This window comes from Nyctereutes procyonoides, unplaced genomic scaffold (genome assembly GCF_905146905.1).
Source record: "Nyctereutes procyonoides isolate TBG_1078 unplaced genomic scaffold, NYPRO_anot_genome, whole genome shotgun sequence".
NCBI lineage: Eukaryota > Metazoa > Chordata > Mammalia > Carnivora > Canidae > Nyctereutes > Nyctereutes procyonoides.
This window is the reverse complement of record NW_026575020.1, coordinates 8213247-8274194: the sequence shown is the minus strand read 5'-3', so window position 1 is coordinate 8274194 and position 60948 is coordinate 8213247. Positions and strand designations below refer to the sequence as shown.

The 60948-nt window shown below is 51.7% G+C and overlaps 4 protein-coding genes across 5 annotated transcripts; 2 read left to right on the top strand and 2 right to left on the bottom strand.

Annotated features, from left to right (window-relative positions):
- Positions 1-11523: 11523 nt before the first annotated feature.
- Positions 11524-25725, top strand: LRRC59 (leucine rich repeat containing 59). The gene is made up of 7 exons (XM_055324255.1): positions 11524-11838; positions 13135-13194; positions 14965-15123; positions 15325-15429; positions 19741-19813; positions 21948-22121; positions 23756-25725. Exons 1-7 carry the CDS (start codon positions 11734-11736, stop codon positions 23998-24000), a joined length of 921 nt encoding a protein of 306 aa, XP_055180230.1. The 5' UTR covers positions 11524-11733; the 3' UTR covers positions 24001-25725.
- On the bottom strand, positions 25471-33710 carry EME1 (essential meiotic structure-specific endonuclease 1). 2 transcript variants are annotated; one of them, XM_055324234.1, is made up of 9 exons: positions 33644-33710; positions 31000-31814; positions 30781-30911; positions 28266-28355; positions 28056-28177; positions 27748-27877; positions 27391-27506; positions 26434-26623; positions 25471-26203 (listed from the first exon to the last, which is right to left on the bottom strand). In XM_055324234.1, the coding sequence occupies exons 2-9, from the start codon at positions 31787-31789 to the stop codon at positions 26027-26029; spliced, it is 1746 nt and encodes a 581-aa protein (XP_055180209.1). In that variant the 5' UTR covers positions 31790-31814; positions 33644-33710; the 3' UTR covers positions 25471-26026. The 2 variants fall into 2 exon arrangements, with proteins under 2 accessions (XP_055180209.1, XP_055180217.1); XM_055324242.1 differs by having other exon boundaries at positions 30784-30911.
- A 13-nt stretch (positions 33711-33723) lies between these two features.
- On the top strand, positions 33724-39355 carry MRPL27 (mitochondrial ribosomal protein L27). Its single transcript, XM_055324267.1, has 4 exons — positions 33724-33809; positions 35919-36044; positions 36436-36503; positions 38951-39355. The coding sequence occupies exons 1-4, from the start codon at positions 33737-33739 to the stop codon at positions 39155-39157; spliced, it is 474 nt and encodes a 157-aa protein (XP_055180242.1). The 5' UTR covers positions 33724-33736; the 3' UTR covers positions 39158-39355.
- A 6501-nt stretch (positions 39356-45856) lies between these two features.
- On the bottom strand, positions 45857-59156 carry XYLT2 (xylosyltransferase 2). The gene is made up of 11 exons (XM_055334489.1): positions 58983-59156; positions 52258-52750; positions 51797-51972; positions 51311-51513; positions 50815-50895; positions 50427-50643; positions 50170-50346; positions 49670-49932; positions 49182-49377; positions 48228-48561; positions 45857-47092 (listed from the first exon to the last, which is right to left on the bottom strand). Exons 1-11 carry the CDS (start codon positions 59115-59117, stop codon positions 46770-46772), a joined length of 2598 nt encoding a protein of 865 aa, XP_055190464.1. The 5' UTR covers positions 59118-59156; the 3' UTR covers positions 45857-46769.
- Positions 59157-60948: the final 1792 nt, after the last annotated feature.

The following is a 60948-nucleotide window of genomic DNA, read 5'->3' as shown; positions in this document are numbered from 1 at the left end:
ATGGTATTCACACTTCAGGTTGTGTGGGGGAGGAAGGAAGATATGGGAGCAGAGAAATTATGAGGAGCTGAGCTTGCAAGGGCACACCTTCCTAATGAGATTCACTCACTGACTCTGAAAGCCTGGCCTAGGAATGGAATGCCCTGGGACACATCCCTGGTCCAGGGGATCAGCTCTGCCAGTACCTTGCTGGGTGGCCCTGGGCTTGTGAAGTGGTGGGTGGATATGGCTTTCCCAGGCACTTCTAGTTTCCTTGCTAGTTTGAGGGTCAGTCCGGGGTGGGGGTGGGGTGGGAGAAGAGAAGGATGAATTCCTCTTTGAACTTGGCTCCAGCCTCAGCTCTCCATACTTAGGTTTCCCTGAATTCTCAGATGGAAGAGCCAGAGAATAACAGCTGCCAGTTTCAGGATATCTTCCACAAGGCAGACTCTTCAAAGCCATTATCTCTGGCTTTCACCATCACCTTGCAAGGAACAGGCATGTCTTGGAATGTGTCACTGTTCTTATAGATGAAGAAATTGAGGGGCGCCAGCTGGCTCAGTCCATGGTGGAACATGCAACTCTTGATCTTGGGGTTGTGAGTTCAAGCCCCAAATTGGGTATAGAGATGACTTAAAAATTAAATAAAAAAGAAGAAAGAAAGAAAGAAAGAAAGAAAGAAAGAAAGAAAGAAAGAAAGAAAGAAAGAGGAAACTGAGGGATCCCTGGGTGGCGCAGCGGTTTAGCGCCTGCCTTTGGCCTACGGCGTGATCCTGGAGACCCCGGATCGAATCCCACATCGGGCTCCCGGTGCATGGAGCCTGCTTCTCCCTCTGCCTATGTCTCTGCCTCTCTCTCTCTCTCTCTCTCTCTCTCTCTGTGTGTGTGACTATCATAAATAAATAAAAATTAAAAAAAAAAAGAAAAAGGAAACTGAGACCCAGGGAGGTTTAGCTACTTGCCCAAGGTCAAGGTGAACACAATGAACACAGGCCAAGACTCAAGCCATACTCACTTGGTAGCTTTGGGCAAATCACGGGGCCTCTCCAGCCTCCATCATCATCTTTAAAATAGGAACAATAGGGGATGTCTGGGTGGCTCAGTCGGTTAAGCGTCGTCTGCCTTCAGCTCAGGTAATGATCTCAGAGTCCAGGGATCGAGCCCTATGTCAAGCCCCACATCAGGCACCCTGTTCAGTAGGTAATCTGCTTCTCTCTCTCCCTCTGCCCCTGCTCATGCATGCTCTCTCTTTCTCTCTCAAATAAATAAATAAATAAAATAAAATGGGGACTATATACCAGCCTCATGCAGAGGGGTGGGGTAAGGATTGGGTATGGTGACACAAAACTAGTACTCGACCCTTTTTCGGTGATTGTTAGCTTCTCTCTCCATCTTCTCCTTCCTCTTGTGTCTACACTCTGAGACTTTCCTCTGTGTTCAGTGTTGCAAATCTTTTTTAGGAGGAAGAATTATTTTTTATCTCTACAAATCCTTGAGAGATGAAACCCTTCTGTGAAAGGGAAGAACATCTGGGAGGAAACAAAGTGACGATATGTAATATGGGGGTTCCTGAGTCTATTGACCTGAATTCTTGGGTCACTTTGAGGGAGTGGTGGGCAGGGCATATTGCCAACTGGTCCCTATAACTTTCCTCCCTTTACCTTCAGCCAACTCAGTTCTGCACAGCTGCCCAAGGGGCTTTCTGCCCAAACCCAGCACCTGATTTGCATGGTTTATGGTGCCTCTGATTCTGCTCAGGCCACTGGCAACTCCAAGAAAATCCTTAGTCTCTCCCCTTTGCCGTATCCTCCCCTTCCGTGCTTCAAAAATGCACTCAAAATGTAAATGCCATTTATTGATTTTTTTAAAAAAGATTTATTTATTTATTTATTTATTTATTTATTTATTTATTTGAGAGAGAGAGAGAGAGCGAGCACAAGCAGGAGGGCAGGGAGAGGGAGTAAGAATCTCAAGTGGACTCCGTGCTGAGCGCAGAGCCCAACTGGGGCTTGATCTCATGACCCTGAGATCATGACCTGAGCTGAAACCAAAATTGGTCAACTGAGTCACTTAACTAACTGAGCCACCAAGGCACTCCCCATTTATTGACTTTAAAAAAATTCTTAGTATCAACCTATAAGTAAAGTTCAGAAGAGTTCATCGCAGATAGGGAAGAGAAGGTAAATGCTACATACCTGGGAAGTCACATGTGGTAGAAGCTGAGAAGGAAAAGTAGGAGATGGAGGGGGCAGGAAGATACCCTTACCTTAATCTGAGTCATCAAGAGATCCTATTTATCAGTGATGGAACATGAAATAAAGGAATATGTTATTTAAAGTTGCACAGGCAATCAGTCTATGTATGAAAATAACAATAAAGTTGTATTAGGAGGTCTTGGGGAAGAGACATGGCAATGCAAATCCTCCCCTATCAAACAAAATCAGGAAATGGCCAAATACATATAGCATTTAGAGGCAAATTACAGAAGGCAAAGCATAAATGGTTAAAATCATTCAAAATGGTTCCCTTTAGACTTGAATAGACATTTCTCCAAAGAAGATATACAATGGCCAATAAGCACATAGAAAGATGCTCAACACAAAAATGCAAATGAAAAGGCATTTAATGAAAGTAGTCATCAGGAAAATGCAAATCAAAACCGCAATGAGGGGACACCTAGGTGGCTCAGCCGTTGGGTGTCTGCCTTTGGCTCAGGTTGTGATCCTGGGATCTGGGATTGAGTCTCTCATCCGGATCCCTGCAAGGAGCCTGCTTCTCCCTCTGCCTGTGTCTCTACCCGTCTCTCTCAGTCTGGGTCTCTCATGAATAAATAAATAAATCTTCTTAAAAGATTGTGGTGGGAATGTAAACTGGAGCAGCCACTGTGGAAAAGAGCATGGCAGTTCCTCAAAAAGTTAAAAACAATTACTCCATCATCTAGTTACTCTTTGTACCCCAAAAAATTGCAAGTAGGAACTTGAGTAGAGATTTGTACATGGACGTTCATAGCAGCATTATTCACAAGAGCCAAAAGGCAGAAACAACCCAAAGGTCCATTGGCTGATGATTGAGTAGATAAAAAAATGTGGTATATCCATACAATGGAATATTATTCAGTTTTATAAAGGAAGGAAACTCTCACATGTACTGTAAGAGGAATGAATCTTGAGAACATTATGCTGAGTAAAACAAGCCAGACACAAAAGAACAGACATGTGAGGTACCTAAAGTAGTCACAATCCACTGCAAGTAGAATAGTGGTTGCCAGGGGTGGGTGGTGGGGGGCAGGGGTGGGAGTGAGGAATTAGTGTTTAATGGGTATAGAGTTTTCATTTGGGAAGATGAAAAGGTTCTGGAGATGGATGGTGGTGATGGTTGCATAACAATGAGTGAACTTAATGCCATGAACTGTACACTTAAATATGGTTGAAATGAGGAGGCACCTGGGTGGCTTCGTCCGTTAAGTGTTCGATCTTGGCTTCTGCTCAGGTCATGATCTCAGGGTCCTGGAATTGAGCCCATGTAGGGCTCTGTGCTCAGCGGGGCGTCTGCTTGTGTCTCTCCCACCCTCTCTGCACCTCTCCACTCCCTCGTGCTGTGCATGTGCAGGTGTGTGCTCTCTCTCAAATAAATAAATAAATAAATAAATAAATAAATAAATAAATAATAAAAGCTTTTAAAAATGGCTAAAATAAAATGGTAAATTTTATTTATGTCTATTTTGTTATAATAAAAAAAGTTCTTTTTGGAGCATGGGACTGAGAAGAGCAGAGTAGAGAATCAATGTTTAAAAAAAAAAAGAAAAGACTTTTTCTTGTTTTATTTTCTTGTACATGTTGGGTTGGTTCTTTTAGATTTTATTTATTTTTAAGTAATCTCTACACCCAATGTGGGGCTTGAACCTACAACTCTGAAATCAAGAGTCACATGCTGTACCAACTGATCCAGCCAGGTGCCTTCTGTATGTTTTAACTCAATTTTTTTAAAATATTTTTTGAGAGAGAGAGAGTGCATATACATGGGTTGGGAGGGTCAGAGGGAGAGGGAGAGAGTGAACCTTAATCAGGCTCCATGCCCAGCCCAGAGACCCATTCAGGGCTAGATCTTGTGATTCTGAGATCATGACCTGAGCTGCAATCAAGTGTGGGATGCTAAATCAACTGAACTACCCAGGCGCCCCTTAATAAAAATTTTTACTAGCAGGCTTCTTGATGAGCGCCATATATCATATACAGGAACTAATATGTTTGGTTGTGTTTTTTTGTTTGTTTGTTTGTTTGTTTTTTACAGCAAAGCAATCAGTGCAATTAGCCCTGGAGTCAGATTGGGGAAGAAATCCAGTTTTGCCGTCTTTTCTTTCAATGACCTTGGACAAATTTCTCTTCCCTGGTGTAATTTTTCATACATCTCTGTTGTAATTGATTGTTTCCAAATAGTATATGAAAAATGTCGCTTTTAAAGAATCTTCTTCGCTGTTTGTCTGAGGTGGGAGCTGTCTGGGTAGAAATGCAGTGCTTATAAAGGAGAGGAGGGAAGTAGAGACTGCTAGCAGCCCAGGCAAAGAAAAAGGAAGAGAAGGATGAGGAAGTGTTCTCATTTTGTGTGTGTGTGCACACGTTTGTGTATGTGTGTATGAGTGTGTGTGTGTTTTAAAGTACGCTCCAGGCCCACTTTGGGGCTTGAATGACTCTGAGATCAAGAGTCATGCCTCTACCAGGTGCCTCTGGATTCTCATTTTGAAAGACGGGATGGCAGTGGACATCGGACAACATAATGCTCACACTCTGCCTTGTCAGAACTGGTAGCCAGTACCAAAAACAAGAAAACAAAGAACAAGGCTGATAAAAATTGCTGTTTCTGAAAGCAGAAATTGGGAACTTGTTCTGAACTGCCACATAAAGTAACATTGTTTTGATCACAAGTGATCACTGATGGCAGACACAGGAAGATATAACCTTAAAACAATCACAATTTTCCTACCGGCAACACAAAATTGAAAAAAAAAACTAAACAAGCTACAATCATAGCAGCTGCCAAAGGTTGTGAAAGCCTTGCTTTCATAAGAAGTGGAGGGCAAAAGTCTTTTTTGGATGATGTAATTTTTAACTTATTGGGTCAAAGTCAAGAACTGAGATCAACTGTGAAGTCTTGGATAAAGATGTAGTGTTATCAGGCCAAATCAAATTTATCTTCCTTTACTCACTTATTGGTTCTGCAGACATTTATTGAATATCCTGGGATCCTGGGATTGAGCTCTGAGTCTATCTCCTTGCTTGGCGGGGAGTCTGCTTCTCCCTCTCCTCCCCGATCATGCTCTCTTTCACTATCTCTGTTGCTATCTCTCAAATAAATAAATAAAATATTTAAAATATATATAGCTTCCCAATAGATAGAAATTTATGATTGAGGACATCTAGTCTTGGAGATGGAGAGATTAGGTCATGAGTCCAAAGTTGGCAGAATAAGAATTTGATCTCAAGTTTCTCTCCAACATATGGTAATTTTATTCGTTCATCTGTTGTTTATTTATATTAAATTTTTTCTACATTGTAATGTATTACAAAGGTAATAAGTGGACCTTTGAATACAAATATTCAAAGTACACGGGCAGCCCGGTGGCTCAGCGGTTTAGCGCTGCCTTCAGCCCAGGGCGGGATCCTGGAGACCTGGGATTGAGTCCCACGTCAGGCTCCCTGCATGGAGCCTGCTTCTCCCTCTGCCTGTGTCTCTGCCTCTCTCTCTGTATCTCATGAGTAAATAAATACAATCTTAAAAAAAATTAAAACAAACAAAAATTTAAAAAACCAAACATGTAAATATATATATGTGTTTATCACCTCCCTCTCTCTATTTTCTTTTCCAAAATATGAGATCATGTTGGACAATTAATGAAATCTGAGTAAGTCTACGGATTATACATGGATATAATTGTTTTTTTTTCTAAAGATTTTCCCAGATTATGATTGTCTTACAGTTATGTAAGAGATTTCCTCATACGTGGGAGGTACATGCTGATGTACTTATAAATAAAAAGGCATCGTGTCTGTAGCATATTCTCAAATAGTTGAGAAATATGTTTATATTTCTGTAGTAACATGTTAAGAGTTGGGAAATCTGGGTAAATGGTATCCAAGAATTATTTCTTCTATCCTTGCAACTTTTCTTTAAGTCTGAAATAATGTCAAAGTAAAAAAAAAATTAATGAGATTGTTTCCTGCATCTATCTTACTCAGCAACTTGCATTTTTTACTTGACCATATATAACATTTTTTCCAGGTCAATACATATAGTTTCACTCATTCTTTTTAATGCTGCAAAATGTTCTGGAGTAGTGTTTCCATTGCATAAATACACTCTCGTTTAGTTCAACCACTCCCCTTTTGATGGATTTGACTTTATTTTTTTTAAATTTATTTATTTGAGAGAGAGAGTGTTCCAGCAGTTGGAGGGGTAGAGAGAGAGAGAAGGAAAGAGAATCTCCACCAGATCCCCTGCTGAGCAGGGAGCCTGACTAGGGGCTTGATCTCAAACCCCAATATCATGACTCTGAGATCATGACCTGAACTGAAACCAAGAGGTGGATGTTTAACCAACTGAGCCACCCAGGTGCCCCTGATGGACTTGACGTTAAATGCCATGTTGGCTATATATTGAAGACTCATATGAGGGGATCCCCAGGTGGCTCAGTGGTTTAGTGCCTGCCTTTGGCCCAGGGCGTGATCCTGGAATCCCGGGATCGAGTCTCACATCAGACTCCCTGCATGGGGCCTGCTTGTGTCTCTACCTCTCTCTCTCTCTCTCTCTCTCTCTCTCTCTCTCTCTCTGTGTGTGTCTCTCATGAATAAATAAATAGAATCTTAAAAAAAAAGACTCATATACATTTGTATTTGTTTCCAAACTCTCTATTTTGTGCCATTGATACCTGTCTATGACAATGCTCTACTGTTTTGAGCTTTATTATAGGGTCTAATATCTGGTTGGACAAGACCTTTGTGACTATTTTTTTTTAATCTCATGACATGTTCTTGGCAATGCCTGGACATTTATCCTTCCATATGAATTTGTTTTTTTAATATTTTTTTCTTTATTTATTTATGATAGTCACACACACAGAGAGAGGCAGAGACACAGGCAGAGGGAGAAGCAGGCTCCATGCACTGGGAGCCAGACGTGGGATTTGATCCCGGGTCTCCAGGATCGCGCCCTGGGCCAAAGGCCGGCGCCAAACCACTGCGCCACCCAGGGATCCCTGATTTTTTCCCTGTTATATGCATTTTCAGATCATTTTTACCCAGCTTTATTATTTTATTTATTTATTTATTTTTTCTATGCAGCTTTAAAAACAAAAATCTTATTGGGATTTCTCATTGTGATTGTTTTAAATTTAAAATTTACTTTGGGATGGACTGATATTCAGTAAACAACATGGTATATCTATTTGTGTAAGTATTTAAAGCAACTCCATGTAAATAAATAAACCATAGAGAGAGATCATTTGCCTTAAAAAGTGCTTTGGGAGCTCCAATCCTCAAGGGCTAAGTGAGTCTCTTTATTTCAACCCACCACTGGTTGAACAGACTCAGTTGCCCTTAGAAAATTTGACTTCTGGGGATCCCTGGGTGGCTCAGCGGTTTAGCGCCTGCCTTCAGCCCAGGGCGTGATCCTGGAATGCTGGGTTCGAGTCCCGCATCAGGCTCCCTGCACGGAGCCTGCTTCTCCCTCTGCCTGTGTCTCTGCTTCTCTCTCTGTGTCTCTCATGAATAAATAAATAAAACCTTTAAAAAAAAAAGAAAATTTGACTTCTTACATCATGTTATTTTGCTTTTACTCCTATGTGTCTCTCTGTGGGTCCTTGGCACACATCCCCATTTTCTAATCCCCATTCTACAGAAGGAGAAATAAGAGCTCAGAGAGGTGGAGCGATGTGCCAGGATGGCACTAGAGCTAGCAGTCATAGCGCTGGCCTGATGCCCAAGCTTCTTCCAGGAAGCTGCTATATTCTGTCTTGGTGCTAATCTTTGCCTTCTCAAGGGCCATGGTGCTTCTGTTCTCTTTGGCAGCTCCTCAAACAACCTCGACATCCAGGCACAAGGTGGCACTTGGTGAGGGAGCTGCAACCCTGGGCCAGTCTATTGTTCCCAAGGAAAAAAGCTACCAACAGATGACAGGTTCCACTCTCTCATGAAGCTGCCTTAGGGATTTAAAAATAAAACAACAAAAACCTTTCTCAGAGTGAGCAGCTGCTTTCAGCTGCTCACTCTTCTGTCCTGCTTCCCTGGGCTGTGGCTTTGCCTGTCTGAATCTGACCCAATCTTCCAAGCCCAACTTAAACACCACCTCCTCTATGGTGCCATCCTCCTGGTGCCATCTTCCTTCCTCCAGGCTCTTTTGTCCCCACTGTGCTAGGTATGACCCACCTTCCTTGGAATACATTCACTTGCCATGAATGTCTTGAAATAGCTAAGTAGTTGATCTCTCTGAGCCTCAATTATTTTCTTTGAAAAATGAAAATAATGTCTGCCTTATAAGGCTGTTGTGAGTTAAAAGAAATAACATGTAAATCATAGCTTTGCTTGGGGCTCTTAAATATGTAAGTCTTAAATATGTAAGTCTGATGTTATGATTCTCAGACACATGCCCACACAGTCCCATACATTTACACAGATTTTGTCTGTTTTGTTAGGGCCCTTATCCTTTCTACTTTATATAATGATTACTTGTATTGACAGTAGGCCAATGGCCTTGGGGTTAGGGATGAGAGGGTGTAGTGAAAAGAAACAGGATTTGGAATCAAAAGATTTGGGTCTGCCCCTATGTGGGTGAGAACAAGTTACTTCTTCCTGAGTTTCTTCCTTAATAAAAAAGAGACAACAGGGGTGCCTGGGTGCTGAGTTAGTTAAGGAGTTAAGCATCGGACTCTTGATTTCAGCCCAGGTCATGATCTCAGGGTAATGAGATGAAGGCCTCCCTCACCCCATTGGGCTCTCTCCCGACTCCCACTCTCTTTTTTAGAGAGAGTGAGAGAACAACAAAATGTGCTGTATAGTCTCTCCATATACTCTATCACAATGAGATAATGGATACTCAAGGGCTTTAGAGATTGCCAAGCGTTAATGTATAATTATTCAATTGCCCTGTTTCCCAGAAGCCCAGCACATTGCCTTGGTGGGGGTAGGAGGGGTGTGCACAAGGATTTTTGAAATAAGAAGGCCATAGCACTGAGTTCATTTGATCTTCACAGTTGCCCTATGAGATACGCTTTGATGTCCTCATTTCAAAAACCAGCAAACTGAGGTGTGAAGGGGGTAGAGTGCTTCACTTGTTCATTGATTCATTCAGCAAACCTTTGCATGAGAACCATCATGCATCAGATACTCAGACATTGGGGATACAAAGACAAAATCCCTCCCTCACAGTCCATAGTGGAGGACAGGCACACAAAGATAAGTATAACACAAGGCAGGTCATGAATTATGGCTAATATTTATCAAGTACGTACTAAATGCCAGTCACTACAGCAAGCTCTCAGTGTTTCACTCATTCAGTCTTCCCCAGACTCTACTAGCTAAGTACCATTATTATGGACATTTCTGAGCTATCCATAAATAAGGCATTGTGATTACTTTAGCTTTCATAAATAGCAACTGGCAGAGCCAGAGGCCCCACCTTAACCACCAAACTCTATCACCTCTGATAGTAAGGTAGCACACAGACATTGTCAGAGTCCCAAGGAGGGACCCCTAACTCAGTCTGGGGTTCATGATGGTCAGGAGAGGTTTCCTGAATGACTAGAAATTAGCTAAGCAGAGGTGCATTGGAAGCTAGGCTACCCCAGGAGAGGGAAAGTTATGTAGGCTGATGTAGGAAAGATGTTAGGGTTTGAAGCCTACAGCCAAGAAAGAATTCTTGAGGCAGCTTTGTTGCAAAAAGGTGGGTTTTTCAAAGCACAAGGGCCAGACCCTTGGGCAGAAAGAGCTGCCTTGGGATCCTGAGAAGGTGCCCGTTATATGCTTTCAAGTTGGGAAGGGGTTAAGGCTAGCATAAGTCACTAAGGAATTTTAAGGAATTTTGGAAGCAAGATTTCCAAGACCTTGTGGGGGCTAGGTATTGTTGGGAAAAGGTCATTTATTACTGTCTAATAAAACCTTAGTCATGAGGCCCTTCAGATGTGTATTGGTGGGTCATATGCTTTGGGAGTGATTGCTAACATGTATCTTGTGGTGGGAGAGAGATAAAGGAAGTTTCCAAAGCAATTTTTAAAAAAGATTTTATTTATTTATTTGAGAGAGAGAGAGAGAACATACACAAGCAGGGTGGAGAGGCAGGCAGAGGGAGAGGGAGAAGCAGGCTCCCAGCTGAGCAGGGAGCTCGATGCGAGGCTTGATCCCAAGTCTGGGAGATCATGACCTGAGCAGAAGACAGATGCCTAACCGACTGAGCCACCAAGCACCTCTCCAAAGGAATTTTTATATGTTAAAGTAGACTTACAGGATCGTGGAGGTCAGGCTAAGATTGCCTTTTGCTCTTAACAAAGTATTACCATGGAGGCAGCTGAGTTCCTAGAGGAATGTCACTCTGCCTGTTTTAAGGACTTATCAATGGGGTGTAAGTAGTAAGTAAATTTAATAATTCTCTTACCTTTGTTTCCCACATCAGAGGCCACCTAATGGAAGTCTATACAGCATCCCAGGCAGGCAGGGACTGGGGTTTGTGAGGAGACTGTAGATCAGGAAGGGACAGTCTAGAAAGGAGAGTGGTCCATATTCTAGAGGTCGCCAGAGGTATGAAGGGTTTTAAAGAGGAAAGACTTGGTTAGATTTTTAGAAAGATCAGGATGCCTGGGTGGCTCAGTGGTTGAGCGTCTGCCTTTGGCTCACAGTGTGATCCCGGGGTTCCTGGAGTGGAGTCCCGCGTGGGGCTCCCCACGAAGAGCCTGCTTCTCCCTCTGCCTGTGTCTCTGCCTCTCTCTCTGTGTCTCTCATGAATAAATAAATAAAATCTTAAAAAAAAAAAAAAGATTTTTAGGAAGATCATCTGGGCAGCTGGGTAGAGGTAGATGACAGGGAGAGGTCTCCCTGACTCAGTAATCTAGACTCCAGCTGATGGTGGTCTGGACAAGGACTCTGGCAGGGAAGAGGATATAAGAGAGATTCAGGGGCTGAATTTTCCGGGTGATGATCATTTGGGGGTTAAGTAAAGAGGACCGGGAGCAATTTTCAAAGACTTGCAGTTTTGGCTCCTAATCCAGGGGAATGGGGGTGATTTGATAAAGTCAGTTTGGGATGCAATCCAGGTCGTCTGGCTCCCTTTCCCCGTGCCCTTTCGCCTCCTGGCGCCGCCAGCGACAGTGGCCCAGTCGGGGGCCCCGGGTGAATTGCTGCAGCTGGGCTGGGCAGCCGCGCTCGCGGCTCTGGATCCCTTCCGGCGGCGGCGGCCCCTGCAGTGCGCCCTCCTAGGCTCCAGAGGGCGCGCTCGCACACGCTCGGGCCGCTCTGGCCCCGCGGGTCTCAGTGGCCGCGGAAGGTGACGTGGACACGGAAGTGGTCGTCGTCGCGGCGGCACCGGTGGGAGCGGGGCGCGGGGCTCCGAGTGCAGCGGGCGGGCGGGCGGGCGGACGGCGGCGTCTCGCGCCTGCGGCGGCGGAGCAGCGCACGTTGTCGGTTGGCTGCGAGTCCGCCGAGCCGGCCCGCGGCTTCTCAGCCTCTCTTTGGTCCGTCGGAGCCCCCGAGCCGGGACCGCTCTGCCGGCGTCACCATGACCAAGGCCGGGAGCAAGGGCGGGAACCTCCGCGACAAGCTGGACGGCAACGAGCTCGACCTGAGCCTCAGCGACCTGAACGAGGTCCCGGTCAAGGAACTGGTCAGTACCGCGCCGCGAGGCCCAGGTGCCCGCCCGAGCCTGGCGCTGGCCCGCTGGCCCCGGCCGCCTCCTTTCCCGTGCCTCAGTCTCCAGATCTTAAAACTGGGTGGGGGGGTGGGACTGAGTCCCCGGGGAGCCCCCCCGCCCCCCCAGTTTCCTTCCTGGGATGTACACGTGTCACTTTGGCGTGGTTCCAGAAGACGAGAAGGCGCTGCTTGCTCGACCCCAGGTTTTTTTTTACGGGTCGGGAGTCCACCTCCCTCGTCCTGGGGGGGCTTCCACAGCGCTGGGCTCCGTGTTTGACTCCAAGGAGGCGCCCACGGAGTGGTTGCTGGCTGTTGGGGGAATGAATGAACAAATGAATGAATGACTCGTCCGAGAAGTAGGCCTCCGTTGAGACCTGGGTGTGGCCCGGAACTGTGCATTTCTGGGAAGCCGGCAATCCCAGCTGCCTGCCCCAGCCCTGAAGTATCGCTGCTTGGCTGGCAAGGGCTCTTCCCAACTCAGCTTAAACTGGCTGGAATCCAGTTGCTTCTGCCCACTCCACGGCCCCTCTACTCCCACTCTCCCAGCCAGGAAACCGAGGCCTGAAGTCCCAGAAAATGACACAACTAGGCTGCTGCCAGAGTGATGTTAGGTCATAGGTCCCTGCTTTTCCCACCAGGTTTCCTACAGGCACACTCCTACCGGTAACCTACGCTTTCCTCCCTGCCTTTAACGAATTACATTTGCTTTTGGCATTTGATTCTGTAGTATGGAGGTTGGAACGGATTTCCAGTTCGTATTCCAGGTCCGTTGCTTAATAGCTGCGTGCCCTTGGCAAGCTAGTTAACCTTTATGCCATAGATTTCCTCATTAATAAAATGGTGATAATAGTTCCCATCTTACAGGGAAGATTGATTGCATTCAGAAGTGCTTGGTAGGTAGTGAATGCTGATGCATGCAGCTATTATTGCTACTACTACTACATTATATTTCAGTGCTGATTTCTTTTTTTTTAATATTTTACTTATTTATTCATGATAGACATAGAGAGAGAGAGAAAGAGAGGCAGAGACACAGGCAGAGGGAGAAGCAGGCTCCATGCCGGGAGCCTGACGCAGGACTCGATCCTGGGACTCCAGGACGGCGCCCTGGGCCAAAGGCAGGCACCAAACCACTGAGCCACCCAGGGATCCCCTCAGTGCTGATTTCTAAAGGCCTCCCTAATTGTGGGAATTTTCTCTGGAAAATGCTTCATGTCACTGAACCGTTCCACATGTTGGTTTGACATTTTGTTCTCGTTCCTTTTCCTAGGCTGCCCTCCCAAAGGCCACCATTCTGGATCTGTCCTGCAATAAACTGACAAGTCTACCGGTAAGATCGGCAGGCAAGCACAATTCCTTCTAGAGTACTGATGGCTTCTTGTTTGAGGGTGTTATGTCGTAAGGCGTAATTTCAGGACGGCCCTGCAGACAGGCTATAACTGAATGGTACATGCTGGGATGGTTTGTCTCAGCAAGAAGGGAAGCATGGTAGAAGCTTCATTTTTTAGAACAGTGGGGAAGTCAGGCCAATGAAAAACTAAAGTCAACAGATTTACAGGCTGAATCACTCCATCTTTTTTTCTGCCTTATTTTATTCCTTTGAAAAGTAGTTTGCCTCCCTTTTGTGGAGAGGAGAGGCCATTCTCTAAGTTTGTCTGCATTCCAGAGAGAAAGATTTATTTATTTATTTATTTATTTATTTATTTATTTATTTATTTATTTATTTATTTACGATAGTCATACAGAGAGAGAGAGAGAGAGAGAGAGAGAGAGAGGCAGAGACACAGGCAGAGGGAGAAGCAGGCTCCATGCACCGGGAGCCTGAAGGGGGATTCGATCCTGGGTCTCCAGGATCGCGCCCTGGGCCAAAGGCAGGCGCCAAACCGCTGCGCCACCCAGGGATCCCGAGAGAAAGCTGTTTATAAACAACAACCTCTATCTTTCGATGGGGAACAGGAAAAATAATGTGACTTTCAGGGACTACCGTATCATTATTCTCCCCACCCTTGAATTACTTGAGACACTTTTTCGACACAGCCAGCCTGTGGTCAGGTCTTTTTGATTTTTCTTGCACAACTCCTCCCAGTTCTCCATTGTATTCTTTGTGATGTCTTCAATTCACAGTCCTTTACCTGGGTAGGCCCCAAGTGGTTCCACCCTTCAAGCCTCTCCAGGGCGATGGTGGCAGGTCTGTTGCTGTTGTCGTCTTTTTGCAGTGATCACCCTGGCTGTGTCACTCCCTGCCTGGCTCCACTGGGCTCTGCTTGGGGATCAGGTCGCAGAAGTTGGCAGTTGCTTCATTGGATCATTAGTCTGTTTCCCTGTCAGTATTCCCCTGAGCCTCACTCATTATCTCTAGGATGTTTCTGAAGCTCAGCAAGAACCGTTTCTCACACTGAAAAAGCATCTGAGGTCCCACTGCTTCTAGAAAGCATGTCGTGTCTAATAAAAGTATGGTGGCAAGTCCTAGCAGCTGGCCACTGCCTGTGTCGTCAGTAGTCACACAGTGCCCCCGCAATGCCGCGTACCCCCCCCCCCCGCCAGTGTGCTCTTCAGTCTGTTCAGTCTGAGTGTGTTCAGTTGTTTGTGCCTTCTCAGCACAGATCCGCTGGTGATTATAGGCCCCCAGAGAGCAGGAGTCATGCCTCTGCGCCCAGGTTGGAACGTCACTGCAGAGCAGTACTGTGCTAGGTGCTGCAAAAAACAGAGAATACCACAGAGTACTTGAGAGGCACTTGATCTTTTTGGGGAAATGGATGGTCATGCTGTGCTTTGACCACTCCTGTGAAAGGAGAACATAGGGTGCTGTGGGGGGACGAGCAGGGCCTCCTGTAACAATGTGGAGGATCGCCTGGGGGCGTGCACAGATCATGAGGAAACACACTTTTTCTTGTGCCTACTTTGTGCTAAGTCCTTGTATGTACACATCTTACTACTTACCAGCAGAAGTGCTGGGTGTTGGTTGCATCTCCTTCAAGGTGGAAGAGCGGATGGCAGGTAGGGTCAGGGTTTACAGGCAGTCGCCTCTGCCTTGAAGGCTTCTGCATCATCATACCGAGATGTGAGCCCATGGCTTGAATGTTGTCCCTCTGGGTCCTAGGCGGAATTTTGTGGCCTCACACACCTGGTGAAGCTGGACCTGAGTAAGAATAAACTGCAGCAACTGCCGGCAGACTTTGGCCGTCTGGTCAACCTCCAGCACCTGGATCTCCTCAACAACAGGCTGGTGACCCTGCCTGTCAGCTTCGCTCAGCTCAAGGTAACAGTGTTTCGTCCTAGGGAGGTGGAGCCTGGTTGTGAGAGCGGCTGGCAGGAAGACCACTCGTTGGTGCCACCTCAGAGGGATGGCTTTCCCTGCAGCTGGCACACGCAGGGGCTTTCTTCCTGCTCATTTTGTCTACCTTGAGGGACTCTGTGTGTGAACTTGGGCTTGAGCGGCCTCTCTGTCTTCTCTCTTCAGAGCCTGAAGTGGCTGGACCTAAAGGATAACCCCCTGGACCCTGCCCTGGCCAAAGTGGCTGGGGATTGCCTGGATGAGAAGCAGTGTAAGCAGTGTGCTAACAAGGTATGCACGGAGCTCCCCAGCATCCCCTCTGCATGGTCCCCTAGGACTCATGTCTGCCTCCTCTTGCTTTTCCCTCCCAGGGCACCTGGAGCTGGGAGAGGTTTCCAGCACTAAGGTCTCAGTGAAATATGTCTACTCTGAGCCTGTCAGGCAGAGGGACCTTTGTCTCTGGGTTTACTTTACAAGAAGCAGAACGGTACTGGCTTCTCTACTGTAAAATTTTTATTTTATAGAAACCAGGACCTTACCTAATCAACATTACACTATTGACAGTTCTTTCTTTTTTTAAAGATTGTTTATGGGACGCCTGAATGGTTCAGCGGTTAAGCACCTCCCCCTGGCTCAGGGTGTGATCCTGCAGTCTTAGGATTGAGTCCCACATCAGGCTCCCTGCCTGGAGCCTGCTTCTCCCTCTGCCTACATCTCTGCCTTTCTCTTTCTGTGTCTTTCATGAATAAATGAATAAAATCTTTAAAAAAAAGGATTATTTATTCATGAGAGACAGAGACAGAGAGAGGCACAGAGACATAGGCAGAGGGTGAATCAGGCTCCATGCAGGGAGCCTGATGGGGGACTCGATCCTAGGACTCCAGGATCATGCCCTGAGCGGAAGACAGACACTTAACCGCTGAGCCACCCAGGCGTCCCTTGACAGTTCTTTAAATGGGACGAGAAGATTAGAGACTGTGGCCTTTCTGAGTCATGGTTATCATGACAAAGAAGTTTTGTTAATATTTGTAAGCTTATACCTGTAAGCAGACATATCCTAGGCAGATGGGACATGTGATTTCAGTCGAGTGGTCTGATGCAGGAGCAAGGAATAAAGGCAGTATGGAAGGCAGAAATTATCGGCAGCCCTAAAGGTGCCTCACACTGCTTCTCTCTCTCTCTCTCTCTCTTTAAATATTTTGAGAGAGAGAACATGCACGAGCAGCGAGGGACAGAGGCAGAGGGAGAGAACCCTAATCAGGCGCCATGCTGAGGCTCAGTTATACAACCCTGAGATCATGACCTGAGCTGAAATCAAGAGTTGGACACTTGACCAATTAAGCCCCTCAGGTGCCCCATGCCTTGCACTGATTCTTTTTTTTTTCCCTCGCACTGATTCTTAAGCATCTCTCAGATGCCAGCTACGGTCACTTTTTCCCTCCAGCTTTGGAACAGCTGAGCACCAGATGGCTTACTTGGCCATATTTAGGAGGCATGATGAACAGAAAGGACTTGAAATCCTTTCACTTTAAATGATAGAATTATTGGAAGTGAAATGTGGGCACGGTGGGTCTCTAGATGAATCTCCGGAATAATGGCCTTTCTTTTCTTTTCATTAGTTCAGGGCGTCTTAGAAAGTCTCATCATGTATCTCACCCATTGTCACAGGAGACCAGGTACAAGGTCTGGGCAGCCAGGTAGCCACGGCAACAGCTGGCCTATAGCTGAGAACAGTACAAGTGATCAGTGAAGTCCTGGTGCTTTAGGAGTGATGTCTGTTCTGAAGAATAGCAGGAGCTGTCACCCACCACTCTTCCTTTGTCCTACATGCTTTATGCTTCACCTCATGATCTTCATAACCCTGTGAAGTAGAGCTCACTTCCATTTCTCTGATATAAACGCTCACTGTGCACACAGATTTCATTTATCCGTTTATTCATTCAACTAATATGCTAAACTGTATGAAATTGCTGATGCTCCACAAAGATCATTTTTACTGAGCACAAAGATCTTAGCATTAGCATATAGCTTCCAGACAGAGCACCAGGTAGGACACTGCATTGTGGGTATGGTAACTGAAGCCATGTTCCCTGGCTCCTCAGCCTAGTGTGGCCTCCCGCAGCACACCATGAGGAGGCATAGTGGAGTGGCTTGGGCTGGCTAGAATGAGGTCACTTGTCCCCTGGGGTTAGTTTAACCCTCAACAGCTCTGACCTTGTATTGGTGCATGGGTCATTTGCAGTAACTGATAAGCTTCGTGCACAGTACAGCACCTTTTAAAAATAACTTGTTAGGGTCACCTGGGAGGTTCAGTGGTTTAAGCGTTTACCTTCGGCTCAGGTCATAATTGATCCCAGGGTCCTGGGATCAAGCCCCACATTGGGCTTCCTTGTCAGTGGGGAGCCTGCTTCCCCCTCTCCCTCTGCTTGTGCTCTCTCACTCTGTCAAATAAGTAAATAAATAAAATCTTAAAAAATAAAAATAACGGGCAGGCAGCCCAGGTGGCTCAGCGGTTGAGCGCCACCTTTGGCTTAGGGTGTGATCCTGGAGTCCCAGGATCGAGTCCCATGTCGAGCTCCCTGCATGGACCCTGCTTCTCCCTCTGCCTGTGTCTCTGCCTCTCTCTTTCTTTTTCTTTTTTTTTTTTTTTTAAAGATTTTATTTATTTATTCATAGAGATGCAGAGAGAGAGAGAGAGAGAGAGAGAGGCAGAGACACAGGCAGAGGGAGAAGCAGGCTCCATGCAGAGAGCCCGACGTGGGACTCATCCAGGGTCTCCAGATCATGCTGTGGGCTGCAGGCGGCACTAAACCACTGCGCCACCGGGGCTGTCCTGCCTCTTTCTTTCTCTCTGTCTCTCATGAATAAATAAAAATCTTAAAAAAAAAACATAAAATATTTTAAAAAAAGAAATAAAAATAACTTGTTAGCTGGACAGTATTTAATAAGTGCTTACTGTGTGCTGTGGACTGGGATAGGCAGAAAGAATTGGCCTTCAGGGGCTCCCAGTCCAGAGCAGAGGAATTGCTCCCATTTCTGAGCTTGCTGTGTTGTCAGATAACTCTTGATGCATTGGAGCACAGGGAAATGGGATGTCTCTAAAGCCTCTGGGCTCTTTATTTAGCCACCTGTACACCCCTTAAAACCACCAGAATGGTTGGTGCTTAATATTTGGAGTTCAGAGTGAGACAGGGACTTTGAACTGGGGCCACCTCCCACCATCAGGCTTGACCTTCCAACAGATCCTGCACTCCTTTATTGAGTGGCCATTGTTTAGTGAGGGTGACTCCCTTCCGAGAAGTTGCAGCAGGTTCAAGGCCTGGATGGCCCATGACAGGGTTCCTCGTGGCTTCAAAGCAGGCTCTTGCAGGGAGCCCAGGAGGTTAAGTCACTTGCGAAGGTCACACAGGAGCAGTAGAGTCGGATTGTGCTGGGCTCTAAGCTTTCACTCTGTGCTCTACATCCAAGGGATACCAGCTTCTAAAGATACAAACAAACCTAAAAAATAAAGTCTTCTACCTCCTCCCCTAACCATAGTGAGAATCTCTAGGGCCGTTTCAGTCAGAGGCCATTGTGACTTGAGTGGATGAGGATTTGAGGGGCTCTGGGTGCCAGGGCTTTGTCTGCTATATGGGCCGAATGGCTCTTCCCTTCTTCCTAGAGGCTTCTTTGCTCTGTATGCTGATGTGAGTGGGACAGACTCTGGCCCAAGAGCTCCAAGACCTGTACTCTTAGCTGTGCTACTTTGTAGCTATGTGAAGTAGACAGGTCACACACAGGCATGGGCAGGACATAGACACACACACACACACACACACACACAGCCCCCGCCAACCTCAGCCTTGGCTTTTTTCCTCTTGAAATGGGGATCCAGTCAGTTGTTCATCGGACATGTATTGAGTATTTAGCTTGCAGATGGGATAGCAGTCTCCACCTTAGGGAACCTAGTGTTATGACCGAGAGAGGTAAGAAGCCTCCCAGGACAGGGAGGAGGGGAAGTTCCATAAGGTAGCCAAGGGAGTGACATTGAGAAGTCTCGGGGGAAGTGCTGTCTCTGCTCATCACCACAGTTGCTGAAGGATTACATGGGATCATGCATGTGACAGTAACTGTAAAGAACAGGACTCTGTCTACACACTCCAGTCGGCACTGGGTTTCACAGATGTGTTTGCTCACAACTTTAGTGACCTGGGCATGAATGACCCTTCTCCAACTAAGGCTGGCACCGTGCGTTAGGAGACAGACAGGATCGCCTCCCTTAGCTCTGCGTTACCGCAGGGCTCTGCTGGACTGAAGAGAGCAGTGTCACTTTTTAAACATTTTTATTTATTTGACACCAAGAGAGAAAGAGTAGGCATGCACATGAGCGGGGGGGGGGGGGCAGAGAGAGAGGGAGAAGCAGAAGCAGACTCCCCTGCTGAGCAAGTAGCCTGATGTGGGGCTCGTTCCCAGGACTTGGAGATCATGACTGAGCCAACAGCAGACGCTTAACCACCTGAACCATCTAGATGCCCTTAACAGTGTCACTTGTGAGCCTCCTGAGCAAACATGTGCCGTGGGGCCCCCTGTGCGGGGCATTTCAGCACTCTTTTTCCTCTGCAGGTGTTACAGCACATGAAGGCTGTGCAGGCAGACCAGGAGCGAGAGAGGCAGCGGCGGCTGGAAGTAGAACGAGGTACGTGCCATCCCTCCTCTGCCAGCTTCCTGTCCTCCACCCAGCCTCTGACTCACATGTGCCAGGAGCTGGGGTCCATGGAAGCATCATGAAGAGCAGCAGGGAGCAGTGTGGCAGTGTAGGATATCAGCTTTGTCCAATGGGTCTGTCTCTAGTCCTGGCTTCTCCACCAAGCTCCAGAGTCCCACTGCCTGCTAGGAGGTTTAAGACACATTTTAAAACTTAAGCATGGCCAAGACAGGCAGTCACCATTCCTGCACTTATTCAAGCCTGAAATTGCAAAGATGTCCAGGATGCCTTTCTTCAGTTACTCTGGTATTTGGTCTAGCTGAGTCCTGTGTGTGATGCTTCCTCCCCGTCCAGGCCACCTGCAGCTCAGCCACCATGGTCTACACGGCCCAGTGCTTCCCAGCTCCGTGTCCTGTCTCCACACTTGGGCCTCCTCCTCATGGCAGCCAGGGAGATCTTTTTAAAAAAGAAGTCAATTATACTGCTGTTGGCCTAAAACACTGTAATGGCTTCTGTCGCCAACAAGACCCACAATGGCCCCAGCCTGCTTGCTTCCAGCTCTGTCCCACAGCCAGGGGAGAGAGAATGCTGGTAACTCCAGCTGCACGAGCGCCTGTGGGTACTCGAGCACACCAAGTCAGCTCTGACTTCAGGGGCTATGCCTGGTTTCTTTCCCCTCAGGTCTTCACCTGGCTGGGTTCATGTGCTTCCTCGTGTCTTCAAATGTGGCATCAGAAGCACCGGGATTTGGGTCGCTGTCCTGCCTCTTGCTCCATCACAGTCTCTCTCTTACTCTCTCTCTGGCATACATCGTTGCTTTTTTTTTTTTTTTTTTTTTTTTTTTTTTTACTGTTTGTTCACTTGTTTGTCTCCATCTCTAGAAAGCTTTAGACACTGGATCAGACGAGATCGGGTGTGTTCAGGATGGTATGGCCGTAGACTAGGCACTAGAACCTGACTTGTGTTCACTGTTCCATCTCAAGCACTTTTTTTTTTTAAGATTTTATTTCTTTATTCATGAGAGACACAGAGGGAAAGGTAGAGACACAGGCAGATGCTCAATCACTGAGCCACCCAGGTGCCCTATCTCGAGCACTTAGAACAAGGCTTGGTGCACAGTAGGTGTTCCATGGACTGGCTGGCTTCTGGCTCCCTGACTGGAGGATTCCTGTGGTTGGGGAGGGACAGGCATGGTCCCCAAGTGACACTGGGTCCTTTTATATGTGTGGCTGCTGTGATGCCATGTTTCCTTGGACCACTGCTGCTTGTCCTCTTGCTGCCACATGCTCTCTCCAGGCTGGGTGTAGCGTGCCCTGGGAGTTTTCAGTGCCCGGGCTGGAACTTGGAGCTAGTTTGTACATAGAAAAGCAGTGGAAAGCTCCAGTACTTGGCGTACTACTGTTCAGCTATATTGGTCACATAGGCTTTTAAGCCCTAAAAGGACATTTGACTCCCTAATTTGTGGCATCCCGGCTTTGGAAAAATGTACTTCAGGCTTCCAAATAACCAATTTGAAAGTGCATTTTTAGAAGCCAGTGATTTGTAAGCTGGGTACTGGATGTAAATGTACTAGAACCATGAAGTAAGTCAGAACGTGTCACAGACTCCTGGGTTGGAAGTGTAGAGGTACCCTCTGACGAATTTGTCTTGCTTCCTCAGGAAAACACTTCATCCCCTCTCACCATGAACTTGAGTGCTCACTTTCTCTTCTTCTTTGCCCTTCCCATGCTATGTTCCTTTTTGAAGCTTGGGAAGATAGGAATGCCGTAGAATCCACACACCCGGTGTCTCCTCTTCACAGCCAAGTTGTATGAGGCTGTCGCTTTCTCAATCCCTTGGCTTGTCACCCATGTCTTTCTCATGTGGCCCTTGTTACATTGCCCTAACATCTGCTGCACAGGGCTAGGGACCCTTTAATCTACTCAGTAAACCCTCAGAGTAGCTTATTGCACCTGAGGGAGGGCCTACTTCCCCAAGAGCGGAGAGACCATTGTTTCCTCTTACTACAGTTTACGTGACCTGTGGCATAAGGGAGAGGGGGGCGAACCCAAGCTTTTAGTTACTCTGGAAGGTACTCTCGCAGGTTTGGGGGTGCGAAGTCATTTTGCTATGCATTTTCCTGTAGAGGCGGAGAAGAAGCGGGAGGCCAAGCAGCGAGCTAAGGAGGCCCAGGAGCGAGAGCTGCGGAAGCGGGAGAAGGCAGAGGAGAAGGAGCGCCGAAGAAAGGAGTACGACGCCCTCAAAGCAGCCAAGCGGGAGCAGGAGAAGAAGCCCAAGAAGGAGACGAATCAGGCCCCAAGTACGTTTCCATACTTGCAGGGTTCCAGCTGGGCTGCCGTGGGGGCACCCATTTGTTTTCAGGCACAGATGAGTGAGTGAGTGAGGCTGCAAACCATGGTCAGACACAGTATCCTGCTCTGTGGCCTGGGAGCAACTTGGGAGGGTTTGCCCACAGGGAGCAGGGGGCTGTCCTGGGGACTGAGTGCTTTTGCTGCTTTGTTTCCCCAGAGCTGCATGCTGGCGTGCAGGTGTTCCATCAAATGTGGGTGAGAGCGTTCCCAGAACAGGGAGCTGCCCTTCTTTTAGGGGTTAGATGCGAAAATCACAATAAGGCAAAGACTGCATATGGTCACATTACCCTTAAAAGTCCCTCACATCATCTGTGAAGCGCACTTAGGCATTTTGAGTGCATGGTCCCATCTCCCCTCTGTCTCAGGAAAGCTGGCACTGCCTCTGGTTGGTTCTCTCTTCAGATCAGAATGGAGTGCTCTCTTTTTGCTTGAACACCAGAGGAATCCTTTTACTCCATTCAGGGAACTGTGCTGTATAAAGAACACACTAGTATTTTGCCTGAAGATATCCAGTTGAATTTGTGTAGCAGTGTGGCTCCATGTACAGGGGAGGATTGCATACCCTCTGGTCAGAAGGGGCCCCCAAGGGGGAGGCAGCTGTGGGGGAAGGAGCTCCATCAGAAGGCTGGAGGCCTGCAGCCCTGCTGCTTGTCCTCGCTGGCCTTGAGCAAGTTGCCCAGCCACCTTTTGGTTTCCTTGTGTAAAACGAAGATCGGACCTCCTTACAGGGTAGTGATAGCATTGAGAAAAATCTCACTTGTGACAGGATCATGCAGTTCTTGACATGTGGATGCTCAGGCAAGTTTTTTAAAGTTTGTCTAAAAATCTCAAAATCAATTTTTAAAAAAAATTAGAAATGTAATATAGGTATTCATTCCAGAGAACTAAAAAAAGTTCTGGATATATATCAGAAAATGACAGTCACCCTGTAATCCCTGCTCCCAGCAGCAGTCACTGTTGACAGTACAGTATCTGACTCTGACCTTCCCAGCTTTTTTTTCTTTTCTCTTTTTAAGATTTATTTATTGAGTAGAGCAAGTGAGTGCGCACAAACGGGAGGGGCAGAGGGAGAGAGAATCTCAAGCAGACTCCATGCTGAGGGTGGTCCCTGATGTGAGGCTCTATCTCATGACCCCAAGATCAGGACCTGAGCAAAAACCAAGACTTGGACACTTAACAGACTGCACCACACAGGCTCCCCAGGCTTGCTTTGTATGTGCATATTTTATAATAATAAGGATATGAATAATAATGCCAGCATCTCCAACCTGTTTCCCCAAGTGGGCAGTACTCTACCCATGGTTGATGCCCTCTGAAGAGCCCGGCCCTTGATACAGAGGGACCCTGCAGATCGTGAGCTGCATAAGGGAGCCAGAGATGCCCTGGAGGAGGATTTCTGTCTCAGTATCTGCATAAACAGAGTGTTTAAGAACTCCGATGTTCTTAAAAGTTTTGGGGGCTTGGGAGTCTTCGTTTGAGAAGGGGGTGTGAGCAGATCTGCACAGGAGGACAGGCATCAGTGGGTAGAACGTGCGTCTCCTCAAACTGACCGAAGCCCTCTGTCATGCCTGTGTCCCTCCAGAATCCAAGTCTGGCTCTCGCCCCCGCAAGCCACCACCCCGGAGACATACCAGGTCCTGGGCTGTGCTGAAGCTGCTGCTGTTGCTGCTGCTGTGTGTGGCTGGCGGGCTGGTGGCCTGTCGGGTGACGGAGCTGCGGCAGCAGCCTCTCTGCACCAGCGTGAATGCCGTCTACGACAATGCAGTCCGGGCGCTGCGCGGCCACGACATCCTGCAGTGGGTACTGCAGACCGATTCCCAGCAGTGAGCTCGTCCTCCACACCTGCTGCCTCCCAGCCTTGGAGCTTGGATTCCTATGGAATTGGGTTCTGCTGGACACAACCTCTTTTTAGCGTCAGACCTACCTGCCATCATCAAATGGCTGCCGATTGGTACTTGAGATCTCCTCTTTGTAGGACTTCTCTGTTCCGTAGTCAGGGTTCCCTGGTGGAATAAGGAGAAGGGGAAGGTGGGGACAGTCACCTGCATGCCTAAAGGAACAGGCTTGTGGTAGGCAGAGGAAAAAAAACAGTCTTTTCTAGTTATACAAAGCTGTGTAAAGGCAAGGCTTGTTTCTACTAAACGGTCAGGTCAGCTGTCACTACATTTATACTTTTGTATGTCACAAACCCTTTCTTTCATTCCTCCCTGCATAGCCAGGGCAGATCAGGAGGCAGTGTGATATTGGGGACTAAGGGAACAAACACCATACTCAGCAAATCTAGCCTAAATTGGGGGGTTGGGGGGTATACCTATTTTTTCTTAAGGACCTCAGACATTTTAATGACCATATAAAATCTCAGGCCGTGAAAGGGACTTCAGGTCCATCCAGTCCAATAGAACACGTGCAGACAAGGAGACGGAGGCCTCCCATGACTTGCCTACGATCTCCCAGCTAGTTTGAAGTAAAACTCCAGTAGCCTCTCTTCCCATCATTTTGCTTTCTTAATAATGTCTGGAGAGAACAGAACTCACACCGGAATGGAGTGTCTCTCAGCTGGAGTGTAGACTCTGATGGTAGGCAGCTTTGTGTCCCACAAATAGAATTCTCCCAGCTGTGAGGGTCTTGGGCAGCTCCTGTAGAGTCCTGCCTCGGCTCATGTGGCTCTCACAAAATGGTCCGGGCTCCTTGCCTCACTTTTAGAGCATTAACTCCCCGCTTGCCAGTAAACAAGGAGGTGGACCATCAAAGCCATATTGTCTGTGACAGCTGTGGGTAGCTGGTGTGACAGAGGAAACCTGAAAACTCAACTTTCAGAGCTGGAGGTTTAGAATTGTTTAGGTCTAGACCTATAACCAGCTCCACAATGAAGGGAAATAGCACCATGGAGCTTAAAAGTGGTGCGTTTACGAACGACTAGCACAGACAGGCAGGACTCTCCATCCTCTTGTCTGCCAGACTAAGCCTTTTCTTGCTCTGTGGCCTCCTTGGCCTTTTTTTTCACAAAAGCCAGATGAAGGAATGAGAAATGGTCGTCATGGTGCTTAATCACTGAAAACTCCCAACTGCAAGCTTCTTGTCCCTCCCTCAGGAGAGCAAAAGCTTGTAATGAATCGCCAGGGAGCGGGGTTTGACTGAGCCTTAGTGGCTCATCTGGAGAGGACAGCCCCTAGTGACTGTCCCCATCCCGGGAGTGACTTATTTCTCTCCCCCCCCCACCCCCCTCCCCTGGCAGCTCTGCTGCAAGGCCCACACCTTACTCAGAATCACTACACATTCCTCAGTCTTCCTTCAAGCTCCAGAGCCAGTGGTACAAATGCTTTATTGAAACTACATAGTGCGTAAAATGAGAGAAAGAGGGCAGGGAAGTTAGCATAGGGAGGAGACCCCTGCACAGGGGCCAGCTGAGGTGGCCTCAGTGGGTGAGAGGAAGGCAGGGCATGCTCAGCCCCAGCCAGCCAGCCTGCTGAGGGAAGTTCACTTGTGATCTCAAGATTTGAAGCTGAGGTTCTTCTGGATTTCTACAATCATTAAATACGTGTCTGAGTGGTTGGTCTTTGTTCATTTGTGTCTTGATGGCTGCTAGGGCAGGGTGATTGGTGTACGGCAGCCGAGTTCACTGGGAGAGGGACATTAGGTGCTTGGGAAGGGGAACACCAGTATCTCAGCTGTCTGTCTCAAGGTGATGGGGGTGGGGTGGGGACTGCTGCAGACATGGGACACCCAGGAAGTAGGTTTGAGCCTGATCAGGCTTGTGCTTTAGGAAGTGCTTCCAGTCTCTTCCTGTGGTCCTCTTCTGAGCTGGGTGAGGTAGAAATCTCCAGCTTTTCATCCCTGTCCCCAAGGACTGGCATCAGTCTGCAGTGTCTAAAGAGAGATCTGGCTGCAGGGTGGTCATCTGAAGGTAGATCCGCCTGGATAGCTCTGGTCCAATGCGGCGGCAGGTGGATGTCACGCCTTCCCCACGGCGCACCTGTATGTCTGCAAGCAGATTCTGGCGTTCTTGCTCCAAAAGACACCGTCTATAAGCCTGGAAGTGGCGAATGACCTCTCAATACTGTATCATTCAGAGTCACCCTGCCCATCAATGAGGGGGCAGTAAGCTTGGGTGGGGGGACGAGAACCTGTCCTCTCCCTGGGTCTGTGTTCACTGATCTCAGCAGGCCCGTGGTGCTGACTACCAGTGCCCTCCACGGAAACTGCCTGGGAGTCCACTAATACCACAGGGTGTTGGAGGTGACCACTGGAACAGCAGCCTACCTGGACTAGCAGCTGGGGGGATGGATAGGTGTCCACAATGGCACTGGCCATTTCCAGGCTGACTCGGTTCAGCTGCTGAATCTGCCGCCTCCAGACCAGCGCGAGCCCCCTGCCGGCACGGTCTACCTTTGCCCCTCCAGCCCAGTCACTCTCCAGGCAGAAGGAAAAACTAGTTTGATCTCGGAACTTCCTGTAAAGAGCAGTTGAAGAGTTGTGAGTCACTTGTCACTCCACTTGTCCCCTTCACTGGGAACTTAGAAACCCCTCCACCAACCTCATGAGAGCCAGGCACAGTGTCATATCTGGTCTATGTGAGTGCTCATTTTGTTCCCAAGCAGTGTCCCTTAAGAATGATATCAAGTTCTTTTCATAAAGACACAATGTGCCAGAAAAGAACCAGGTAGTTTCACATGTTGAAACTGGGCTGTATTGACTAGAGAGGCAGTGTGCACAGGGACAACCACTAGGGGCTAGGTGTCAGGCAATCTGAGAGTCTGGTTCCAGTTCCTCTAACTTGCTAGGACCTCAGACAAGGCAGTCTTCAGGCCTCCATTCCCCAAGCATGAAATGGACTCAGACTGGACTGTCTCTAGGTCCGCTACTCATTTTAAATTTTGACCACAAACACTCCTACAGCTGAGTAGGCTAAAAGCTTGTTTTATGAGGGCTTATTACATCGTTACCTGACCTGGGATAGCCAGGTAACCTGGCTCACTGGTGACCCAGCACCAGCCTGCAGAACACGAACTTACAGATGAACTACCGCAGAACATTTTAAAAGGACTGGGCTTGAGGGCTCTTCACAGGCATCCCCAGCCTGGGCTGACTCCTGCCACCAGCCTGGCAGACAACGGGCTGGTGGCAGAGTTCAGGGGAAAGAGACCGTAGGTGGGTCCAGAACTGCTACATGGTCCAAGGCCCAGCAGCGGAGCCCAGACTTGCTGGGGACACACTCACTTGAAAGGCGCTTCGGCCACCGCCTTTGTAAATGCGCACGCGAAGTCGGCCAGCTCTTTCCAGTTCTGCACGATTCGGGCCTGGGCTTGTGTGTACAGCTGTAGATCCACCAATGCCTAGAGACCCCAAAGCAGGACGGGCTGGAGGGGTGCAGGGACACTGGTCTGTGGTTCCTCCCACCCACCTGCCAGCCAAACCCAGAGAGAGCCCAGCCCCTTGGCTCCCTGCTTAGCCTTTTCTCTCCTACCCGGTGCTGAGGCAGAAAGGCATGACTGGCTGGCACCTTGCTCATCTAGAGCAAATCAGGTTAGATGAGAGTGGGAGCCCAGCCTGACTCAGGTAATGTGAAATTCTTACCTCTTCCACATCTACTCTGGACACGGTGCGCCCTGCATTGGCCTCTGGCTGTCCCTGCTGCTTCTCCTTGGCCTGTTCTCTATTTGCCGCTCCCTGCTTCCTTCTTCTGGGAGGATTTGGAACACTGGAACTGGGAAGGAAATCAGAGGGCGGCTGCTCCAGGCCAGGCTCGGGCAGAGCAGGGGTGAAAAGACCCGACCAGAGCCCAGGACTTGTTAGGGGGACCCAGATCTGGGATGAGTAAGTTCACTCCTGGTAGCCCCGAGAGCTGCCCCTTTTCATGCTCCATCTCGAGGACCAATTCAAACCTGAAGCACTTCTCCTGATCCACAATCACCAGTGACAGAGCTTTCCCAGCTGTCCTTGCTGTGGCGTCAGTGACAAAGCTCCGCAGAGTTTCCTTCCCCTTCTCAGCGTCACCCAGACTTCCCTGCGTGAAGGGCAGACACTGCGCTAATATCTGTTCCCTAGAGTCGGCCCTCTGTCCCCAGCCTCAGCGCCCACCCTTCTCTGCCCACCTGCTTAAAGTTGTAGACCATGGATACGAATGCCTCTGCCGGGAGCAGTGCCAGGACCACGGGTTCCTCCACCCAGTCTTCCTCTCCATCCTGCCAAAGGACCCGGAACCCAGCAGAGGGAGACAGGTCAGTAGGTGCTCAGCACCTGTGAGAGAGACCCAGGCCTTCTGGGTGAATGAATGCACCCGCATCAGCCGAGCCCATTTTTGCATTATTCTTTCTCTTCTGGAATGAAGCTCTGGTGGCAAGAAACAATAACTCATGATCCTGCCCCTCCCCAGTTGACTCTCCAACCTTGGTGTACTGCCTCTCAGACGTGGTAAAGAGGAGTTGAAATGGGCTGAGAACTACAATGTTTCTGTGCACTTTGGATAGGGGAATGGAGGGAAGCAAATTTCCAGTGAGTTTTATACAAATGAGTACTTGGCCTTTGAGGGCAGATGTTGACTAGGAGCCAAGAGGCTCAGACAAATACACAGGGTCGTGTGTGACAAAGAAAAGAACCTCCAGGGGAACTGCCACCCATGAAAGTCCCTGCTCTTCACCATTGCCACATGGTGGCTTCATGTGCCACACTCCTGCAGCAGTAGTGTGACCCAGCAAAGGGAGCAGGGCTTGGGGGGCAGGGGATTTGTCACTGGGTCCCTAGAAACAAAAGCCAAGACCCACAATATAGCATAGTGCAGTGGGAGGAGTGCCGGGTTCTAGTTCCCACTTGGCCACCAATCAGCCATGACCCTTCACAAAGCTTTCAACTTCTCCCACCTGTGTCCCCTGAACCATGATGCAGGGTAAAGGATTCCCTCCGTGTAGGAGAACTGCCACTTCCACTGCCACATGAGAGATAAGGTGGGAGCACCCTTAAAAGTAACCCTGTGATGTGAATATAAAGATTTGCTGATACCCCAAATTAAAAAGTGTGCAATGGCCCTAAATTACTGATGAGATCCAAATGAGGGGGCAAAAAAAAATTTTTTTAAGCAGGCTCTATGCCCCAACCTGGGGCTTGAACTCATGACCCTGATATCAAGAGTCTCATGCTCTACCGACTGAGCCAGCCAGGTGCCTTGAGAGAGCAAAAAAACCTGTGTTTCATCTGGACACTCTTAAAAATGAGGAGTGGGGGCAGCCCCGGTGGCGCAGCGGTTTAGCGCCGCCTGCAGCCCAGGGCGTGATCCTGGAGACCCGGGATCGAGTCCCATGTCGGGCTCTCTGCATGGAGCCTGCTTCTCCCTCTGCTCTGCCCTGTGTCTCTCTCTCTCTGTGTCTCTATGAATAAACAAATAAAATCTTAAAAAAAAAAAAATGAGGAGTGGAAGGCACAGGAGCTAGTAACCTCGGGAGCTCAGGCCAAAGGAAGGAACATTTGCCATGTGCCTACTATGTGCTTGGGGCTTGGTTATCTGACTTAGTCCCCATGACATGGAACTCCAGAGGAATGCAACAGTGTCCTCATTTTATACACAAGGCCACAAAACAATGAAATAATTTTCCCAGGGTCAGAGCAATAAAGCCTTGGGGCCTGGGTTTCAAGCACAAGCCCACCCATTCCCAAAGCCCAATTAGAATTAGGAATCCTATGCAGATTATCTTCCCTCTGCCCCCACAGATCCACTCTCCCCCCTCCTACTCGCTCTCTGCAGGAGGCCATATCACCAGGCCCTCTGGTGCACATGGCCAAATGAGAATGGCCTGTGGGAAACCCAGCAAGAGGCTGGAGGCAGGGAGGGAGGGAGGGAGTGAAGGTGAGCTATTTCCCTGGGTCCCTGGAAATGAGTCACTTAGGGTTTGCTCTGTTCCTCTACAGGAGGTCAAGGTTCTCTCAAGGTGAGTCCTCTCTAGATTTCTCTCTCCTTCCGGTTGCTGGTAACCACTTCCTCCCCTCATCCATTCAGGCCTATGCATGCCAACAGATATGCCAGTGGTTCTTAGCCAGGGCCGATTTTTCCCCACAAGGGACGTTTGGCAACATCTAGACATTTGTGATGGTCCCGACTGAAAGGGTGCTACAGGAGTGAGTGGGCGGAGGCCAGCACACAGGACAGCACCCACAACAGAGAATTATTCAATCTGAAATGCTGATTGTACCCGAGTGAAGAAACCTTGAGTTAATGGTATTACGACCCTGTGGGGCTATCCCATCTTTGCAGTTGCCCTGTACCTAAACACACTTAAGAAAACCATTCCTTGGGCAGCCCGGGTGGCTCAGAAGTTTAGCACCGCCGCCTTTGGCCCAAGGCATGATCCTGGGGACCCGGGATCGAGTCCCACGTTGGGCTCTCTGCATGGAGCCTGCTTCTCCCTCTGCCTGTGTCTCTGCCTCTCTCTGTGTCTCTCTCATGAATAAATAAAAATCTTAAAAAAAAAAAGAAAACCATTCCTTCTTACATCTTCCTTAAATTACCCTAAGTGTGCCATCTGTTTTCCCAATGGGACCCAGACTAATATTCTTCAGAATGAAAGCATGTTTCTCGGGAGCTCTAAGTAGGAGGAAAGACATCAGCCAGAAAACCACTACCTCAGCTGGCTCGGCCCTTCTCCTCCAGGTGATGCTCCGGGGCATGGCCTGCGCCTCGATCACACAGCGGCACTCCATGGCCTGCAGTGCCTCGAGCAGCTGGCCTCCACCTTCCATCTGCAAAAGCACTACAACAGATGACGGGAGAAGGGCAGTCAGGGGGTAGCCTGGAAAGTGGGTACCCCAGTATAGGATAAAGATGGGTGCCAGGAGGACCTGGATCCAGCCCAACGACGATGTGCTTTAGGCATTCCTCAGGCCTCTGAGCTTTCACCCTGTTAACCCGTGCTGCTGCCTTCTTCTTCTCCTCCTGTTGTCTCACAGTGTTTTCCTTCTGGCTCGCTTGTCCCCGCGGCTGGCATCCCTGCGAGCCTCTCCTCCGGACCTTCTGGCTACACTTGGTTCTCTTCTGAAGTGGGAGGACCTCAGCATTTGTTTCAGTTATAGTGAAGCTGCTGTTCTGGATAGGACAGGAAGCTTTAAAGGCTGGAAGCTGATGGCATGGATTATCTCCTGCAGGGTCCTTGTTATTTGATGCATGTCTCTCTGAGGTGTCATGGAGGGGAACATCAGGGACCTTTGGAAAGGGTTGTTTTTTCCAGTCACACGATGCTCCTTCATTATTTTGATGATCCCATACCCTTTTAACCGGAGAACTAGAATCCTCAGGGCTCAGCTGCTTGCAGGCCAGAAACTTACACATAAGCCTCTGAGCCAGGGGAAGGATTTCTTCTTCATCCTCACTTCCACTGCTTAGCACCCTGACAGGCTCTGTCTGTGTGACAGGTTCAGCTGTGTCTGGGGTGGGTGGTGCATCTTTCAACCGTGGTGATGGAGGACAGGAGGCCTCAGAATCTGAGGTGTCAACCACAACAATCTTCTCCTCCCTCTGTGGCTGTCTCCTCTTTGTTGAAGATGGTTCCTTCCTCAGGAAGGCAAATGTTGGCAACTCTTCAGAGTCACTCTCACTAGAATCCAGTGAGAGTGAGGACCTCTTTAGAGCCATCAATATGTGCTATCAAATTAATTCCCTAAAAGAAAAAGAGAGATGAAACACAGATCGTAGCTCTGAATTCAGTCCATCAGACATGTTAGGTGGTCAAACGTTAGGGAAATACATACAAAATACAGAGAAACAGAAAAGCAGAACATGGTCCCAGCACATTCAATCTGGAACTCAGTGGTCTATAGTCTGACAGGACTGACTTCTCAGATCCCTTCTAGGTCAAGGTGACCCAGAAACAGAGTGGAGATTACTACTGGAAGTTTTAATGCAGTAGGAATAAGACTCAACACCACCCCCTTGTTGATCTCTGCATTTGAAATGGAGGTGTCAAATCATTCTTTCTTTTTTTTTTTTTTTTTTTTTTAGGACTTTGAAAGAGTCTGAGAGAGCGAGAAAGCGAGAGAGAGAACACTGAGCAGGGTAAGAACAGAGGGAGAAGCAGACTCCCTGCTGAGCAGGGAGCCTGATGCAGGGCTCCATCCCAACTCCTGGATCATGACCACAGCCGAAGGCAGAAGCTTAGCAGACTGAGCCACCCAGAAGCCTCAAGGCATTCTTTCTTTAAAAATTGAGATACAATTCATACCATAGACTTCTTTTTCAAGTGTACAGTTTAGTAGTTTTTAGTATATTCACTAAACTCTGCATCACTAATTCCAGAATATTCTCACCACCCCAAAAAGAAATCCCATAGCCATTAAACAGTCACTGTTCACTTCCCCCTCCTCCCAGCTCCTAGCAAGAACAAATCTACTGTTTATACAAATTTGCCTATTCTGGATATTTAATACAAACAGAACTGTACAGCGTGCGGTCCTTGGAGACTGCCTCCTTTCACTCAGCATGTTTCTCAAGGTTCAATTATGTTGTGCCAAATGTCAGTACTTCATAGCTTTTTACAGTTGAATAATATTCCACTGCATAGATATGCCACAATTTGTTTCTCTGTTCAGCACAGCGGGATATTTGGTTTCTGGGCTTTGCCCATTATGAATAATGCTGCCATGAACATTCATGTCCCAGTTTTTTAAAAATATTCATGAGAAACGCAGAGAGAGAGGCAGAGACATTGGCAGAGGGAGAAGCAGGCTCCATAGGAGCCCGATGCAGGACTGGGGATCAGCCCTGAGCCAAAGGCAGACGCTCAACCCTGAGGCACCCAGGTGCCCCCACGTCCAAGTTTTTATGGCGACAGGTTTTTTTTTTAAGATTTAAAAAATTTATTTATTCATGAGACACACAGAGGCAGAGAGACAGAGACACAGGCAGAGGGAGAAGCGGGCTCCATGCAGGGAGCTCGACGTGGGACTCGATCCTGGACTCCAGGATCACACCCTGGGCCAAAGGAGGCGCTAAACTGCTGAGCCACCGGGGCTGCCCTATGGGGGCAGGTTTTCAATTCTGTATGTACACCTGGAAGTGCAATTGCTGGGTCGTGTGTACAAGAGTCAGTCTTCGAATAAACATTCACTAACGTTGTAGGTGTGACCCAGCTGGGCCATGTAACCTCCCGGAGCCTCGCTTTCCGATTTTGTAAGACAGGGATGATAACACCTACTCCATAACACTGTGCGAATAACTGAAATGGTGCATCTCCAGCCTTAGCACAGCACGAGGCAGACAGTAAAGTAAACGCGCCACGTCTCTGGAGGGACCTCCTCCCGGTCCGCTCCCAGAGCCCCGCCGCAGTCCGGCAAATCGAGGTTGCCTGCCAGGCCGGGCCGGCACGTCCGCACCGCGCGGCGGAGCCCCGGACGCCCTGGTCGCCGAGGCCCTGCGGGGCGGCGCCCAGGAGGCCGGCCCTGATCTGCCACCCGCCGCCCGCCGCGCGACAAGCCCGCGCCCGGGGCTCACCTGCCACTCCTCGCGCCACTCTTTCAACTGCCGCGCAGGCCCCGGAAGCAGAGCGCCTGGTAGCGGAAGCAGCTCCCCTGGTAGCGGAAGCAGATGTTCGAGACCGGAAGCGAGCGTACGGCAAACATGGCGTCGGCGGCGCTGGCGCTGAGGACGCGGGCGGCTGGTAACGGGACGCCGTGGCTGTTGCTGGGGGAGGGGTTTAGGCGGAGCGGGAGCCCTGCAGGGAGCCGGGGGATGGAAGCTGTTCCCTGCGGAGGTTCCTGGGCGCTGAGCTGGAGGGGGCTCGGGGCGGAGGGGTGGGCCCACGAGCTTTGAAGGGCGGCCGTCTCTGATCACGTGACCCGTCCCGGGCGCCCGGCTGGGGGTGGCGGTTCGAGGAACAAGTGTCTTTCTTCTGCCCCGCGGGTAGATAAAGCTTTTCTAAGCGGCTGGTGACGTAGGCACGCCGCTTCCACCCCCTGGGGGCCCTTCCTCCCTAAATACGGGCACACTGGAGCTCAGAAAGTTAGCCCGCTCGGTCCGCAGAGTGAGGGCTCCGTGCCGGAGAGTGCGGGTAGGTGTTGGGCATCTCAGGAGCGATGAAGACAGTCTCCCGGACCGGTTCTTTCTAGTGGTTAAGCCAGTAAATAAGCACACGAACAAAATGGTTGTAAACTGTGACAAGTGCTGTTAAGGAAGGCAAAAACGTGGGTGTGTATGTGTGTGTATGTGTGTGGTGTCTTTTGGGGGGTTGGTGGTTAGGGAAGCCCTTTGGGGAGATAACCTCAAAGTTAAGACCCAAAGGAAGACTGGAGGCATAGCCCTGTAAGAGAATGAGGGGCAACAGAGTGACTTAAGCCAGTTTTCCATGTTGAGAAGCAAACCATTGCTCTTTCGTGAATTTAGAGAGAGTAGGAGCGGAAATGAGGAAACCAGATGGAAATCTCTAATGGTAGCCCTGATGAGCGGTGATTTAGCCAAGATACTAGTGTTAGTAAACTTGGGGGCAAATGAGTGATTTTAAGATCTGTTTTTGGAGATTAGATAGAACCCAGAGTTTGCTGGTGAACTGGGTATGTGAGATGAGCAAAGGGAAGCAATCTGCCACGGAAGATTTCTGTGGGAGCAACCGCGTAGGTGGTAGCATCATTTACTTTGAGGTGGGGAGTAGGCTGAAGGGCAAATATTTGTGAAAGAGATAGTAAAAAGTCCCACTCCTCATCTTCATAAGTTAGAGGATGACTGAATGAATGGGTTTAATGGTAGGTAGATACCGGTGCTGGGCACTTAACATGTTTTTCCAAGTATTTATTTCTGGTCCTTTGCCCAAGCAAAGGTTGCCCTTTGCTCATTAAAGGTTGCCCTTTGCTCATTAAAACTTCAGAAACCTGATTTCAGGAACTCAACTTGTAGATTCCAGAGTCTCACAAGGCTTCTCTGAAGACTCTGGCGAATCCCTGATTAACTGGCTGTGCCTGCAGGCCTGAAAGCAAGGACAGCCAGCCCTGTGCTTGTCACATAGCAAGGGGCTTCCATCTTGGTTAGTATGAATTTCAGTTCGCTTTCCTTTTAAAAATAAATACCATTGAGCATTTTGGAATGAGTATGGAGAGGTCAGATTGTCAAGGGCAGGGTGTCAGTCTTTTTGGTTAGGACCCGTACTGGGTGGGCTTGCTGACCCAGCCTCCTGAAATGGCTAAGAGCCTGTGGGAGCCACCCTCAGAGAAGCTGCCCTTTTTGTTTACAAGTATCTGGTGTGCAGTGGATGGGTGGATGGTGGAGAAAGTGGTGGGTGACCAAAGCAGGACCCTCTCTTTGGGTGTCCTGTTGCTGGGCACTGTGGTCCAGCCCCTCCACAGTGTCTGGAGCCTTGAGGACATGTGGTGGGTGAGGCTGAAACCAGCAACTCTGTGGTGTCCTCTTGCTGGTTTATATTTCAGTGGTGTTTGTTTCTCCTCAACAGTATTGAATGTGTCAGAACCCAAGGCACATGGTGTTTATTTTTTTTTCCGTGAATATTTCACTGCCCACTGCCTCCCCCGGCCACACACACACTTCTTATACAGTGCATACACCTAGGACAATACAAGGAATGACTTGTCTCCTGCCATGGGAGAAGGCCAAGGACTTCTAGACACACCCTGAAAACCAACACAGTCGAGTGGCACTTCTGCTCACGTATCTTCCTCACCTCCCTGCCACCTCTCAGTTTAGCAAATGGCCCATTGAGGTGGAGAAGCAATAATTGGGGGAGCCTTTCTGAACAACATTTCTGTTCTGTCTGCAATTACAGCCCTGCTGAGCCCCACTCAGGCTGCGTCTCTTGCCGTCAGATATGCATCCAAGAAGACAGGTGGCAGCTCCAAAAACCTGGGTGGAAAGTCACCAGGCAAACGCTTTGGCCTCAGGAAAATGGAGGGTAAGGGCGTGCCTTTGTTTCCATTTCCCAGCTGCAACCCTCCTGATCCTATACTCTCCGCTTAGCTCGCCAGAGCACTTGGCTCCAGATTACAGATGCAGAGAAGACCTGAGGCAGGGTGGGGGTCCTGAGGAAGAGCAGATAGGTGTGAACCTGGGCCATGTGACTGGAGAGAGAAGACTGCCAGAGGTCGAGGGTAGGGAGGAATTGGCAGAAGGAGACAGGGGGCTCCTGTATCCGACCGTGTAGGATTGGTTTTGTCCAGGGTCAGGCTTAGAGGTTGATGTGCAGCTTTTGGGCCAGGAAATCGAGGGCCAGTATGTTTTCTAGTTTGCTGTGCTGTCCTATTGCTGGGGTCCAGAGACAGTGTGTTTGTGGACTTTTCTTCTAGGTCACTACGTTCATGCTGGCAACATCCTTGCAACTCAGCGCCACTTCCGTTGGCATCCAGGCGCCCATGTGAGTTGCTCTGTAGCCCTTTCCCCTTTTTTCTTTCCCAGGACCACCTTTCTATGCTCCTAAGCATGGTAGTGATAACAAGAGTTGAGTTTATTGGGTACTTATCAAATGCCAAGCATCTTTTTGCTTCCTGGGCCTGCATTGTCTCGTTTCATCCTTAGCCCATCCCTGGGTATCACCTCCATTTTCCAGGTAAGATGCCAGAGACTTAGGGAGTGGAGAGGCCCACACAGCAGAGCTAGGGTCCATGCTGGGGCTGCCTGACTCCCAGTCACTGTGCTTTGCCTTGTGAAACATCAGTCTGGTTCTCTTGGGTCTCCTTTCTAACCCCCTACTTGTTAGATAAGGGATGCCTCATGATTTGAGATACTTTTTGAATCTTGGGAAACTAATTTCAATGTATTCTTTTTTCCTTCTTGCTAATTCTCTTTTGCATAAAGTTGTTATTAGATGGCTGTAAGATAGTTTGAATTTAATAAAATAGATTCAGTGTATGTACCAGAAATTAGGTCCATATAGGCAGGGATTTCCATTTTTTTGGCAAATTGGGATTACTTTCTGAGGTAGGAAGGTTCTTTGTTAACACAGATATGTACTATACTTTTTTTTTTTTTAAGATTTATTTATTTAACAGAGAGAGTGAGCTTGTGCGCACGTGGGGTGATGGGGGGAGCAGAGAGAGAGGAAGAGAAGCAGACTCCCTGCTGAGCTTGGAGCCTGCCTCTTTCTGGAATCAGTCTCGCAACCCTGAGACCACGACCTGAACCAAAATCAAGAGTTGGACACTTAACCCACTAAGCCACCCAGGCACCCCGTACTATACTCTTCACATTATCTTCTTAAATGTTAGTTTATTTATCTATTTATTTTAAAAGCTTCCGTTCATTTATTCATGAGAGACACGGAGAGAGAGAGGCAGAGACATAGAGGGAGAAACAGGCTCCATGCGGGGAGCCCGATGTGGGACTCAATCCTGGGACTCCAGGATCATGCCCTGAGCCGAAGGCAAATGCTCAACTGCTGAGCCACCCAGGCATCCCTTAAATGTTAGTTTCCTTTGTAATCAATCCCCCCACCGCCCCTTTTTGGGGCAATTTTAATAGGCACAGAAAGACTGATGGTAGCTTATAATTATGTCATAAATGCTAATTTGTATGTGAATTGGTTGTATTTATAGTAGCTTTGTCTATTAAAACTTGAGACACTGGCTGTGTGGTTGCGTTAACTCTTGGAACTCACTAAAATAACAACAACCAACAATAATAAACGCTGTTTTAAACTAAGCATTCTAAGCTCTTTATGATTAACTCATTTAATCCTCGAGGGGACCGCATAAAAGTAGTTAATATTATCCCCAGTTTGCAAATGGGAAAACTGAGACACAGTGAAGTAACACAACTTGTGCAAGCCACACAACAGTGGGTAGTGGTGCTGGGATTTGAACCAAGCATCCTGGCTCCTGAGCCCATTCCTTTAATCAGAGAAATATTGAATAATGCTTTGTTGCCTAGATAAAAATTGCCACATGTCTAATCTCAAGTTCTGAAAGAAAAATGCTAAGATATATACAGCGTATAAACTGTATATGCAACATGGAGTTTATTCTCCACTCATAATTTTTGTCCGGAGAATAGAAAAGGTAGCTGCTTCATAAGGTGAGGACTAAAGGGGTTATGGGTTAGAGAGCAAAACCTTTAGAGATCACTATATAGGACGAAAGCATATCAAGCTCATGTTTACTGTGACAACTCCAGTGTTTTTTAATTTTAAGTGAAGCAAGCTCCCAAGGGGTAATGATTAGAGGCGTTTTCCTGGGCCTGGTTTGGGGATTTGTCTAGTGTGGCTTCTGGCCCCTGCACAGATGTGGGTCCAGAGACCAGCCTTCAGGGACTGAGTACCCACGAGGATTGCCTGTTGGAGTTTCTTTTCTCTCTTCTGTCACAGAGTCAGCAAAGAAGTAGAAGGCAAGGAAATGCCAAGCATTGGAAAAAGGAACCCAAATAGAGCTTGCTTTCTCTTTCTCTTTTTCTCTTTCTCTCTTTTCTTTTCTTTTCTTTTCTTTTCTTTTCTTTTCTTTTCTTTCTTTCTTTTCTTTTCTTTCTTTCTTTCTTTCTTTCTTTCTTTCTTTCTTTCTTTCTTTCTTTCTTTCTTTCTTTCCATTTTATTTATTTATTTGACAGAGAGAGTACAAGAAGGGGGAGGAGCAGAAGAAGAGGGAGAAGTAGACTCCCTGCTGAGCAGACAGCATGATGCTGGGCTGGATCCCAGTACCCTGGGATCATGACCTGAGCCAGAGGCAGACACTTAATGAACTGAGCCACCCAGGTGCCTCGAGATAGAGCTTTCTGATCTCCCATTTGGTCCCAGAGCCTTATGAGAAATTTGTCTTGAAGCCCTGGGATGGCCAACCTGGCCATCAGTTCAGCTGACCAGGTTCTGTGTTGCAGGTGGGCCTTGGGAAGAAGAAGCACCTGTATGCCCTGGAGGAGGGAGTGGTCCGCTACACTAAGGAGGTCTATGTGCCCAGTCCCAGCAACACGGAGGCTGTGGAGCTGGTTACCAGGCTGCCCAAGGGTGCTGTGCTCTATAAGACTTTTGTCCATGTGGTTCCTGTGAAGCCTGAGGGCACCTTCAAACTGGTAGCTATGCTTTGAATTCCTGGGGCCATTGGATGGAGACTGGAGCCCAGGTGACAGGAGAGGGTGGCACCAGGAGAAGTCAAGAGTTGGGGATGGCAAGGCCTCCTGAGGAAGCCCACTTGGTAATGACTGTAGAAGACTCTGAAATGACTGGCTAGGAAGCCTTTTGGGAGCCCTGACCTGGGGCCAAAAATAAAGTTTGCTGGAGTCATGTGCCTGTGCTGTTTGGGGATAAACCTGGGTGGAGCTGCTTACTCTTTGGTTGGTCCTTAGCCATGGTCTATTGTGCACACCAAGGAACAACCTCAAAGCAGAAAAGAGGCCATCAGAGTGAGGAAATGAGAAGGGGGAGTATGCTTGAGGAGGGGATTACTTTAGTACCACCTCCCTGGGGAGAAGGAGGAGGAGAGATTGTGCCTGAGGGTATCACAGCAAACCAGCCCACTTCCCGCCTGATCCCATCCCAGGCCTGGTCCTGGGAGGAGTGGATAGGAGGAACTTCAGGGGAAGCAACATGGTCATGTCCTCTGCTGGAAGCATCTTTGGGGGAAGCCCGGGCTACAGCCCCCAGAATGGCCACTTGGCAGACTGCTCCCTGACTCTCTGGATCCAGCGTGGAGAGGCCAGATGGACTGAGGTCCTTTCAATGGTGAGGCAGAATGAGTGACAAATGGGCTTCTTTCCATGCACCTGGAGAGAGGCACAACCTCCTCACATCCTTTTCTGGTTCTTGGTTTCTCTCAAACCATAAACAGCAGCCAAGGATCTAGCTTTAGGAATACTCAGTCTGGACCTAGAGTGGGTGGGGGCCAACCTTCATTGTCAGTACAACCCAAGACCATAGAGGCTTAGCTTCAAGTGGAAGGGTCCGGAAGAAAGTCTCACCTGGGGCAGAGGGTCATCCTGGCCTTTGGAGGTAGGCAGTTTTGGCTGCAGCTGAGGTGGGGCTTGTAGAGTCCTATGGCTCCCGTCCAAGGACCCTCAGCTCTGCAGGCAGGAGCTTCGGGGTTTGGGGACACAAGCCCCACAATTTAGGATGTCTGCATGAACTTGCCACTTCATTCTCTCAGGGTATGACCCCATATTCACCTGCAGATTTTTGCAGGGGTGACCCAGAGTTTTTTTGGGTTCACCTTGGCTCCCTTCTTGTGGGGTCTCATGTACCAAGGCCCAGCTGGGAAGATTGCTGGGGGCATGTTTGTCAGCTCAGCACTGTCCCTGCCAGTCCACTGGAGAAGCAGGAAGGGGCAGATGCAAGAGGCTGTTCCTTCCTACAAAGTGTTGTTGCCCCAAGGAGAGGAGGTGGCTGCTTCATGGGGTGGGCCAGCAGAGCCACAGTTGGGTGGTGGTGCAGGCAGTGATGGTAGGGCCTCCTCATGGCTTGGTAGCAACTGAGGAGTAAAGGCATTAACTATTTCCTGACCCACCAGCCTCTCTCCACCTGCCCATACATGCACATACTTTCTTCAGGCTTTGGCTTCTGTGTCTCCTCTCCCCCACTGATGTTCTTTCCTGGAAACAAGTCAAGCCCTGTTGCTGTTGCCACCATGGAAACCCTTTCACAGGAGCCTGCTCTGAATCCCAGGGCAGGCCCCCCCTGGGCTGGGGTCTGCTGTCCTTCCCTCCTCCCAAAGAGGTGAAATGAGGCCTCTTTTCAAACCCTGGAGCTCTCCATCAGTGGCCCTTTCCTCCTAGTCTGAAGGGCTCTAACGGCATTATGTGTAAGAGTAATATGAAAAAAAAGCTCTCTTCAAGGCACCTGTGGCTAGGAATGTCGAACATTCACCTCTGCAGGCCCAGATCCCAAAGCGCTGTGCAATCGTCTGGTGAGTCAGCTTCTGCTGGTCCTTTTTTCAAATACTTTTGTAGCTGGGCAGGTGAGCCAGCTGCCACAGGGGCAGCACCACCCAGAATACCTTGCCCCTTTGGGAATAGCCCTATAATCAAGAAAAGCTGAGGGAACCAGGCAGGCATGCAGCTTCCGTCTGGACCTTCCCTAGGGTGAGCCTCAGATTGGCGTACCACATTCCCTCCTCTCCCAGAAATCTAGGCATCATCCCATCCTTCCCTTAGCCACCCTAAGCCCCTGGCCTGGCTTCAGGCCCCTAGCACACACCTCTCTGCTGACTCCTGGGTGGCAGCCCCAAGAATCCTCCCTCACCAGCATCCCTCAGGAAGCTCAGCAGCTTTCCACTGCCTGGACTTTGCTGGGTAGAAGCAGGGAAGGGGGAAGTCCTGGGGAGCATGAGGGAGGACTCAGTGAAGCTCCAGATTCGGGGTCAGTAAGTAAGAGAACAGAGCCCAGCCCTTCTGTCCCTATGTCACTCTCCCCATCCCCTTTAGTTCTCTCCAGTGAGACCAAGGAACAGAGCTCACTCAGCATTTCTGAGATGCGCTCAGTGTAGAGATACCACTCCTCTCTGGCCACCAGCTCATTCTCCTGTGGTCTGGCAGCCACTTCTGATGCCCTTCAGGGAGAGTCAGAGAAAGCCTCTCCTCCTGTGCCCACCTCCAACCTCTCTGGCCCCTAGAATTGCGCTTGTGGGGGTGGGGGTGTGGGATACATGTGGAGGTTGCAGGTCAGACAATTCCTTCTGCTTTCCATATCCAGACTCCCATATGGTGCCCCGTCCCTGGGGAAAGGCCTAACAGTATTGTAGCCACCACCTCCCTCTCTCATGAAGTCAGTGCTCTAGACTTTCCCCTGGTTGCTCAGGAGAGGGTGAGTTTCCAGTTGCTTGGAGAGCTAGAATGTCTTAAGACCTTTGTCCTCACCAGCAGCTCCCAGCACCGGGTCCCCTTTAACAATAACAATAACCAGCCAGGATGCTAGCAAGGACCTTATTTTTTGTATCTGCAATTTTTTTAGATTTTACTTATTTATTCATGAGAGACCCACAGAGAGAGAGAGAGAGGCAGAGACACAGGCAGAGAGGAAGCAGGCTCCATGCAGGGAGCCCTTCACACCCTGAGCCAAAGGCATGCCAAGCTGCAGAACCACCCGGGCTGCCCTGGCAAGGACCTTAATAACCCTTCCCACACTGCTGCCTTGGCCCCAAGGGAACCCAGGCCGGAAGGTATAGAGTCCATAGAGTAGATTTGAAAGGCCTCTTCCATACTGAACAGTTGCTCTTCCCTGGCCAGAGAGCAGGGATTGGGGTAGGAGGGCACGAAGGGAAGGGTGGATGGGTAGGGGTACTTACGTACTGGCTGGAGCTCTGGAGCAAGTGGCAGGAGCAGAGACCCTAGCAGCACTGGGGCCCATGAAGGTACAGCAGCAGCAGGATGGCCACAATGAACACCAGGACAAAACTGTCCTCCCCACAGAGGCACAGTCAAGGGTCCAGTCTGCACGTGGCATGCATGGGCCCATCTCACCTCCTTACATCAGAATCCCACTCCAGAAATTAGGTAGGATTGACCTGGCTGGTCTAGCATCAGCTTGCCATGCAGGGGAAACTGAGGTGCAGGCAGCTCCCTTTCTGCTGCTGCACCAAACCCCTGCAGCAGGCTTATTTAGGAGAGCAGTGTAGCTTTATCCTCTTTAGCTGGGGAAGTGATATGTGTAAGAAGTTTAGAGAGGGAAGAAAAAAATAGAGGGACAAACTTGGGGGGCGGGGAAGGAACTGCTGGCAGGGTTAGACAGCCTTAGAAGTGGGTCTGAGGGGGCCAAGGAGGACTCTAGGGCCTGAACTCAGACTCTGGTTCCCAACCCCTTCTCCACTATCATGGACCATGGTGTCCCAGAACTGGGCAGGTAAGGGCCCAAACAGCATTCTTCCCAAGTAGTTTGCTCTAGGTGACCCTATAGATGAAGAGGCTGGGCTTCCGGTCCATGGTGAGAGGTCAAGGGTACTTCTGATCCAACCCTAGGACTCAGGACAGCAGTAGGTACTCCTTGGTGGGCACAACTATGGCTAGGAGGCTATTGTGTATGATCTGTGCATGCAGAACAGCAGTGGCAGAGGGGTGGCAAGAAGGGGCATCAGCCTCTAGCCACCTTGAAGACAGCCAGCAGGGCCACCCCCCAACCAGGAACTCTGGCCCAGAGGAGCAACTGCATTCAGAGCCAGAGCATCTTTGAGCAGGTCTCCAGGTTGTCAGCCTCTGCCTCTGCTCATCCTGCCAAGGCGGTGCCGTGATCTCATGTCCCACAGAGGGCATTCCCCTCTGCGGGCCTGGCAGCCATGAAGATCCCTCTACAACTTTCATTAGAGGCTGGCAGGAATAGACTCAGCTTCTGGTATACCAGCCAGGGGAGCTCCAACTCACACCGACCTCTGTACTTCTCCGTTCCAGATAACCTCCCAGCGACTCTGCCTCGACACTTCCCAGTGGCCCAGATAACTGGGCTCAGGATGCCAATTGGCTCTCTTCTGCTCTTGGCTCCCCTCTCTAAGGGAACTGAGGGGTCCAAGGTTGCCCTGGAATTCAGGCACAGGGGCAGTGGGGGAAGGGGGGACACAAAATAACAAAAGCCTCTCTGCCCAGGCCCTCCTCCTTCCTCCAAAGGAATTTTGCAGCCCAGGGGGTCCAGCCTGCCCCAGCCACCCCCACCCCCATCCCAAATCCCACCTGCCCTGAACCCTGATCTTGACCCCAGTGGCCCAGCCAGGGGAGGATTTCAGAGAAGGCTCAAAGAGCCCAAGCCTCCAGGCTGAGCTAACCTTCTAGAAAGATGGGGGTGGGGAACACAGCAACAGAGAAGCTGCACTTGCTCTTGCCTCAGTGGCTTGCACAAGGGAGAGGCTGAGAGAGGAGGGCCTCCACAGCCAAACCTGCCTTCTGAACCGACCAGGGGTTCTAGAGCCTGGAGCCTGGGCCGGGTTCCAACTCAGGAGGCTAGAGCAGTGCAGGTGAAGCTGCCCTGCAAATTAGAATCTCCTGGGGAGTTTTGAAACCATACCTTCACTGCGTTCCCACCCCACACCAATGAACTCAGAACCCTCAGTCAGGATGCCCCACCACTGGGCTAAATGTGCAAACACGGGACATTCACGGCAAAGGACAGTCATGAGTAATAAGTAACCAGGGCCTGCTGTGATGGGGTGAACGTGGCAGGGGCTGAAACAGCGCATGCCCCATCGAGGTCAAAAACAAAGGGATCCCTGGGTGGCTCAGCGGTTTGGCGCCTGCCTTTGGCCCAGGGCGCGATCCTGGAGACCCGGGATCGAATCCCACGTCGGGGTCCCGGTGCATGGAGCCTGCTTCTCCCTCTGCCTGTGTCTCTGCCTCTCTCTCTCTGTGTGTGTGACTATCATAAATAAAAAAAAAATAAAAAAATAAAAATTTAAAAAACAAAGCCTCTGGAAACTGTTGTGCTAACCCAACAAACAGCCCAGGTGAACCCTGCCAACTGGGTGGGGAGTCCTCAGCCAGCCAATGATCTGACCATTACTACCTGGGCATAACATACCTGGTTAGTATCTTTTTATCGACCTAAGAGTTGATGTTAAAAAAAAAAAATTCTAGAGACTCAGAAGGGAGTTTCAGAAGTTCACGAAAATAGCCAGAAAAATGTCATCCTAGTGCCTAACCAAGCACTGTTTCCTAGGAGGTCTTGCTGTCAGCTCTTTCCTGGCGACCTGCCCTAAGGAGGGCAAGGGGTGATGTGAGTGGTACACAGGCCTCCTGCCTCCGTCGGGAGCCTGCTGCCACCGCCTGAGAGCTGTGACTTCGGGCTCATCATTTCAGCTTCCTGATGTGCCAGATGCAGATAATAAAAGTGCTAGCCTCACAGGGTTGTGAGGATTCAACGAGATCCGCACTGGCTGAGCAGACAACCCCACCGCCCTTCCTGGCGGTCAGGGGCGCCCTCTCCTGGCCACTAGGAAAACTAGACATGTGGCAGTCTAGGCCGGAATGAAACTCTTTGTTCCCCCAAGCTGAGCTGAGCAAGAGGCATGACCGGCTGTGCATTTTTTTTTTAAGATTTTATTTATTTGAGAGAGAGAGAGAGAGAGAAGCAGGCTCCCCGCTGAGCAGGAGCCCCATGCAGGGCTCAATCTCAGGACTCTGAGATCATGACCTGATGCCATGACCTAAGCAGCTGCTTAACCCACTGGCACTCCTGATGGGAGGATTTTAAAGATCGGAGGAACCCTCGCTTCCACATTCAGTAAAGTGTGAAGGGCTGATGCAGAGCCCCTGCTGACAATGGCAGGAGACCTGGAGGGAGAAAGGGCTTGGCAGAGGAGGGAGGCTAGACAAACCTTTCCAGCATGGCCCTCCCAGGGCTTAGGATGGTGGCCAGGGACCTCTCTTGTCCCTAAAGCTCCAACAGTAATGATCAGCCCATGGCTGGGGCTGCCTCCATCCTGGAGGATGCACCATAAGTCAGAGCTGGGCAGGAGAGTGAGGAGGGCTCATGGGATGGGCTCCTGGTGATGCCAAAGGCAAACAAGCTGACCTCCTGTGGAGCTGCTGGGTCAAGACCCTTGAGAACTGAATTGGCTTTTGCACTGGTCTACTGGGTGGCAATGAGCAAGTGTCCAAGCCTCTCTGGGCCTGTTTAGCCCTCAGAAAAAAGAGGGAGCTGTTTTAGATGGGTTCTTGCATCCCTCTTAGTTCTTGGATTCTAAACCGTTCCCACTCTAGGGGAGTGAAACCTCCACTTTCTCATGGCTACCAACACATACCAGTGAAGAGGTTCAGGAGAAGGCCAGACAGTGACAGCTTCCCAACACTCAGGAGGAAAAGACACAGAGGCTCGACTTAGAGAGATAGAGATATATTTCTTCTGTTGCATATTTCAGACCTCACTCTGAGCTTCAGGCACAATGCTGCTCTAGGTTCTTCTGAGAGCCCCGACAGAGTCCTCTTCCCACACTGCTCATGAGGGCTCGCCCCTCCAGGGCGGGAGCCCAGGCCCTGCTTGCAGTTCTGGGTACCTGGGAGACTCTGCGTTGGTCTCAGCAGGCCCTGATGCCCTGCCTTGCCTACCAAGGGGCAGGACATGCCGGAAAGCCCTTGAGCCAGCCCCACCCCTTCTTTTACAGTCCCCTGGCTATAAGAGGAGAGGCTGTCTCGCTAGAGTCCAGCTCTGCAGCGCTCCCCCAAATCACCTGTTCTCCGGGCCTCAGAGCCTGGCATGGCACTTGTACCCCTGGAGAGCTTCAGCCGTGAGCACCACAGGCCCAGGCGGGGTGGGGTTGGGGGGGGGACGAGGCCCTGGAGATTGAGGCCAGCTCAGCCTCCTCCAGAGCAACAGCAGATGGGCTCCTCAGGCCCCTGCTCCCCAGAGCCATGGCCCACTTCCTGGGGCTGCTCTGAGCCCTATTGCACAGTTTTCATTTCCAGTTCCTCCCCCTATCACCCATTAAAAACAACAACCAAAAAACAAAAACAAAAAAACCAAAAAACCAAGAAATCTAGAAGGAAAGTGAGGAGGAGCGGGGCATGGAGGCTGGAGCCCTTCTCCCCACATTCCTGCCAACCCTCTGGTCCCCAGCAGAACCATCAGCAATAAGTACCACGCCCACCTTCTCTGCCGTCTGCTCGGTTCTTAATGGCTGGCAGGGACATACTGCCTGGGCCTCTGGTTCTTGCCTGCTGCGAGGGGAACACCCCTCCATTGTCTGTAAGGTGCAATTCCCCGGGTCATCCGGAGGTGTTGGCTGGGGCCCTGCTACCTGAGTCGCCCGTCCGCTTTGACAGGCCCCAGCTCTGATTTGGGGTCGGGGAACACAGAGCTCCAGCTGGTCAGTCTGCAGAGCTCCAGGGAGGGGCAGGTGGAGGGGCCCATGGCACACAGTCCGGCCACAGACCAGAAGCCACTCAGCTCCCCATCTGTCCAGGCCTCAAGTGCCGGGCCTGTGAGCTCTGCATGCCGGCGGGCGGCCTCCTCTGCGGGCTCTGGCTGAGGCAGGTTCAGGATGCCACTGAGGCCCTGGAAACTCTGCTCCATGTACTCGTTGTGGGGTGGCCCGGCGTGCAGCCAGCTGGCATCATCTGGGGGGTGCAGAAGAGGCAGTAAGTGAGCCCCGCCTAACTGATTCCATGAAGGCCAGACCCTGGCATTCAGGTCTGGGTACCCCAGCTTCTGTCCCAACTCGAACACAGAGTCATAACTCGCTGAGTGACTTGTGACCTTGTGCTAATCCACAGAACTTTTTATACCTGTAAAACTGTTAGTTTTATAAAATCAAGACCATAATTTCTGAATTCCCAACTTGACGATTCGGAAGAGTGGATTCAAGGCACTTTGGAAGATAAGGTAACTTTCCCATAATGGTCTGGTCTCTGTCCCCTATGCCCCTTCTCAGCCACTTCCAGTGGTTCCCGGAGCCATCAGGGGCCCCACACTCAGGCCCTCCTAGCTTTGCTGGCCTTCCTTCCCACACCCTTATCTCCTACCCCCTCGGCCCCGTTTCCCTCATGCACCAGATGCCTGTGGGGTTTGTCTCCTCAGCTTAGAATAGCCTTCTCTGTCTATAAAATTCCAGCTCATCAGGGCTCAGCTCCAATACCGGCCTGCTGGAAAGCTGGCCTCCATTTGTCCCCACCTCCTGCATCAGGCTGGGAGTCCCGGGAGAACAGGGGTGTGGCTCGTCTGCTCTGGATCTGCCACAGCACCCCCAGTAACCCATCTTTGTCTGGGTTACCCTTGCTCTGACCCACCTTCTCTGTGATAAGACATAGCCAGAGCAAGAAAACATCTACCTCCCTACTGAGCACCTACTGTATACAAGCCACTTTTACCCATATACTCATCCCTAATATCTCCCAGGAGGCAGTTGTATTAGGCCCTCCTTGAGGGAACCTGAAGCCTATGCCTGTGGGGAGGGCCATGGGACCCTGCCCACCCAGCCACATGATGGACTGGGTGGCCAATCGGATCAGAAGGCCAAGTAATCTGCTGAGGATAAAGGCACAATTAAAGTGTCAAAGCAATATTCCAAAACCAAGTCCACCTGGCCACCAAGCTTGCCTCACTACCCTAGCATGGTGTGGGGATCCTAAGGGACAGACCATCCAGGCCCCAACCTTGCCTCTTCCCCTACTCGAGGGTCAGCTCGGATGGTCTGCCTCTTGGGGTCACCAGCACAAATTGTATCCTGTCTGGCTTCTGGGCCTAGATCCTTACCTTCCCTGAGAGGTAGTTTGCGGTTGAAGGTCAACGGCAGCACGAGGAAGCGGGTCTCACCCAGGGATTCCCAGAATTGAAGCAGTCGGACAGTCCAGGCCCCGGGCCGCAGGGGCCGGCTCAGTGGGGGCTTGTACTGTGTGACCTCGGTGTCCGCGTCTACCGCAATGTCGTAAGACGTGGCTACCACGTAGGTGGGGTCGATCCACACCACAGTAGCTGTGAGGTTGGGGCCCCGGGCCCAGCGCTGCATGGCTACAGGCTCATCCAGTGGCCCCAGCAAACCCCCAAAGTTCCGGAAGAGACGCTCTTTGGGGTCCCACTCAGTGCCAACCTGTAGGGAGGGAGGCAGCTGGGCAGGAGCCGGGTGGAGGGGAGGGCAAGTCCTCTCTACTCTGCTGCTGCCTCTAACTCTCTGCATGAACTTGGGCCAGTCACTGTATCTTTCTAGGCCTCAGTTTCCCCATTTGCAAAAGGAAGAGCTTGGACTAGGATTTTTCTAATATCTTTCTCAGCTCTGAAATTTGTTCTGGACTCCTGTTCTGGCTTGTTCCATAGTGGTAGGGGCAGTAAGGCAGAGATGAGGTTGGAGGCTTTGCCCGGAGACCATCCCCACATGAAGCCATGGCCTCTGAGAAAGAGCCAGAGGAAGGACACTCCAAAGCCTAATGGAATCTCCAAGTCCCTCTAGAAGAAAGCCACCATGGTTTAGAAGACTGGGCTTGCACTGCAGGGCAACTACAGTCTCTACCCTGCTCACTGCATGCCCTCTGTGCACCCTGGGGTGGGAGGCCCTCCTCAGCGTGCACCTGCCAGGGAGACACTGGCTCCATTGCTGGGAAAGAAGAGCCCGTGCACCCAGTCCTTATCCCTCCCTTGGTGTCTGTCCCCCTCTCCCCGCTACCCTGGGTCTTGCTGGGGGTCAAGAGAAAGCAAGGGGAGGGCCTGTCCCACCTCCAAACTCTGGAGCCGGCTGGCCTGGTCACTGCGCCCCAACAGCTTCAGCGACCCCTGGGGCATCAGCCACATCTCAAGCGTCTCTGCCGGCCCCTGGGCTGAGGGCTGCACCGCCTGCGTCACCAGGTAGCCCTGGAAATGGTCGTCATAGAAATACAGGTGCACGCTGGACGGCAAGCCCCTGGGCTCAAACCTAAGAAGGTTCCAGCAGGGAGAAAGGGAGATGCCATCAGCACACTCGAGTTGGCCTGGAGTCCCAGGGAGGGGGCTCTGGGGAGTCCCCCATCCCTAGGCACTTCTTTTGCCCCAGATCTCGCACCCACGGCACCTATGTGCCTGGCTCTGGCTCTCACTCGCTTTGTTCTATTTGCATTTTCCCCTGCTTCCGACTGGGGGCTCCCTGGGGCTCCCTGGCTCTTTCTGACTGGCCTCCCCATGGGGTGCCACACGCTGAGGGCCTGCGATATGTCGAAGGGAGGTCTCACCTGCAGAGTGGGGTGGCCAGTGGGGGTATAGCGGTGGCAGCATGGCGCAGGCTGAGGCGGGCGAAGGCGGTGTAAGCGGTGAGCATGACGTCACTGAGCCCACCAGGGCCATCGGCCGCATCATAGGTGTTCTCCCAGTAGGCCTTGAGGGCTGGCGTGCCCGGCGGGTAGCTGCCATACAGGTGGAAGTCCAGGATTTCCAGTACCTCCTGGTTCACAGTCGACTCAAACTTCCGGGCGAAGAAGGTGGGTCTGGAGACTTGCTGGAGCAGGAGAGGCAATGGGGATGAAGGGGTCTGGAGGTCTCAGGCGGTGTAGCTAGGGTTGGGGGGGGCGGCCCTCCTGGCACCTAGCAATCAGGGTCCCGGGACCTTTCCTCCTGCCACTGGAGCCCCAGCCCCCCAGGTTCCCCGAGGTGCTCACCCTGATTCCTTTCTCACAGACAGAGGCTGGGGCCAGGATGGGGCCGGGGGCTGGGACAGGGGGTCCTAGGAAAGCACCTGCAGCCGGAGGAAGTCCTGCGGCTTGAAGTCGTTGGGCGAACAGCCACACCAGTCCACAATGTGCTTGTACTGGCACTTGCAGCCTAGCCTGCGGTTCCAGTTGGTGACGCGCAGGTTGTTGTCCACCAGGCTCTCGCAGGCCGGGCTGTTCTCCAGCACCGTGTGGAAGAAGGACTGCGGGCGGGGTGGAGGGTGAGCCACGGGCACCCTGTCCCACGGCCTCCCTGGCCCGGCTGGGGACATGAGTTACCCACCTCGGCGGGGAGCAGCGTGTACGTGTAGAACTGGCGCAGCTGAGCCACGAGCGGGTCGTCTGTGTATACCACATACTCCACAAAGCTGCGTGTCAGCACGAACCAGTCGGAGCCGCCGTCCACCACGATGCCTGCTGGGATCTGCCGCTCACCCAGGCGCCACATGTGTGAGTCACACTCATGGAAGAGCCGGTCCAGACCCTGTTTCTTGATGAACCTGCAGGTGGCAGACAGGCCATGATAAGGGTCATGGGGGGGGGGTTGGGAGAGGGCAGGCTCTCTTGTGTGCCTAGGGACCAGCAGGCCTCAATCTGGGTGGGCTTGGTTTGTAGGCTCTACAACCTGGCTGCAAGCAGGGCAAGGGGGGGGGGGCTCCCTGACCCCTCACCTGGAGTTGTCCCGGCCATGTGACTTGAGGAAGTTCTTGTCTCGGTTCTTAGACAGGAAAGCCACCAGCTCCTCGTTGGTCCTGGGGAGAGGATGGGGCAGTGTGTCTAAGGGGACTGGCTCAGGCCCAGGGCACACTCCCCACTGGCACCCCTCTGTCTTCGCCCTCTGCCCCTCCCTGCCTCACGGACAGCTGTCCTGACCACATGCCCTGCCCCCAGATGATGCTCTGCGGTGGTGGGCACCTACAGCCCTCCTCCGCCCCTTGCCCTTTGACCATGTGCCCCATGTCTGTCCAGGCCTCTGCTTACTTCCTAGTCTCTTGTCACTCTCAATCCTGACATCACCTTCACCAGCCCCTCCCCTTAAAACAGGGCTGTGGTCCGGGGAGCAGAATGAGGCCTGGGGGAAGGGAAGGAGTCAATCAGGCCCCTCCCATGCCCAGGACCCCCACAGGCCACCTTCTGCTCTGGAGGATTCAGAGCACTGCCCCCTACCTGGTTGGGTAGTCGGTGGCACTAAGATTGATGAAGAAGTCCCAGGCCCAGCCAGGCACCTCCAGCAGGTCCTGCATGCTCCGCAGATACATCCGCAGCAGGCTGGCCCCACCCCAGATGGTGACCATGCGCCAGGGTGTCACCCGCACATTATCATATTGCCGGGCCAGCTCCACCACCTCGCGGTGCAGGTAGTTGGAGCGCTGCGGGGGGTAGGTGGGGGTACTCAGCAGCCGCAGGCCCCCCCCCCCACTAGCATGACAACCTCCCCACCCCATCTCCAGGACAAGTGACATGTAATGGAGAGACTGCAGGGCAGGGCTCCAGCTCCTAAGGGGCTATGTCACCTGTGCTGGCTGTTCTCCACATTCTAGGTCTCCTCTCCTATCTGTGGGTCATCTGAGCAGATCAGAGAGCCTGGCTATCTGTGACTTCTGGGTCTCGATGCTACTCGCTCAGATTCCTGTGTTGTCCCCCCAACAGTACCTTGTCTACATGGATATAAAAGAAATGCTGCTCATGGTAGACAGCCTTGAGGAGACGCTTTAGCTGGCGGATGGCACGGCCATGAACCACCAGCATGTAGGCGATTCGTACTGGGGGGCCGTCCACGGGCTGCTGGGCCCGGACCTCGTCCCACTGGATGCCGGGGTTCATCTTCCCTGAGAGGAGAGAACAGGGCATCAGTGAGGCCCCTCCCCAGGCCACAGGGTGGCAGGGAGGCGGGAAGAGGGACTGCCTGCCTTCCAAGGAAGGACCCTGGACTTGGAGCCTGACACTCCCTGGTCCTAGCTCTGCCCCTGTCGCTTAGTGCACTTTATCGCCAGCTCAGCTAGGGTGGTGGGCCCCTCTGAGCTTCCCTCCTCTGAGAAACGAGAGTGAGGATCCCTGCTGTGCCACCCCCCGGAGGTTACCACCCCTCCGCCGAATGCCTGTCTTATTCTTACCAGCCAGCTGGCAGTGCCGGGGCACAGCCTTGGGCATGAGGTTCCCGGCCTGGTGCAGGCACACCACGTTGGCGATCTCCTGCTGGCACTGCTTGGAGCTGGCCCGGGCCAGTGCGGACAGCGCGTCCTTGCCCACGATCTCACACTTGGGGGTGAAGCCATTGTCCGTGGGCTGAGGGGCGCCCTCCACACTCCCCGTGTCTCCATGTGGTGGAAAGCCAGCCGCCCCGACCAGCGCCTCCCCGGCTGCCGCCCCGCTCAGGTTCTGGCGGCCGGGGGCCTCCGGGGGCGGGGCCGGTGGGACCCGGCGGCTGGCCCTGTGCCGGCTGGTGACAGCCCGGACCACCTTGGCCACGGGCATGCCCGGGCTCTCAGCACGGCCCCGCCAGCGCCCATGCCTTCTGCCTGCGCTGCCGCGCCGCCCGGCTGAGCTGTCCGTGTCCTTGGAGCCCTCGCCGGGGTCCAGGGGCCGTGGCTTCCTCTGCCTTCCTTTCTGTAGAAGACAGGCAGACCCAGGTCACAGGGACGGTCACTGTCCTCCTGCCCTGTAGCTCCCCTGCTCGCCTCAGGCCTACAAGACCTCACCCTGAGGCCTCACCCTCTGCCCCGAGGGGTGCCATTCATTGGAGGACTCTGCACAAGGAATGCTTCCCCTGGGAGGCCTCCCTGACTTACCAGGGAGGAGGTGCCATCTGCCCTGTGGCCCCACTGCCCCACATCCCCACATGCTCAGGCCACAGGGCACTGTGTCCACCTTGTACTTTTGAATCAGACACTGCTCTTTTTTTCAGCAAATATGAAAGTGAAGGTCTGCATATGTCACAAAAGAAAGGCATGGAGACCCTGCAGAGGACGCAGGAGTTCCAGCCAGGCCCCGGGTGGGGACAGGGAGGAAACAGGAGACAGGAGGAAAGCATTCTACCAACTACAGCGTTTCCACGTGGCAGTGCAGAGGCCATGAGAGCCAAGGGGCCTCGCCTGCTGGGGAGCACGGGGAAGCCTGAGACCCTGATTGGTTGGCTTCTCTGGGAGCCAGAGACCAAGGTGGAGTTGGAGTGCGTGACTCTCACCGGGTTCACACCTACAGACGATGTGGGGGGGGGGGGGGGCAGGAGTCGCAGGCCGAGCCTGAGACTGCCAAGCCAGCCTGCCCCTGGTGTTAGAAGGGACAGAAGGGAGAGCTTCAGACAACACCGCAGCCCGGGACAGCCTTGGCCAGCTGGTGGGAACGGTGCAGACGGCCGGGAACCACTGCCGCACGCAGGCACTGGCCGGAAGGCTGAGGCAGGGCCGCAGGGCACCCGCGGCTGGAGGCTGCTACCTAACTGCTCCTCCAGGTGCTTCTTCCTAGAAGGGAAATCCCGGCTGCCACACCCGCCTCCTGGCTCCTATGTCTCTCCTCCAGCCAGGTACTCCCCTAGATGGCCCAGCACACCTGATTCCCCCTCTCCCTGTCCCCCTTCTCGGCACCCCTCCTTTTTGGACCAAATCCCACCCATCCTCCAAGATCCAGCTCCAAGTCCCCAATGTGAACCATCCCATTTGCCCGGGAGGGGAACATTCCTCCGGCAGGCTGGGCTCCCAGGTGAGGGACCGTCACCCCAGCCCCATCTCCCCCTGTCCAGCAGAGTAGCTGGCACCCAGAGGACACGTGGCTCCTGTCTGCTGGCTGAGATGACTCCCCCCCCCAGGCTGCCGACCTTCTCTGAGCAGGTAGGGAAGGAGGTGGGAGCGTGAACGAGACAGAGAGTGAGCTAGTGTGCTGGAAGGAGCTGTGACGGCCATCTGCCGCGCCCTCACCATCCCCTGGGACCCCTCCGTGGGCCTCCCCACCCACGCACCACAGGCCTCGCCTTCTCTGGCCTGGCCTCTCGACAGACAGCATGACCTGCCGGTCCATAGCAGCCTCCTCACTAGACCCCCAGCTGCCCTCCTGGGGCTTCTGCTGCCTCCCCCGCTGCCTTGGCCCACTCTCCTTGGTCTCCCCAAGGCCCCTCTGGGGCCCTTCCTGACCCTCGCTTCCCGGGGGGACCTGAGTCCAGCCACTCTCGGGTTTCTCCCCCTGGCCTGGACTTCTCCCTTGAACCTTCAGGTGTTTAAATGCCTGCCTGCCCCTTCAATATCTCCCTTGGGAACTTGATAGACCTTTCGAACCCACGAGTCCAAAAGTGAGCTCCTCCACTTCCTCCCCGACCTGTTAATGGCGACCCTCTCTTTCAGGTCGTTGGGGGGAGTCATCTTGACTCTAGTTTCCCTCAGACCTCACATCGATCCCTCACCAGTAAGCCCTGGTGGGGCCACCTTCATGATACATCCAGAGTCTCACCACCTCTCCCGACCTCCATCACCACCACCCCTGCCCAGCGTCCCTGGTCCCCCTGCTCCTCCTCCGGCTTCCTGATGGTCTATTCCCATCACAGCAGCCCGTGTTCCTGTTAACACAAGCCCCACCTCACCGCCCCTCTGCACCAAACCACCCATGGCCTTCCCTCCAAGGGCAAACCCCAAAGGCCCTCCAAGAGCCTACAGAGGCTCCGGGAGCTGTGTCTGGCCACCCCTCCCTTTCTGATCTCATCTTCTACTAACCTCTCCTCACACTCACTCTCCTCCAGCCACAGCGGCCTTCTCAGTGTCCCTCCACACTACCTGCCAGGCACTGTCCCCTGTGCCTGGAATGCCCTCCCCTAGAGGTCCCCACCACCCAGGCCTTGCCCCCTTCAATTCTCTGCTCAGATGGCATCTTCCCACCAAGACCCACCCTGATCCACCGGGTGCAAACTCCAGCTCTCCTTCATCCTCTGCTTCATTTTTCCCACAGCACTTACTTCCTTCTCTCATGCTAGAAGGTATTAATTGCTTCTGTGTTATTCTGTGTCTCTCCACTCACGAGAACGTAATGTCCATGAGGACCGGGCTTGTGTTGTTTTGTTCACTAATGCATTCCAAGAGCCCAGAAGAGTGTCTGGGAATGGGAGACACTCCATAAATATTGGCTGAATGAATGAATGAGAGTAAAGCTCTTGGTACAGGCTCAGCATTCCATAGATGCTGACACCATTATTATTATTATTATTATTATTATTATTATTATTATTATTATTATCACTATTACCATCACTGGAATAGGATTAGGACATTGTCAAATGGGAGGTCAGGAGAGGCGCCAAGACCCTCAGACATTTTGGACTCAATTGGGTTGAGTTTTCCCTGTTCCTCCCCCTGCTCCCGTCAGAGCACAGGAGGCACCTCGAGTGTCAGGCTGACAGCTACCTTAGGGCCAGACCCCCTATTCCACCCAAGCACCTATGCTCTCTGTGTACGGCACCCAGCCAGCCCTCTGATCTCTCGAGAGGAGCCCGATGAGAGCTAGGGGCGTCCACTGCCAACTGAGGAGACACTGCAAGAGGGAAGGCAGGGTGGGAGAAGGAAGATCTCCCCACGCACGTTGGGGAGGGCAGCCAGGAAGGGTGACTGCAGCTCCATGGGGCTGAGTGTACGTCAACCAGGTGACATCTGACCTGGCTACATGGTGGGCACGGAAAGACATTCCCGAGCTTAGGTGGCTAGAGATGGCAGAGAAACTGTGGGATCTTGGGTGGAAGCTGGTACCAACAAGACAGGAAGCTGGTCAAGAGGGCAGGGCATGGGGCACACGGCCAGGCTGGCTGCGGTGGGGGACAGGATGTGGGAGGAGATGGACCGCTTGGTGTCCTGCACTGCAGCAGGCCGATCCTGAGAAGGTCAATCCCAAAGAAAGCTGGGGGACCTGAGGGTAGCAGTGACAATGGGGCAGTGGTCCCTGTTAGATGGCCAGCCCCCACCTCCCCCTCCTCCCACCAGTGATCATATGGGCATCAGCAGGGCCCCATACTTGTGCTCCCAAAGGGACTTTCCCCAGTAGCCCTGAGGTCAGGGTGCCCTTTGATTACTGGCCCTCTGACCTCTGGCCTGGGTGCCTTCAGGCCTTCGAGGATTCCTCTGCCCTCTGAGGAGGCATTCAAAGTCCTGGCCACTTTGCAGCTCTGCAGTCCTCCTTGGTACCCTTCTCTGAGCCCCAGAGACAGAGAACACAGAATCACTTACCCCACACCCCACCACCTTCAGACTTCTCAGCCTGTGTTTAAAGTAAGTGGTGAGACCATGTTTGTGAAAGCTTTTAAAACCCTAAAGTGGCTCTTTGGATGTTAATGGTCAGCCCTAGTCTCCACTCTAGCCCCTGCACAGATGGGCAGAATGTGCATCTGAAATGCACATCTGGCCCCACCACCCTCCTGCTTCACTTACAACCCCTCCCTCGGGGTCTCTAGGATGTGCCCCAGACTAGCTGTTGAACCTTCTTCCCGAGAACATGCCACACCCTCCTTCCCCTTCCTCAAAGACACCAGCCAGCCACGCCCATTCTCTGCAGGGCCTCTACCCAGACTCTGTCCCCCTTGTCCCCAGGATGACTGGCTTCTCCAGCACATGAGCTGCTTCCCAGCAAAGCCTCCCCCCATCACCCAGCTCCACCAACCCCCTTGATACTGAGTTTCCTTTCCACTTTCAGGCTCTCCCTGTGTACCATCTCTCCAGCGCCTGGGCCTCCTTGTCTACGTTGTTTATTTCTGTATCCCCAGTCTTAGCCCAGTGCCTGCTAGGAAGTGTGAGTTAACAAACATTTGTTGACTGACTGACCAACTGGATGGATGAATCCCTATTCCCAGTGTGCACAGCCAAGATAATATTTACTGGTGGCTCAGTGAGCACCAGGAACTCCTGTAAATACTTCACGAGCATCATTTTCTCTTGATCTTCATGATCACCCAGCGAGAGAGGTGCTACCAGTACCCCCTCTTGAGGAGGGACACTGCCGAGGACACGGAAGGAGGTTAGGAGACATGCCATGCCTGTGGTCTTACTGCCACTTAGCAGCAGTGTGGGAAGAAGACCTGGGATGGGGAGGTGGGGCGGTCGGTCGCATGCTGGCGCCCACTTTCCTAGGCACCCTTCCACAATGCCTGGCTACCCCCAGCTTGGACGATGTGGCTGCTGAATGGGTCCAAGCACTGATGGCTGCCTGGACTGCACAACCTTTAGGTCACTGAGGATCTTTTCCGTTCCAGTCCAGTCCAGCCCTAGCAGCTTCTGCCAGGAACCTGGACAAGGAGGTGGGGAGGTGGGATCCCAACTACTCTACTGCCCCAGTTCTCCACCCCAGGCTGTGGGCAGGGCAGCAGGGATTCGAGGCCTGGACAATCTCTTGGCCCATTCAGAGACTCACAGACTCAGGGCCATTGGTTTCTGCGAAGCCTCAGATGTTGTGTCATGGCCCTCACCAGAGTGGTCACCGGCCTCTGCTAACATACTCTGGGGTCCGAGCACTAACTGCCTTCGGAGAATGTCTCAGCTGCTCAGACAGTCTTCTTACACTGACCCCAAAAACACTTCTCGTCCTCCTCCTCCTTACTGGTCCACACAGAACAAGCTCACTCCGCTCGGGTGTCACAGAATCAGGCTTTTCCTGACCCCACTCAGCTCCTTTTGGAGTTATGGTCTCACATGACTCTGTTACAGCTCCTGCACCATCCCAGCCTCTTGGTTCTCTCCCAAACCATAAGGGCAGTCCTTCTCCCAGTCTCCGCAACAGGCCTTCCAGACTGCCCAGCTGTAGGAAGGGTAAGGGGACATGGAGGCTCCCTGGCCTTCACACTGCCAGGTGGAGAGGCCCAAGAGGACATGGCAAGCAGAACATCTGACTCTCCGCCCTAGAGGCACCAGAAACAAGGGGGTGGGGGTATGGGCACAGAAGCCCTGCCCTCTGGCCCACAGCTTAGGGCCAGGGTTTGGCCTAACTCCTGGACCTTCCAGGATGGCACATACCCCACTGGACCCTTCTGGACCACCGTGGTAGGGGACGTGTCTGGGCCTCCAGCTGAAACCAGTCAAGAGTGAGTGACACTCTCAGAGCAGGGACCTGGGTACTGAGCTGGCCAGGTTTGTCCCTTCTTTGGGGCCTGAGGCTCTGCTAACCCAGCTGATGCTATCCCCATTCCCTAAGAGCTAGAGCCCACCCACACTCAGTTCCCTGATGTCCTGGGGCTACTCACCAGCTCACTTCCCCCAGTCATCTCCTCCTGAAGACCCCCACCTTTCTTCAGACCCCAGGCTAAGAAAGCCATGCCCGGGGGACACTCCAGTTCTCTCCCTTGGGGTCACTCCCTGTTCCCTCAGTTGCCGGACTGACTTCCAGCCCCGGGCTCCACTTCTCCAGCAGCGGCTGCCGCTCAGGCGCGGCTGGGCGCGGACGCCCGGGGTCCCCCGGCCCCGCTCCTCCGCCCACGACGCGCACACCCCCGCCCCCTCCCAACTTCAGAAAGTTTGGCCTGGGGCTCCCCACCTCCGAGCAGGCTCGGGCCCGGCCCCGCCTCCCGGTCCTGCTCCCGGCGCCTGACCTTCAGAGCTCCCCGGTCCGGAGACCACCCCACCAAGCCCCGCTCCTCCCGCGCGGGCCCCCGTCCGCCGCGGCCCGGGCCTCCGGGTCACGCACCGCCCCCGCGCGCAGTCCCCGGGGCCCTCCTGGGAAAGGGGCGCCAGGGGGCCGATGCCCGCTCCCGGCGGCCGCCCGCGCCGGCACGCACGCGGCCGGTGCCCCACTTCCCGGCCGGGGCCGCCCGCAGCCCCACCAGGACCCCGCGCGCCCCCGCGCCGGCCTGCCCGCCCGCCCGCCCGCCCGGCCGTCGGAGCACCTCGCCCGGCTCGTCCTCCTCCAGGCCGCTGAAGCTCCACACCACCAGGCCCTGCAGCAGCAGGATGGCCAGCGCCGTGGCGATCGCCAGCTTGTAGCGCCGCACCAGCTTCTGCACCCGCGCGCTCGCCACCATCTTCCTGCCCGGGACGCGGGGCGCGCGCCCAGCCCTGCAACCCGGCCGCGGGCGCGCGCCTGGGCGCGGACCGAGCCGGCTCCCCCCAAGGAGGCGGGCCGGGGGCGGGGCCTGGGGCCGCGGGGCCGCCTCCCCGGCGGTGCCTTCCCGGTCTTCGCCCGCGGCGGCTCCTGCACGCGCTCACCTGCTCATGGGCAGAAAACCCGCCGCCCGACCTCCCTCGCCGCCTGGGGTCGCGGGGTGGGGGTGGGGGTGGTGGGGGGCAACTCAGCTCCGTGCAGATTAGCTCTCCGCCCCGGGCGCGCAGAGGATACTAGAGCTCCCAGGAACGCCGAGATGGGAGAGGTTGTGTAAGCGCGACAGGCCCCTGCTTAAAGCCCTGGAGGCCTCACTAGCTGGGCAAAGTCTAAACTCCCCCCCCCCCCGCCTTGATTGCACGCGAGGCCTTGCACAAAGCCCTGTTTCCTCTCGCCTCTTTTCATCCTAAGGTTCTTTTTTTTTTTTTTTATAAGGTATCCACAACTACTTTTTTTTTTAAGATTTTATTTTTTATTTATTCAGAGAGAGAGAGAGGCAGAGACACAGGCAGAGGGAGAAGCAGGCTCCATGCAGGAAGCCCGACGACCTGGGACTCCATCCCGGGTCTCCTGGATCACACCCCAGGCTGCAGGCGGCGCTAAACCGCTGCGCTGCCACCGGGGCTGCCCTCATCCTAAGGGTCTTAAGACCTCTCCTAGAGCCATGGTTCCCAAATCCTAGGGTGCATCGGAAGCACCTGGAGGACTTGATAAAACAGATTGCTGCTCCCCATCCCCAAAGTTTCTGTTTTAGTAGGTCGGGAGTGGGGCCCCGAGAATTAGAATTTTCAACAAGTTCCCAGGTGATGCCGATGCTGCTAGTCTGGGACTACACTTGGAAAACCATTAGACCTTTGCATATCTGTTTTCTGTGCCAAGTGCTAGCAGCTGTTCCCTGCCTCCGTCCTCTTCTCAGTCCATGGCATCCCTCCCACCAAGTGTTTCCCCAGCACTGCGCGGTGGAGCACTAACTATATAGACAGGTGTGATTTCTCTGGAATCATGCGTTATTCACCTTTGAATCCTTGAGCTGACATTGGACACCCAGCAGTGCTCAGTAAATGTTGCAAAAGAAAGAGGAGGTGAAGCCCAACTTGCTGTTTAAACAGCTGACCCTAACAGTTTTTGAGGGTCTGGCATGTTCAAGCACCGTGTAGACAAGGTCTGGGTGCCAGCAGCCCTCCCGTGAACCTGGCATACCCACGGAGAGAGGGAAGAGAAGCCAGAAAGCAGTGCCCATCAAAGCAAGGTGCAGGCCCAACTGATGAAGCCAAGCAGCATGAGAACGAAGCAATAAAAAGAGCAAACCCAAGATTGAAGATTTAAAATAAAGACTGTAAGATCCACTACAGAGGGGTCTGGAAGAAGAAATAGTTTAAAAAGATTTTTTTTTTATTTTTATTTTTTGGAAGGCAATGTTAAAGGGGTTTGGAAGTTGCCAGGCCATAAACTTGGTGAAGGAATTCTAAGCTGTGATGCGTACAGGAGATCCAGTTATTTGATGGCACTTAAATAAAACCTCTTTTAATCATCTCCAGCCCCTTTGGTATTTGTAATCATTCCATTCTTAAGCGTTAGTTAAATGGGAGAATTGTAAACAATGTTTCAGATGACAGTTTGGCTACTTAAGAGAGCCTATACCTCAAGGATTTTGGAAAACATCAGTTGACATGCCAGCAATTGATATGTTAATTAAATATTGATCTTATGTGCTCATTAAATCAGGTTCCCTAGGGACTTCTACCTGCCAATAC

What these genes read in the sequence shown, in the direction of transcription:
- LRRC59 (XM_055324255.1), top strand. Translation starts at nt 11,734, where the DNA reads ATGACCAAGGCCGGGAGCAAGGGCGGGAACCTCCGCGACAAGCTGGAC. An exon ending in GTAAGCAGTGTGCTAACAAG is followed by an intron (nt 15,430 to 19,740) that starts GTATGCACGGAG and finishes TTTCCTCTGCAG; the next exon opens with GTGTTACAGCACATGAAGGC. An exon ending in GCGGCTGGAAGTAGAACGAG is followed by an intron (nt 19,814 to 21,947) that starts GTACGTGCCATC and finishes ATTTTCCTGTAG; the next exon opens with AGGCGGAGAAGAAGCGGGAG.
- EME1 (XM_055324234.1), bottom strand. Translation starts at nt 31,789, where the DNA reads ATGGCTCTAAAGAGGTCCTCACTCTCACTGGATTCTAGTGAGAGTGAC. An exon ending in GGGCCGAGCCAGCTGAGGTA is followed by an intron (nt 28,356 to 30,780) that starts GTGGTTTTCTGG and finishes GTCCTTTGGCAG; the next exon opens with GATGGAGAGGAAGACTGGGT. An exon ending in CCAGAGTAGATGTGGAAGAG is followed by an intron (nt 27,507 to 27,747) that starts GTAAGAATTTCA and finishes TGGGGTCTCTAG; the next exon opens with GCATTGGTGGATCTACAGCT.
- MRPL27 (XM_055324267.1), top strand. Translation starts at nt 33,737, where the DNA reads ATGTTCGAGACCGGAAGCGAGCGTACGGCAAACATGGCGTCGGCGGCG. An exon ending in TGGCCTCAGGAAAATGGAGG is followed by an intron (nt 36,045 to 36,435) that starts GTAAGGGCGTGC and finishes CTTTTCTTCTAG; the next exon opens with GTCACTACGTTCATGCTGGC. An exon ending in GTTGGCATCCAGGCGCCCAT is followed by an intron (nt 36,504 to 38,950) that starts GTGAGTTGCTCT and finishes TCTGTGTTGCAG; the next exon opens with GTGGGCCTTGGGAAGAAGAA.
- XYLT2 (XM_055334489.1), bottom strand. Translation starts at nt 59,117, where the DNA reads ATGGTGGCGAGCGCGCGGGTGCAGAAGCTGGTGCGGCGCTACAAGCTG. An exon ending in AGGAGGACGAGCCGGGCGAG is followed by an intron (nt 52,751 to 58,982) that starts GTGCTCCGACGG and finishes TGTCTTCTACAG; the next exon opens with AAAGGAAGGCAGAGGAAGCC. An exon ending in ACACGCTGCTCCCCGCCGAG is followed by an intron (nt 50,347 to 50,426) that starts GTGGGTAACTCA and finishes CCCCGCCCGCAG; the next exon opens with TCCTTCTTCCACACGGTGCT.